This window comes from Camellia sinensis, chromosome 12 (assembly GCF_055761805.1).
Source record: "Camellia sinensis isolate YWXY chromosome 12, ASM5576180v1, whole genome shotgun sequence".
Classification (NCBI taxonomy): domain Eukaryota; kingdom Viridiplantae; phylum Streptophyta; class Magnoliopsida; order Ericales; family Theaceae; genus Camellia; species Camellia sinensis.
This window is the reverse complement of record NC_138972.1, coordinates 101398848-101470936: the sequence shown is the minus strand read 5'-3', so window position 1 is coordinate 101470936 and position 72089 is coordinate 101398848. Positions and strand designations below refer to the sequence as shown.

The 72089-nt window shown below is 34.3% G+C and overlaps 1 protein-coding gene, 2 long non-coding RNA genes and 3 pseudogenes across 6 annotated transcripts in view; 5 read left to right on the top strand and 1 right to left on the bottom strand.

The window, feature by feature from the left end:
- LOC145804684 (alpha/beta-Hydrolases superfamily protein) overlaps positions 1 to 11321 on the bottom strand; it is a 14573-nt gene extending 3252 nt beyond the window's left edge. For 2 of the 4 annotated variants that reach the window (XM_082899443.1, XM_082899444.1), the window contains exons 1-6: positions 11063 to 11316; positions 8894 to 9205; positions 3579 to 3868; positions 3245 to 3445; positions 3085 to 3155; positions 1112 to 1251 (exon numbers count right to left, since the gene is read on the bottom strand). In XM_082899443.1, coding sequence (XP_082755569.1) covers positions 1112 to 1251; positions 3085 to 3155; positions 3245 to 3445; positions 3579 to 3868; positions 8894 to 9205; positions 11063 to 11099 — 1051 coding nt within the window. In that variant the 5' untranslated portion in view covers positions 11100 to 11316. Of the gene's footprint in view, positions 1 to 1111; positions 1252 to 3084; positions 3156 to 3244; positions 3446 to 3578; positions 3930 to 4109; positions 4310 to 8893; positions 9206 to 11062 lie in introns of all 4 variants that reach the window. The other 2 variants (XM_082899441.1, XM_082899442.1) reach the window with 2 other exon arrangements.
- A 3227-nt stretch (positions 11322 to 14548) lies between these two features.
- Positions 14549 to 17206, top strand: LOC145804683 (uncharacterized). The gene is made up of 2 exons (XR_014346930.1): positions 14549 to 14694; positions 16737 to 17206. It is a non-coding gene; the product is annotated as an uncharacterized LOC145804683 (long non-coding RNA).
- Positions 17207 to 45936: 28730 nt separating this feature from the next.
- On the top strand, positions 45937 to 49352 carry LOC145804682 (uncharacterized). The gene is made up of 2 exons (XR_014346929.1): positions 45937 to 46042; positions 48920 to 49352. It is a non-coding gene; the product is annotated as an uncharacterized LOC145804682 (long non-coding RNA).
- On the top strand, positions 46263 to 46347 carry LOC145804929 (small nucleolar RNA Z102/R77; annotated as a pseudogene).
- On the top strand, positions 46680 to 46761 carry LOC145804930 (small nucleolar RNA Z102/R77; annotated as a pseudogene).
- On the top strand, positions 47389 to 47470 carry LOC145804936 (small nucleolar RNA Z102/R77; annotated as a pseudogene).
- Positions 49353 to 72089: the final 22737 nt, after the last annotated feature.

The window sequence follows — 72089 nt, the reverse complement described above, 5'->3', positions numbered from 1 at the left end:
TGGACCGGCCAGTTCAACGGGTAGAACTGGTGACCGGACCTAGTTCCGTTTCGGATGATCCACAAAAACCGGACTATGCCAAAAACCAGCCTTATTTGCAAAAACCGGAAAAATTGGTGAACCAGTCCCGGACCAACCCGGTGTTTTTTTTTTTTTTTCTTCTTTTCTTCCTTCTGTCTTTCTTATATATTTATATATATATATATATATATCAAAATTTTGACGAAAAACTCTTACTTCAAGAGCCTCCTCTCATGAGTCTCATTGGAAGTTTGAAGAAATTATAAAAGTCTATTCCTATTCATAGGAAAAAAATTGTTCAAAGAGAACCTAAAAATTCAATGTGGGATTCAATCAAATTGTTTGAATCTTATTTGATTGGAGGGAGAGTTGAAAATTTCATTTCCCTCCAAAATTAAATCTAACATTCAATCAATTTGTTTGGAAGAAATGTTAAATTTTTTTAATTTCTTTAAAACTAGTGACTTTTTTTTTATTATCAATTATGACTTTATTAAATATTATTAGTAAATATTATGCAACATTTTTTTTTTATTATTTCAGTAATTATATATATTTATTTATTTATTTATAATTTATGATTATATTTATATTTATAATTATATAATATTAATTATGACGTTACGGTTTGACCGCTTCGATCCGACAGTTGAATCAATAACCCGTCCACCTAGTTCCTTTTCCAGTTCGCTCACCGGTCTGGTTTTCAACACATTGATAGCAAGAACAAGCATAATGTGAACGTGGCATATTTTAGAGAGAGAGGGAGAGAGAGAGAGGCAAGAAGGGGGGTGGAAGAATGATATTAAAAATGGTCACAAAAAATAGTCATTTGAAATCTTGGCTCTACTAAAAATGGTCACAAAAGAACGATATTAAAAAGCCAACAGCTATAAGGTTCAACTTTGAGATCATATGAAATCTTGGCTCTACGCAATACCTGGCCTACTGAAGCACAATAAATGGCCACAAAAAAAATACTACGTTTACAGTACTTGTCGTTAGTTGCCAATGGTAGCCAATTTAAAATATTAAGTAACCGATTTAAATATAATAACATCTGGGAACCTGGAAGTAAGCAAGACCTTACCAGAGACTTTTGTCTGCCCCCCAAACTTTGCATAATCAGCAAGCTTCCGAGCTACATCTTGTACTGAAGAAACAACATTCTTTGCATTTGATACCAAACCTATGACATTTCTCCAGTCTTCCTTCTCTAAGGCACTCATCCTGTGAAAAAACAGAGGAAGATATTTGACAAACCATCGGAACATTTTACTTTTGAAAAGTTGATCCCCATTGGATACATAATTTAGCTACAGCATGCCAACAATGCATGATGGAAAGAAAAAAAAAGGGAAAGAATAGTTCTTGACAAGTGTGGTGCTATAAAAACAAAATGAGTTCGGTTACCTGATCTAAATTATTGATTCACTACTCACCCCAGTAAGTTTGCATGACTAGTTATTGAAGCACACTAGCAAAAAGGAACTGGACCACTACAATGCACTACAAAGAAATAGGACAAGCTTAACCCACAGACCCACCCAGCCCAACCCATGCAAAGACGAAAAAAAACCGGGAAAGGAAAAAGGCCAAAAAAGGATAGGAGCCTAAGATTACCCATGAAATGATCCAATGACAAAATCTTCTTTTATTTCTCTTTTGCTGGGTGAAAAAAAAATGTGGTAAGGGTTTGATTGGATACCCCCACAAAGCGACCCAATATTCGCTAGATACATAGAGGCAAGGCTACCCCACCACGAAATAGAGGCATAGTGACTTGAACCAAAGCACTACGAGAAGTAGAACTAACAATACAACTACTAGCTGCCATGATGAATGACAAAATCACTTACGCTCCACTCTTGCAGCATGAATGCATGCCCAACCACAAGCATACTTGTCAAATCATAAACCAAGAGTTCCTGGTACTACACAACTAGAAGCATGGAGCTACTCCAATACAAAAAATCATGCCAAAAGTAGAAACTCAACTATTTTTCCTACAAAAAAGTTCTTACAGGGGAGTATTGTTTAATTTTATTTATTTATTTCTTGATGAGCAATATACATAACATGAGTTTGGGGCAGCCAAAACCATTATAAAAGAGGTGCTCCAACGATGATCAGGAACCGAGGAAGATGGATATTATCGCAGTAGCTCCAAAAATTTTCGTATCATAGGCAAAAGCTTTTGCCAGAATGATCATGCCTTGTATCTTGAGTGTCAATATTGTTCAGCAGCTGACCTTCTCAATCTCAACTGCAACGGAATAATTATTTATACTTTAACCTATTATATGTAGAAGAGCAACAATTTCAGTTTGCAACAGATTACGACTGACTGCATTAATTTAACCTTAGATGGCATTTAATTTTTCATTTCAGGTACAGTTTTCAGTCTGTAACTATCACTAGCATTATAATATACCTGTTCATCACCAACTAACTACATGCACTTCATTAAATGGTTCTCATTTTTAGACGCAGGTCTTCTTTAACACATCACAAAGAGAATATCCTTCTGCAAATTATTTTATTTGACTAAACAACTTTTCTGCTGAATGGTTCAGACATTGGAAACAATGAACAATAAAACAAGATTTTCGTCTCTGTAGATCCAAAAGACAATCGGTTTCAAGCAATTAGAAATGGAGAATTTTTCTCTCAAGAGCATGAAGGACAAAATATAGCCAATGAATCGATAGAGATGATATGCAATTCAATTTTACTAGGTTAGGAAGAATCTCTTCCCTCTTAGTCTATCTTTCATAAAACGATGAATACTAAGAAGCTTGGGGAGTTGGAAAGAATAAAAAGGAGTAGGTGCACATTTTATCAATGCTGTAAAGAACAAAAACAGAGGCATAGCACGCAGATCTTTTGGTTTAGAATGTTATCATCCTTGAAAAAAGTTTGATCACTCAATGAATGCACACACAACATGCGTGAATGCAACCCAAAGGCACAGATTTTTTGGTTTTACAATGGTATTTAAAAAGAACATAGTTACATAGGAGTAATTTATTAGCTGGGGAAAAAAAAGGCTTCTTTACCTACCAATCAGTTTGCAGAATTTCATTCCTTAATCTTGTTAGAGAAGCTACACTTAACCTTGGAATGATATCATCCTGTAGATAAAAATAAATATTAAATATATATATATAAGTCTTCCTTCCAGACAACTTCTATGACTAAAATACTCAAATCAGCCACGAACCTGCATTATGACAGTGGTGACATAATCAGAGCAGCATTCAGCAAGTTCTCTAGATACGCAAGGTGGGGAGGCATATCCAATGGCAGTAACAATATCAGGGCTAAACCCTAGCTCCTTAGATGACTTCCTACGAAGCATGATTGCCAGCAGAGAAGCCGTAGCACCTCCAAGAGAATGACCCACTAGCCTTAACCTAAATCCCTGTAGATGAATTAGTCTCACTACAAACAACGATAAAAAGCTTCAGAAGGGTAGTGAGAAGAACAGAGAAGCTTGAGACAGAAATCAGGTATCCAAAAATGAAAAAAAAGAAAGTAAGATCAATCTTAACCACCTCATGTTTCTCCAAACACTTCTTTATGGTTCCCATCTCATGACTAAGAAACCAACGAGCAGCCTCAGCAGTACCAAAGTGGGTTGAGTAGCCTTCAAATGTGACTTCTTCAGTGCTTGAAGTAGCAATATCAGTAATAAGGTCATAGACAGTTTGAGTTCCCCGAATTCCAAGAATTACAAGTCTCTTGCGTGCATCAATTCCTATATAATATCCAGGCCTCATAATGCTAGAATCTTTAATAAATTTCACAACGTTGCTTTCTCGAAGCATGCTGTTTCTTGCAAGACCTGCAGTGTTATCCCTATAAGCCCCTTTTGCTAATTCTAAGTGGTAGATAAGATCATGGACCTAGAAAAACAAAAACAAAAATAAAAAAAACATAATCTGATAAGAAGTCCAGGGATAACATGAAAAATTAATGGCTTGAGATTTACAAAACACGTACTCTATGTACACTCAGAGAGAACAGAAATATATCCTATTCAGTTTCCTCAATGAAGTCTTGAAATTTAAGGTTCCAGTGCTTACTATAGAATCAGAAGAGATCTGAATACCCTTAACATCCTCAAACGGGGTTTCGGATGCTTGCTTAAGGTATATAAGAAATAATCCTATAGTAAGATCACTCAGGCTCCAATCCTGGAGTCCAATTTTACTCCGCTGAAGGCTTGCAACAATCTCCATAAGTGACCTACTGCTAGTTGGGGATTTGTTTCCAAATCCATTTCCTGCAAATTTGTAAATGAAATCAGCCTTCAAGACATCCAATTTACTTAAAAACTATACAAGACCTACATCCCAAATAATTATCCTATCAAACAAATAGTTTATCTTTTCCTCCATTAAATTTAAGAGAGAACCATTAAATTTAAGAGAGAAAGGGAAAGGGAAAGGGAAGGGGGGTTTTTACCATGAAAGGAGGCTTGAATATAAAATATGAACTAGACAATTCAGTATTTAGGACAAACTACTAAGTATCTATCTACTGTCAATCTAATTATTGGGAAAATCTGGAGTGGGTGTCTTTGTTGTCTTTGCTCGAGGGGGTTTCTTTGTCTCCAAATGAGGATAATAAGCAGATTTGGTTCATTCATTCTTCAGGCATGTTTTCATGCAAATCTTTCTTTGACAAAATCATTGATGGCTCTAACATCCACTCTTTTACACTCCGTAAAAGAATTTGGAAAGCTTTTGTTAGAATTTCCCATCTTTACCTTCACCTACTCCACTACACACTCCACTTCACCTACCTCCACTTCACCACACACTCCACTTCACCTAACCCACTATCACCTCCACTACACCTACTACCACATTTTCTTCTATATATAGATTGTATAGGAATTGTAATTTATCAATCTTGTAATACAGAATCATCAATCAATCAATAAATACATAAATTTTTACATGGTATCAGAGCAAGGTTAAAGAAGCTAGTAATTCTGCTTCCCCGGCGGGCGGCAGCCTCGCCTTGGCCGCCCGCCGGACCTCTACACACTAACCGTCTCTCTTGAATACTGCCTTGATGCTTTTCTCCAATCCGTCCCGGCCTTCATCATTGATGCAAACTCTTCATGACTTCTACGTCCATCCTTGTCGGTGTCCACATCCTGCATGATGGCATTAATGACTTCTTCATTGTTGGTCTCGACTTCATCAGCCAAGAAATAGTAACAGCACCCCGATTCAGCCTGCGATCTGGCTTCCCTTTCTTCACGGTGGCCATCACCCTGTCTCCAACGCAGGCCGAAGGCAACCGATTCAGCCTCTCCTTGATAACATGGTGGGGAACCAACCTTCAAAGTGGTGACGGCTTCGGTTTCCACCACGACAGATCTGGACAGATCTACGTAGATCCCATCTCCTCCACACCACCGCAGTCTCCGCACCACCGTAGATCCCATCTCACATCTCAGATCTTGATGATGTTGCCGACGGAGCTACGGGTTCCAGGGGATGTGGTTCTTGACCTCTCAAGTATGGCTAATCAAACCATCAAGCTTGGGGTGGAACTGTCATAAAAGAGGGCTTGGAGACTTCAGTTGGTTGTCCAAAAAGGGCATGATGAGGGTGGAACCAGAACCTTGGGAACTGTATCCAACCCTCTCATAGGAGCCAACAGCATCATATGTGAAGACACAACCCTTTCCTTCAAAGGACATTGAAAGCATAATAGGGAAAGAAGCGTTTGTAGTAGAGGGTGTTTGAGAGCAATTGAGCCATTACAGGGCAGCTCATCTACTTGTTGTGTTGATGCTGGTAGATCAAGTACCTGGCTGCCAAAACCTTTTGCAAAGCTCTAACGTCAGCCTGGAAACCAGATGAAGCCATCACAGATTTGTCCGCTAGTTTGCAGATTTTGGAGTAATCGCGAGTAAGAATGTTGTAACCAGTCGACCTTCGTGTATCAGCCGCAATCACGCAGTAATCGCCACCTGCGATAGCAACGCAAGTTCCGCCATTGTTGAAAAGCAACCGACACATGGTTTACACACCCCAAAACTTTCTTTTGTTTTAATTATCCACCGCCCAAACTTCAAACTCACTCTCTCTCCTCACTTTGCATCCACCGCCCACAATTGTTTTTTTTTTTTTTTTATTAATAAATAAAAAAAAAAAAAAAAAAAAAAAAAAAAACTTCTTGGTGCCCTCATTGTTCCTACTTTCTTTTTCTTTCTTTTATTTTATTTTATTCTTTTCTCTCCACTCAAGAACAGTCACCACACCCCACTTTCGTCACCATTGCCCCATTTGTATATATATATATATATTTCTTTTTATTATACTATCTTACTCAAAACCCAAACCATTATCATTATTATTATTTGTTTTTGGGCATGTTCCCCCTCTTTAACAAAAAAAAAAAAAAAAAAAAAAAAAAAAAAAAAAAAAAAAACAACCACAACCCTTTTTCCATTTGCACAACAACCATATTTTATTCATCTCCGGGGCTCAACCCCGATCACACTTTTACACCACCAAAAAAAAAAAAAAAAAAAAAAAAAAGCAACAAATCAACCACATCCACAGGCAGGATTTTCTTCTCTACTCTGCCGCCGGTCTCTTCTTCTTGCCTCCGTCCTGGGCGGCCCTTGACGGTGTTGCCTCCGTGTTTCCCACTCCACTGGGCACGATCACTACTCCCTGCTCCTCCACTACAGCATATGGAGGCCCTCCAAATCGGAACATCACGATGGCCTTCCGCTTCAGCTCCTTGTTTTCTGTCTTTAGCACACTTATCTCTGCTCGCGCATCCTTATACATGCGTTGGAGCAGAGCCAACTGGGAGTTTAAATGCTGCACCTCATTTGTTCTACTCTGCAGCCGGTTCGACAAGTTTGTGACCGCCGTCATGCTTTCCACACATGCCTTCAGAGTATACTGATTGGCCTCCACATCCGACTGTACCGCCATTTTTTGCTCCACCGACCGCATCGGAAAGTTCAATGGAGCAAAACCAGAGGTGTTTGGTTGCGGTTCACTGGACACCGCACCAGTTATTTCTCCTGTGGGCTCGTTCAGTTCTGGAAAGAGCGTGAGCAGGTTCTGGGTAGCTGGACGGGAAGACGAGGCCATGTTTTTTGGGTTGCTAAGTGTTTCAGCGAAATAGCAATTTCAGACTGGTAATGTTCGGAAGGGTTGGTGACAGAATGGCAACAGAGTGTTCCAGAATCTCTTTCTCAGAAACGGAAGAGTTTTTTCAAAGGATTTTCGGCGGTTTCAGACTGGTTTGCACAGCCTCCGCCTCAACCTTGGTTAAATAGTCGAGGCAGCCACGCGCATCGCGCGCCTCTTACCACCAGCCGACAAACGGGCACGCAAGCCAAGGCGCCCACGTGCCTCGCCATCATGTCCGGCACACCTTTTGATGAATTGGGCACGCCTTTTGATGGCACGCCTTTTGACAAAATTGGGCACACCTTTTGAGGGTGCCACTTTTACAAGGGTCCGACAAGACTCTATAAACTGTCCCGACATTTGATAACGGTTAGCTCCTTTATGGGTCCGACAAGACTCTGTAAACTGTCCCGACATAGATTCCGGTTAGTTTCTACAAGGGTCCGACAAGACTCTGTAAACTGTCCCGACATTGATTCCGGTTAGTTTCTACAAGGGTCCAGCAAGACTCCGTAAACTGTCTGCTACAACGGTCCGACATGACCCCATAAACTGTCTTCTACATCGGTCTGACACCGCCATCCAGTGTCCTCTACACCGGTCTGACACGACCATACAGTGTCTCCTATCCTTTTTTATTTTTATGTATTTTCTTGTTTTGTTACTCTCTCCAAACTCAAGTTGGTTAGTTTCTCTCCTCCTTGAGTTTGCGGGGGGCTGTTAGAATTTCCCATCTTTACCTTCACCTACTCCACTACACACTCCACTTCACCTACCTCCACTTCACCACACACTCCACTTCACCTAACCCACTATCACCTCCACTACACCTACTACCACATTTTCTTCTATATATAGATTGTATAGGAATTGTAATTTATCAATCTTGTAATACAGAATCATCAATCAATCAATAAATACATAAATTTTTACAGCTTTTGTGCTTCAAAAGGTGAAGATCTTTATGTGATCCTTCTTGGAAGCATTTTGACTAATGAAATCCATCAAGCAAGGAGGCCTTATCGTTCTCTTTGTCCTCAATTATGCATTTTGTGTAAGAGGAATGGGGAAGCTCTTAATCATCTTTTCCTACATTGCCCAATTGCTTTGAACCTTTGGCACCATTTATTCTCATTAACCAACGTACATTGGGTGGCCCTAGAGGAGTGTGCTCAAATGCTTTCAATTCAATTTCGAGGATTTGGAGATAAGAAAAGAGCAAAAGTGCTGTGGAGATGTGTTGTTTTTGCAATTTTTTGCGGTATATGGTTGGAAAGAAATGCAAGTTCATTTTAGGACAAGATTGAGGATGAAGATTTGCTGCGGATAAAGTGTGTCATACAGCGTTGTTTTGGGCTCCTATCCCCCCTCCATTCAAAGGGGTTCCACTTTTTTTAATTTCTAGTGATTGGAAAGCGGTTTGCAATATATAGATGTATTTGTTATTGGTATTTTCTTTGGTGTAATGGTTTCACCTAAGAGGACTTCTTGTCCTCTTGTTGTTTCCCTTTTATTTTCATTAATAAAATTCTTTTTGTTGCTGATCAAAATAAATAAATAAAAAATATTTGGATATGCCTCTCACATTATTATTCTGTATGACAAGCCATGTATATCCATTCATAAAATTTTTTAGAGCAACACAATGCATAAACAACATATAATTAATAAAATAGAGATTGAAATAAACACACCTGTTGGCATAGCCCGCCTATACAATTGCAATGCTGGTTCAAGAGCTTTGGTGAACCAAGCAAGTTCTAACTTCCATTTGCTATCACTCAAATCGTCATCATTGTTGGGACTGTATTTCCAAATCTGAGAATCATCATTGACATTCTTGTCCACTTTAGGTGTTACAGATACTTGAGATGCATTCTTTGCCTCCTTCGACACATTATTGTCAACTTTTTCTCCATTCGACCATTGCGATTGATACCTATTAAGAACATTATATACAAACCTTTGACAGGATACCTCTTTCTTAAACAATTTCATAGTGGAATCTGCACCCAAAAGGAAAAATATCAAAAGTCAAAACGAAGGTTTCTTTTTGCTAGGTACAAGTAAGTTTCAATCTAAGACTATTTTGAGCCATGTGCTAAAGTCAAAATTAAAGTCGACATTTACCATCTCTGGTGTATCAATTTAGGTTTCAAGTTAATGGGGCCCTTCTTTTACTTTTTCATATCTTGAGGTCATGTTTGAATCGCATATAAGATTAGATAGGATAAGTTATCCCTATGAAGGTATTATTGTCATTTTGCAACAAAAGTCTTGTCCTAAGATAGTTGTCCTGTCCCGCATAAACTTAGGACAAAATAATCATGCATATGCTGGATAAAAAGGCTCTCGTGATAAGTTATCTTGGACAACAAAATATAAACCGACTGTGGAATGATTTTCTCCTGAGTTAAAATAGTCCTATCCCACCCCCTAGTCCGCATGTCAAATGTGGTCTTAAGGAAATAACTATAGGACATATGATATAACCCATATCAGTATTATTCTACCTTACATGAGAAGTCAAATTACACTCCTTCAGTTACATGAAACTTTACGCAGGCAGGCTAAGTTGCTTGAAGGGTGGATTTGAGCGATGAAGAGAGAAATTTAGTTTTCTTTCCATTTGAAAGGGGATTGGATGTCTTATTGAAGTGGTTTGAGGAGAACCTTTCCGTGGAGGAGAGTGATAGCAGGGTTTGAAGAGGAATCTTAAAAATACAAAGAAAGGTCATTCATATTCATCTATACTATATATTCTATCTAAACTATTATATAAAGAGAACACTTCTTCTCTTGGTGAGACCTGTCACTTTTTTTAATTTCCCAACATGCCCCCATCCCAACACATGACAACTGCTTTAAACTGCTTCAAATCTCTTAGATCCAATTGCTTAAAATAACTGTCAGAGTCATCAGATTCAATTACAAATTGCACACGCGTAGTGTGTACCCACCTCTAGTTTATGGTAAAAGAGTGTTCATTCTGTAGGATTTGAAAATGAAAGGTATCTAGCAGTTGATAGTATGGAAAATTTAGAAAATAGCAACCTATCATGTCAAAAAATCATTTCCCCAATCCAAATACCATTCACAACTTTAACTATGGTCAAGCAATGATATGTTCCAAAAAGGGTGAGAAAAGTGATGAATTTTCATGTCTTGTTTTATATTGTAACATTCAATTTCATTTTTCCTTTCCTTTTTTTTGTTTTTTTCTTGGTTCTTGGTCAAGAAAGAATCATTTTGTTTGGTATCGTTTTCGAAATCTGTTTTCTAACAAATTTTTTAAAAAATAAATATTAGTTAGATTAAAAAAATGATCATTTTTCATATTGTATATATTTTTGGTATTTATGGTTCTTATTTTTTCAAAAAAAAACAAATCTTGAAACCAAACCAAACCAAATAAAGTGAATAGGATTCAAAATTATCGTGGTATTCTTACCTATAAAACTGGTCAGTGAAACAACTGAGAAAGAGAAATTAAACTAGAACAGTGATTTTCTCAGCTCCTAAGAAATTTTTAATTTTTCCTTTTTCCTTTTTCCTTTTTCGATCGTTTCTCAACACGAAAGTAAATACTCTAAAAACCTAGAATTAGTATAAGAAATATATTTATATGAATGGGGGATCTGGGAAGGAAAAAGAAAATTTTGGGTGAAATATGCTTATATTTCTCCTACTTTCACACACCATTTTCCTTTTCATTTTCAAATCCCCTCGCAAATCCCAACCAAACACAAGGTAAACCAATTAGTAAAAGTAACGTCAAATCAAACCCTAGAAATCAACAATAAAGATGTAGAGAAATTTGAATTGAAAAACAAATAATAAAGCTAGAAGAAGAAGCAGCTTACTCATGATGGGGAAGAAAAACTTCAATGATTGCTTCATCTTAATTTAGGGTAAAAACGGGGGAGAGAAGAGATGTAAAGAGAGGGACGATTATGATGAGAAAGTGTTGAAGGGCGGTCTTCGAGTTTGTGAGAGAGACCGACATCGGCTGACGGGTGGAGGAGCATTGCTCAAGTCCGGAGGAAACTGCCCATGCGGCGTGACGAGAACGAGAAGCGTAACAACGATGCTATATATGGCTATAGAAAAATTAATTAAAATAGTTATTTTTAAAAACAACTTTATGTTGGGATTGAGTTTTTTTTTTTTTAAATTGAGTTAAGAAAAATAAATATTGGAACTTTTTTTTATTAATAGGGAGAAGAGTTTAAGAGCATCTCCAATGCACTAGGCATATAATACTTGTTAGTTAAAATGCCTAGTGTGATTTACTTTTTTCAATTCCAACGCACTAGGCATATGATTAGGCATTTTGGCTCAACTCATATTCACTAGGTACATGTAGCTAGCCTTCAACGCTAGGCAAAATGTATTCAATCATTAGGATCATTTCCCTCCATCTTTGTTGTTGACGTGGCATTCTATAAAATTAATAGTATTTGGATTAATAGCTAAAATAAAGAGCATGGTTGGAGTAAAAACATAAAACAGTTGATAGGCAAAATAAAATATATACTTTATAGTAATATTTAGATAGGTAAAATGCCTACTACCGTTGGAGATGCTCTAATAATTTATAAGATTATATGTGTTGTTTGGTAAAATTGAAAATAAAAAATAAAAAATAATTTTATAAATACTAAATTTTTTAAGTTAAAATATTATTTGATAAAAGTTTAAGTGTTAAATTAAAATAAATTATTTAATATAATAATCTAAAATTAAAATTAAAATTTGTTATTATTTTTTTTTTAAGTAATATATTTAGGTGGCGACGTTGAAGTGACAGTGTGACGGTGTCGACAATACAGATAGAAGATTAGTTGAGATATATGGGATGATTGCAAGAGTGAGAGAGAACATTTAAATTTTGAATGAATTTGGTAGGTTCGATAGATTAACCAGAGATCAAATTCATCAAGGACAATTGATTTTGATCTCAAGTCATCTAGGATGATATAGGAATAATCTGATTCAATCAACAAAAAAGACTAATCATTAAGGTATGTTTGTTTGGACGAACTGGATAAGGAAGATTGTAATCTATCGGACTATTAGTCATGGGATATATTGTCTCCCGGACTATTCGGTTAGACTGGATTTGTATCCTATATTTGTTTAGTTATGGGATTAGATGTCTGGACTGGACTATTTTTAGTAAATTCAATATTTGTTTAGGATATTATGGAAAATGATAAATGCTCAAATGACTATTTTACCCTTTTTAATTATTTACTAAGTAATAGCAATATTAAACATAACTTTAATATTTTAATTATTTTTAGTTAGATTAAATAAAAATTTATTTTATTTTTTGTACAATTAAATAAATTTATTTTTAATAAATTAAATAAAAATAAAAAATATATGTTATTTTTTAATTAAAATTTTAAATAAATTTATTTTAAATAATAATAATAATTAAATAATGAAATAAAATAAAACATCTATTAAAATTTAAATAATGAAATTAAATAAAATATAAACAAAATTTTAAAGTAAAACATCAATAAAATATCTATAAAAAAATATTTTAAAAAATTAAATAAATAAAACAAAAATAAAAATTAAATAAAATTATTTTATTTTTAAATTGAGACATTTAAATTTTTTTGAATTTTACTAAATATAATACATAATTAAATATTAGAGGGTAAAAATGTAATTTCATTGGCTAATCTCATGGGATGAGTTATCCCATGATTTCTATCCCATCCCTGGATAGAATAGTCCGACAAATATGGGACTAATAGTCCAAAAAATTATTAGTCCGGAGCAAAACTTTTAAAACAAACAATAGACTATTAGTCCGATGAAACTAACAGTGTAATCTCATGACCTAATCCTTCAAAATAAACATACCCTAATGGGGTAATCAGTTGACAACTTATATGGGCTCGTGAAATATGTTGTGACAAGTGGAAGAACTGTGAAGCATCAAACAAGTAGTGCAAGTCGTAAGTGAACTGTGCGGGTAACAATTGCACCTATGCACTTGACGTGGAGATACAATGTGGTGAGAGCATACAGGTGTATGGATGACGTGTAGGTTTTCAGCTTTTTTTTTTTTTTTTTTTTTTTTTTGGTACATCGGAAAATAAGGTGTAGGTTTTTAGTGCCATCAAATGGATGACAATAAATTGCAGATTGTTTGAAGAATGAAGTTTTAGACATAAAAATTGAGACAGATGTTAAACAGTAAAGTGTAACGCCAGGGAAAACGCAATTTTTTTTTTATTTTTTTATTTTTTTTTCCACGGAGATTTGGGTTGTGGCATAGAAAACACGTCGAGGAGGTTCACGTGGATCTCATGGACTCGAGCAAGAGGACAAATAAAGGCGCTGTTTGGGAACCGCCTAAAGAGGCTATTATAGTCTCCAAAAATTTTTAGCCAAAAAATCACTTTTGGCTAGTTTTTTCAAAAAAAAATATATATATATAGCACTGCACAGCGGCAGTGTAGGCACAGTCTACACTGTCACTTTGTCACTTGTTCCATCCATGAGCATTTTACAATTTTACCCCTTGATAGCAATTTAAAAAAATATTTTTTTAGGGATAAATTTGTCATTTTAATTTCAAACATCATTTCAACACATTTTTTAATACAACAACTCAAATAAAATTCATCTCATCTTCCCAAACACAAAAACTAAAATAGCCTACTAAAATAGCCAAAAAACCTACTAAAATAGCCACTTCCCAAACGAGGCCAAAGTGAGTGTTCGGAAAGTAAGTTTTTTTTTTTTTTTTTTTGTAGGTTTTTTTAGTTATAGGATATTATTGGAGAAATTTTTTTTTTTGTGTTTGGGAAGATAGTTGTGTTTTTTTGTGGTTAAATGTAATGTTTGTGAGAAAAAAAGTGAAATGATTATAGAATTTGATGTGATATTTTGTTTGAACTTATTTTTTTTTATTTTGTTAAACATTTGTCTTGTAGTGAAAAAAAAATTTAAAAAAAAAAAAAAAAACAAAAACCAAGTTACCAAACACCCCCCACAAATAACAACTTGCAGCATTATTGCATAATGACCAAATAACATGGACACTCGATTTAGGGATACAACGGGGGTGTTTGGTAAAAAAAAATTTTAACTTAAATCAACTTTTGACTTAAATTAAATTAAATTGATATGTTTGATACAACTTATGAGGTACAGCTTGTGGCTTAATTTAAGCCATTTGCGGCTTAAATGGAAAAGTTGCTCCAAGAGTGCATAAATTTTGAGCTTAAGTGCGCAGCTGTTTTTGGAGGGATAAAATGACTTAAATGCCCCTCCAAAACTTAAGGAATAACGAAAATATCACTATATAAACATACTTCTTCGTCTCATACCTCATGTTTTTCTTCTCCTCTCCTCTCAAACGACGCTCTCCTCTTCTCCTCTCCTCTCGCTGCCGAATGACAAAACTGCTCCATACATTGAAGATCGCCGGCGATCGTCCCTGTTTTACGTTGATCTCCACCAAAAAGTAAGATTTGAAACCCTAAACCCTATGTTTTGTTATATATAGATATACACCTCAATTTAGGATTTTTTTGGTTTTTCGTTGCTCTGTGTTCAAATTCGTTAAGATTTGTGTTTGTTTTTGGTTTCTGGTTGCTCTCTCTCTCTCTCTCATCGATTTTGGTTGCTGGTTCATGTAGGCTTATGATTTATGGGTTGATGAAGAGAAGTGGGTAGGGGGCCTTAACAGATTTAAAATGATTTTTTTTTTTAATACTGTTTTTAGGTTCATGTTTTGATTTGCTAGTTTTGATTGTATACATTAATCAAAGAAAAATGAAAAAAATGAAAAAAAAAAACTTACCAATCACCCAACTCCAGAACATGGTGAGTTCACATCTAGTGTAACAAAACACATATCACATGTTCCAATTTTGTAGCATTGTTTTGTATCCCCACTTGGGTTTTTCAACATTTCATTGAAAGCTAATTGGGTAATAATTAACATTAAACATTCAATTTAGAATTTATTTATAGTGGTTGTGATGTTGCTGCTGGACTGAAAGCTATCAAGGAGAAAAAAAAAATTGGTTCAGACTCAATTTATTTTGCACCAAATGAGAATCATGAGCCATTTGTAAGCTACATCAAGTATTAATTTGGTCTATAAATTTTATTTTTAGATAGTTTTTTGAACTTTTTCTAGAGCTAATAGTACTGCTACAAATGTAAGAATCGATCTACAAATGAATACAAGATACACATGAATTGATAAAATTTTATCCAATTGAAAAAAATCTTATATGTCTAAATAGAGTTTATATCAGATCATGTGACGGATTCAAGTTTACTGAACAACTCTCCAAGTCAAGACATAAATTTGTTAGTTTAGTTTTCCATCAGTTTCAGAGTTTTCTTGATTTGAATTTAAGGGCTGGGAACATTTTATTGATCTAGTCTTGAGAATTAAGATAGTGTTCGTTTGCAATTTTTAAAACACTAATTCCTTTTTAAAAAGTTTACTATGATTGTGTTCAGATTTTGGAATTGAAAAGGAATTTGTGAGGAAAAAAATGAAAAAATAAGGAATTAATTATACTTTGCACTCTTGCATTTTCTTTGAAAATGACACCAAATAATCAAACTTAAGATGGAATTTTCAAAGCACAAGGCAATGTTGGCATTTTAAGATATTCAAATCTGTTCTAACTTCAAATCTGTTCTAAAATATATGTTAATTCCCAATTTACAACCTAAACCAATGAAGTACTCTTTCTGTAATTCCAATCTTTCTTTAGTAAATGAAGTTAGATATGCATTCAACTTCCTTTTCTATTTTAGATAAATGTGCAAAAATTTATTACTAATTTGAATCTTCAAGTGTTTTTCATATTGAAAGTGGTCCATCCAGAAAAGTGATACCAAAGAACAATGTGCACAAAGGAGACCAAATATAATGCCAAGCCAAATATGTATTTTCAACCTAAAAGTTCCAGCAGGATTCAAAATTAAGAATAAGAGTGAAACCTCAAACATATCTTACCTGGGAATGATGATAGTTTTACCTGCGAAGCATCAAATGTATGTGGAACTTGGGTTTAAAACAGTATTTGATCCTCTAATTTATCCCTACACAACAAATCTTTCAAACTTTATCTAGCTTGAAAATTAAATTATGTTTGTTAATTGTTTTCATTTTATTACTTTTCTAATTGTAAATATTCTGATTTAAGTTTAATTGAGCTAATTTTGATTTAAGTTTGAAACTTGGTGAAAATTTAACAATGAAAGAATAACCAGCCTTGTTAGAGTAATGACAGATCTCAGCCCGAAAAAGTATCAAAAGAAATTTCACAATCACATGAATGGTTTATGTGAATTTTTGCAAATGCTGCTCAAACTCCTAACTGTGAATAATGTTTAGGATAAGGGTAGAAGGTCACCTGTGCTCTAACTCTTAACTGTGAATAATGTTTAGAAGGTCCATGGGATTATTGGATTTTGGTAAGGACCCATTTTTTGATGTGTGTGTGTTGTGTTGTGTTCATGAAGTGTTTGAATTTACAGGTGATTATGAATATATAGATGTTTTGATGGAGGACATCAATGGTGGTGGTGATGAAACAGTGAGGTTGATAGTGGACATGGATTTCAGGTCTCAGTTTGAGCTAGCAAGGCCTACTTCAACATACTCAGAGCTCACAGCTTCTCTGCCTTCCATATTTGTTGGGAGTGAAGAGAAGCTAATGGAGATAATATGTTTGGTTTGCTTAGCAAATAGCATCAACAATTTTCTCAGGACTACTCAGAGATGGAATTTAGATTTGGTTGTATTGTTCAGCTACTGTCAAATTTAGGGGATGTTTGTTATAGCCTTTTGTTTTTTGAAAAGAAAAGAAAAAATAAAATCATGAAAACTTGTTTGATAGAAGTATTGTTTTAGTGTTCCTATATGAATTGTTGAGGCTATGCCTCAAAGTTTTGTTCTTTTATTGTTACCTTTAAAAAGGAAAAAGTTTTGATGATTTTTCTGGCAATTATCCATTTTATTTTATTTACTAATTTTGCTCTCATAACTGGCCTATCCAATTTGATCAAATAGCATTCAGGTTATAAAGTATACATAAGAAGAGGAAACGTTATGCATGAACCATATATATCTTATAATTAAAAAAAAAATAATAATTTTAATTTTTTCAGTCATAATTGAAAAAAAAAATATCATAATTAAATACAATATGAGGTATATCTAAAGAAATTATGAATAAGGGCTAGGCTTCTCTTGTGAACTCAATATTAAAAAAAAATGACATTTTTATTGCAATGGCATTTTTTTGTTCCCTTGTGAACTCAATATTAAAATATAAAAAAAATAAAAATAAAAAATTTGATGTAACGGAAAAATGTACCAAATTAGATATTAATTATATCAACTTCCATTAATGAAATAATTTTTTCAAAATTTAAGCGGAGAAAATGACAAAATTATAATTTTTATGTTCATAAGGGCAAAAATGACAATTACACAGCAAAAAGCTATTTTACAGTTTATTTACCAAACACTACTATGCTGCTTAAATTCATAATCCCACAGCTGCACCAAACAAGTTACCAGGTTATGTTTACAGCTGTAAGTTATAATCTGTTAAGTTATAATCTATAATCACTTTCTCACAATTCTACCAAACGGGGCCAACATCCTATAAGTGAAGTTAGAGTGTGTCACGTAAATACCCATGTTGGGTTATAATAGTAGCGTTCGAAATTTACTCGAAAATTTAAGTCTCGTTTGAGAAGTTAGCTATTTTAATAGATTATTTTAGTTTTTGACTATTTTAATAAGTTAAAATATTTGTATTTGAAAAGAAGGTTAAATTTTTCGTAGTTGAATGTGTTATATTTGTGAGATAAAGTGTTATATTTGTGAGATAAAAAGTGAAATGATTATGGGTTTGATATAACATTTTGTCTTATTAACTATTTTAACCTATTTTGTCTTTTTGTAAATTTTAGCAACAAAAAAAAAATAATAATAATAATTTTTTGCTTTTCAAACACCCCCGAATATGTATAGCATTCAGTTATATAATTGTATAGAATTAGAATTCTTATGAATAAACTATTATAAATAATAATCACCCCTGAATATGTATAACATTTAGTTATATAATTGTATAGAATTAGAATTCTTATGAATAAACTATTATAAATAATCATGGGAACTATAGAGAAGATGAAAACACAAAAATGTAAGAGGTGAGAAAATATCATGGGCATTTAGGTGAGTAAGAGCTCACGAGTTCATATAGTAGTGTATTTTTTGAGTGTTCTGAAAATCTCGTATTTTTAATCTTATTCATAGTGGAATCTCTATCACATAAATGTAAATATTTTGGGCCTAACTACTTAAATTTGTGTTTTATTATTTTTATTTTTGATGTACATATGGTGTGCTGCTTTTTATAAATTGAAATTATTAAAATTAAGATAGTAAATGAAAATTTTATTACAATTAATTGTTTTAAATAAATTTTTTTTTCTAAAGTTTATGAATCAATAACTTATTTACAAATTTAGTTAAAGATAAGCAAAAAAATATTTTTGAGCTTGTTTTATTCCTATTGTCCCTCTTTGCCAACTTAAGGTAGACTTGAACAACCTTTTAAACTCGCATTCACAATATGAATGGGGCAAGCACAACTTCTTTAATTACTAACTTGAACAAGCATGACTTTGACAAGTTAAAAAAGTTGTCTAAGTCTAGCCCAACATTAGGAATGGGGCAAATATAACTGTAACAACCCAATCTTGGCAAGGCAAAACCCCGCCAAGAGAGTGGACATTAAATGTTATAGCACCTGTACACAATAATCACCTGTATAATTCTTATATCACATCACCACATCACCAACAGTGTATAAGATCTTTCAATTGGCCAACATATATGAGATGATCTATTCAAAGACAAAAATATCATCATGCTACAAGATAGTTCCCAAGCATCACTTCCCCAAAATAAAACATACTATTCACGAATCCACCAATACATCCAACTTCACGAAGTAAATATTTACAAGCAACCTCCTTCTTAAAAAAAAATAAAGGATAAAACTACATTCTAGAATGACTCTAAGCAAAACCTCAACTACAAATGCCCACATTTGATCCTTCAAAAATTCTAATCTTCCAAGTTGAGGAGAGCCACACAAAAGTCTAGAAATCTGAAAAAAAATAATAATAATAAATAAATAAATAAATTATTTAAAAAGAATGAGCTAAATCCCAATGAGTATACCAATACCATGGAGTTATAAAACTTGCTTCTTCCAATTGGGTTCAAAATAAAGATAATAAGCATAAGAGCTTAATTGGACTGAAATTTATACGAAATAAAAAAAATAAAAATAAAAATTGCATAAACCGTTATCAAGATTTTTCCAAGGAATCTCATAAGGTAGAAAAAAAAATACATTTGAATAATGAAAGTAAACAAAAATACAACTTTTTAATACTTTAAGATTTCATGTCCATCATACGAACCACATAGCCTTAGGGTCACGTTATCTCACGACTTAGGTGGTGACGATACCGTTACCCAAAACATAACCATAGAAACATAGCTTATGTCATTGTAGCATTTCAATTCTCATTTCAATGTTTCGGTCCCCAGGACCCCTTATGTACAACGACCCTTATGGTCCTTAAAACATTTCGGTCCCCAGGACACCAAAGCAATTTGGCCCTTGTGGCCCCAAAGGCTATATTCAGTTATATGATCAATATAATAAATACCCTCGCATAACGTTTCATTGTCATTCAATCATCATCATTATAAAATTTGAAGGACACAACTTCAATAAATTCTCATAAAAAAAATTTATGCTTCATTTTACAAATGAAATCATATATTTATTTAAACTCAACCCTTGGCCTCAATAGATTTATAGATTTTCTTTTTATGCATATATCATGATGAAATGTATCATTCACTTCCTTTAATTCAAAAATATTTTCAAACTTTGTAATAAAGATAGAGGTAAGGTAATTTCCACGGTAAGTATACTCACTTCCAAAATAGCAAAAACGTAGATTTGAAACTCTATGAATTAATTCCCAAGAGGTGTAGAGGCGCCTTCGTCCAATCCTAACAATTAGTAAATGGGATCTAAAATTAGGGAAAAACTTTCAATGAAAATTACAACATCTACAAAATTGATCCTAAATGACATGCTATGGAATGACAAGCTAAAAAACTCCTTCAACTTCAAGTCACCCAAACAACTTAACCAATCTCCACAACACCCATCCTTTGTACATTTTTGAGTTATTAACTTTTTAAATATCTAACCAATTTTTATGCACAATACCACCATCAATTAACTACAAAAGTCAAAAATTAACATTTTCATAAACTCAACAACTTAGGTAAAACCACTTCAATCATTTATAAAATTCCTCCATGGAACATAGAGATACCCAATCCACCATTTATTAAATCAATTTCAACATATAAATTTTCTAACACCAAAATCTCCAATTTTTACATCACATTCAAACCCTAGATTAACCCAAATCTCAATCTCCAAAACAACCATCAAATTGATCATTTTTCTACATGTAAAACATTCATAGAAACTAATTGAGAGTATAAAACTCAACAATCAAACCACAAATCAAAATAGGTTTAAAATAATAAAAAATTTATCATCTCTAACTCAAAATATGTAAAATCTTGAACTAAACTTTTTAGGGAAAGATTCTTACTCATTAAGAGCCTCTAATCCATCAAGAAAATAAACCCCAAGCTTTGATTCTTCAAAAGATTAAGAAAAATCTAGAGTTGGTACTTCTATTGTGCTATTTTCGGATGGAGTGAAGGAGTGGCCGACCGGACCCTTTTTCCGGCGAGATAAGATGGCCGGCGGTGGTGGAGATGGTGGGTTAAGGTGGTGGTGTAAGGGTGGAGCAAAGGTGTGGTGTTTGGCCACCAAGAAGGTAAAGGAAAATGAGGGAGAATGTAGAGAGAAGTTAGAGAGAAAAGAATGAAAACAATGAACTAAAAAAATCTGCATTTTGTTTTTAGTTGGAAAGGAGTGTTTGGTCACACCTACTATCAAGTTTGGAGTTGGGTTTTGATATCGTAAGTGAAGTTTAACTTACGAGTGTGTTTGGCTCAAGGTGAATGTTGGGAATATTATAATTCTACCCCCCTAAAAGAAATTTCATCCACGAAATTTATTTATTTAGTCTAGTTCATACCTTGAAAAAGATGTGGATATCAAATTTTCGTATCATCCTCCCGCTCCCAAGTAGTTTCCTCCAAAGCATGATTTTTCCACAATACATTTACTAGTGGTATAGTCTTGGAACATAGTACTTGATCCTTCATGTCCACAATCTCTATGGCTTCCTCTTCATAAGACAAATCATCCTTGAGTTGGATTGGTTGGAAATCTAACACGTGTGATGGGTCAGGCATGTACTTCTTCAACGTGGATACATGAAACACATTGTGTATGTGAGATAGACTAGGTGGTAAAGCCAAATGATAACCAGTCTTGCCAATGCACTCTAGTATCTTAAATGGCCCAATATACCTTGGACTTAGTTTGCATTTCTTACCAAATCGCATCACTCCCTTCCATGGCGAGATTTGTAAAAATACATGATCTCCAACTTGAAATTCCAAATCCCTCCTCCGATTACTTGCATAGCTCTTTTGTCTACTTTGAGTCGTTTTCAACCTTTCTCGAATAATACGCACTTTATCAGTAGTAATTTGAACAATCTCTGGCCCTAACAATTTTCTCTCTCCAATCTCATCCCAACACACTGGACTTCTACATCTTCACCCATATAAAGCTTCATAGGGAGCCATTCCAATACTTGATTGATAACTATTATTATATGCAAATTCTATTAAGGTCAAGTGTTCATCCCAATTACCTCAAAAATCTAGGACACAAGCTCTCAACATGTCTTCTAAAGTTTGGATTGTCCTCTTGGATTGCCCGTCAGTTTAGGGGTGAAAAGCTGTACTGAATCTCAATTTAGTACCCAAGGCATTTTGAAGACTAAGCCAAAAATGGGATGTGAACCGTGAGTCTCAGCTTGAAGCAATAGTTACCGGCACACCATGCAATCTCACAATTTCATCCACATAAATTTTTGCTAATCGATCAAGCGAAAATTTTTTCTTAGTAGCCAAAAAGTGTGCAGCTTTGGTCAACCTATCTACAACAACCCTTGAATTCACCCGAATTGCACTATATTGAGAAGTAAAAGGATTAGGGAGATACTATGCTTATAACTCATTATAAATAATTAGATTTTGGAGGGGAATTATTTAGGAAAATTTTGATATACACTGTCACGATCCAATCCCGCCCCCATGGGTTTAGCGTCGTAACCGGCTAATAATCCTCGGATTACCAAAGGCCTCTGTGTCACGCCCCACTTTTTATTACTCGGATTACTATTACCAAGCCTTTATTATACATTTCCATTTCAGAGTTAGCATACAGAAGCTCATAATATTCTCAAGGAATATATATGTACAGAATTCTCTCAGTCGGATAAAATGAATGCAACATGAATATACAATTAAAGAAGTTGCCCGTAGGCTTACGTCATTTAAAAATCAAGAAGAAGGGTGTAACCCTTTTTCATCAATGGCATTCCGCCTACACATAAAGAGGCCCCGTGACCAACAAATAAAGAAGATCTGAAATCTTGTAGCACATCCTGATTATCACCTGAAAAAGATTCAACAACGTAGGATGAACATATAGTCCAGTAGGGATCTCAACATGATTCTCAACAATAACAACTTATAGATAGCTATGATTATGAATGCTAATCTCATACCATATAAATAATGTGATATTTTATAACCAAAGTATATATATATATATATATATGTACTATTCTCAAAATCATTCAGTTATTTAACAACATCAATTTCCACTTTTACTACCCTTTTCCCCAATGAACAACTCTTACCCATTTCCATGTTTCCATTTGTGACAAATACCCATAATACTCACTTTATATTTTTGGAACACGTTCACCAAAACTAATGCCTTCATATATTTATCAATTCAAAATAAAAACCCAAGTGTGACTCCACACATTCATTGTTTCTCAACCTTACGTTCAAGTAAAAGAGATATTATCAATAATTCATTTCTGGTAGGCAACTCCCCCAACCACTCTCAACATGTCCAAACATACTCAAACACATCTACACTACGTATGAGACAATTCCTTCTCGTCGAATCATGATCATCACAACACATAATACACATAACCAAGTAAGACAACAATAACAACAGTTCTCCGCTCTACTTGCCTCAAGCACAGTAAGCCAATGGTTTCACCTCTCAACAACAACATGCCAATTTACCAGACACCAGCTGGAAGGGAATGGTACCTCTGCTCCATTTTACCAGGCGCTAGCTGGAAGGGTATGGTACCTCTGATTCTCAGCGCAGCCAATTCTCCAAGCGCTAGCTGGAAGGCAATGGTACCTCTGATTCTCAGCGCATTACACCCCTTTCGATCATCACAACATAACAAGGTACAACCAACAAATGCAATGCATACACGTAACCACAACAGAGTGCAACCAACTCAAGCGTAAAACATACATGCAACCGTTCAACACAATAATGTCATCCACCACCGATGACCAAGAACAAAACCCTTAAGTGTTTGTATTTTCAACGCATGAGTTTTAACAATTTTCAATTCTCAAGAGGTTCAAAATCCAACAATCACAACAAGGAAGTAAAGCATTAGCGATCTAAACTCAAATAAATCTCCGGGACTCATATTGTTTTTATTTCTCATTCCTTTCATTTCAAAACCAATTACCTTTTTCCTTCTACAATAACATTCTTCACCTTATGTCTTAACCCCAATTTTTTTACTTTATTTCACAAAAAACATGTCCAATTCACTTTCCATAATTTTGAATAGGAAATCTCTATCATGGCGGCAAGTTATAATTCACATCATTTCTATTTAATGGGAATGTAATTCTTTAAATAAATCCAATTTCACGGTTGTGTTCCCTTTCTTTTTGTACTATTTACAATTTATTAATTTATTGTAATAAAACATAGTCAAATCCAACACCAAGATAATACCCAAATCGTAAAGTCCAATTTAAAATCTTAAATCAAATTCCAACACACTAACCTCATTTCATAAGTTTATAACATAATCATCTCACAATTTCCATCCATTTTTATCCATTAGACATGACTATAAAATTTAGGGCTTTGATTTTCTACTCATGAATATAATAAATCACACCCCAAATTTAACCCAACATCCCCCACCTCATGAAATTTCAATCTCTACACCCATATCTTATACCCTCTAACATGATTTTCGAAAATGAATCCATACCACATGATTTTTATGCAATAAAAACATACCACATATCTATCCATAGTAGGGGCATTAAAAAGAATCAAAGAAATCCCTACCTCATGAAGCCAAGAGATGACGACCCAAAAGTCAATGGCAATGAAACCACGAACCAATCGGACCAAGAGGAAGCCCTCGTCGAGATCTACACTTTTTCTCAAAGGACCATGGTGAAACAATCACTCTAGGTGAGTAGATCTAGAGATCTTAGTACCAAAAACTTGATTTTAGAGAGAGAGAGAGGTGAACTTACGGTTTGAGAGAGAGGAAATGAGAGAAAAGTGAAATGAAATTATGTTTGGGACCTATTTATAATTGTAGAGAAGTAGCCCCAAGGTCAATAAAATAATAGGCCCAAACACCCCCCCCCCAAAGGTAGGGCCCAAACCAGCCCAAAAATTTGAAAAAAACACGCAGGTGTCGACACCACCAAGGCTGGTGTCGACCCTATATTCCAGCGACACTTCAAGAAACATTACAACATGTAAGGGTCGACCCTTAGGAAGGCTAGTGTCGACCCCAAGGCAAAATTTCTAAGTTTCCAAGGAACTTTATACCAGAACAAACACGAACAACCAAACCCAACAAGATTAAATCAGATTATACTCCTCCAAAACCAACATTCAATAACACCAAGGATTTCCAAAACAAAATAAAGGATTCAAATACACTTCCCAAAAGTTTTAAAAAGGGTAAAAATGCTACACTTTGACCCAATAGCAATTTATAAAGAGCTAGTGAAAGAAAATATGCAAAATACATTGTCCATTGAGCTGTGCAGATATACATGAGACAGTTAAGATAAAACTTTTACATACATGCACGCGACGTCATAATATAGTAGTCTTACGTCACCCGCTGATACATATAAAACAAAAGTGGGACTTAGCCCAATGTACAGATAGTTAGAGGTTATTGTAATAACTCTCACCACTGCTTACCGATAAACACTGATTACCGTTAAACTGAACTGATCATGACTGATAATTGAACTGATTAAAAGTACTGAACTGACTGACCGAAATTGAAACTGAATTAAATGAATACATCTGTTTGAATTGCATTTTATCTGTTGACTGTTTGTTTGATCTGTTCGTGTCTTATGTTTAAACTGCAAATTGAAGGCCTTATCGGCGGCCGAATCCAGAATTGATTGATGTTTTATGATCCTCATAATTAATGTGAATTTATGGTATAATTATCTAAAAACTGATTAGGTACGATTAAATTAGATTAATTATTGATCAATTGCATAAGTTTGACTTAATTACCAAACTAGCCTTAGTGGCCACTCAATATATAACATCTTGGAGCCTCATTGCACTCACACGTACACATTGCATCAGCTCATCCCTTAGGCTCAACCGACCAAGTAGAGAGAGAGAGAGAATTGAATTGATCTTGGATTCATCTTGAAGAATTGCTTGGTAATTGAAGTGTAGATTGCTAAATTGAACCTCTAGACTTGCATTCAAGGAATTTAGGTATGAATCTCATCTTCTCATTCTTGTGTTTGAACTAATTCTTGCATGGTTCATGCCTAATTGTAGAGCTAAGTCATGGTTTAGTTCATACATGTTGATATAGAGCTTAATTCATGCTTGCATGTGTTCTTGGTTGAAGTTGGAGTTGAGTTCATGGCAAAAGGGTGCATGCATGTTCACAATTATGTTTAAGTCCATGACTTCATCATGTTTTGAAAAGAATTGGCTCCTTAGAGCATCAAATTGGAGCTTCAAAATGATTTGAATTCATGCATGTTTGCATGTTCTTCTTGTCCATGAAAATGGTTTGAAATTGAGTTTGAATTAAACACCCTTGGGCTTTGATTTCTCAAATCGAGCTTTGAACCATGTTATTCTATGTGTTTATAAATGTTTTCCAGAAAATGGGCCCAAGAGGATTGGTTTTAATGCATTTGAATGTGAGTTTGAGCTTGGAGGTGCAATCTGGAATTCCCAGATTCTGCACTTCCGCTCGAGCGGAGGAAGTGCCGCTCGAGCGTGGAATCCGAGCATCCAGCATCTCTCTACACTGTTTTATAGTCCGCTCGAGCGGAGGATTGGGCGCTCGAGCGGAGTCATGTCTCGAGCTCGAGCGGGCGTCGAGCGGAGATTTCACCCATCTAGTACTTTTACAGTACGCTCGAGCGGGAAATGTTACGCTCGAGCGTGTACCTTTGTTGCATGACCGCTCGAGCGGGTAAACCTGCGCTCGAGCGGAACTCTGTTTTTCTGAAAATTCTAAAAATGCTTTTACGTGTACATCCTTGCATCCTCATCCCATTCTAGGCATTCTTAGGCCTAGTTTAAGACATCTTAATGAGGATATAGATGTAGAACACACCGAGGCATTAGGGACCAAGTTGTTGTCTTTCCCAGCTGTGTAGCTTAGTGTGTTCAATCTGTTAACTGTGTAGGGTTGGCGACTGGGGAGACACGCTCTAGCATACTATAGCCCGAACTCTGTGAGTAACAATTGTGTAAAGATATGTTCAACTGATTATCTTTTGACTACTGAACTGAACTGTTTACTGAACTGGTATTACTGAATGAATGTATGTCCTTTATTTCTGAACTGTACTGTGGCATCCTTAGTACCCACTATTACTGACTGTTACTGTTACAGAGATCTCTGTCGGTTCCCTCGTGGAGCCACTACTGTTTACTGACTGATGGCCATCACTACTGTTCAGTCTTTTAAGACCTACTATTTACTGTACTGATATGCTAATGGATGTACCACATATGACTGTTTACTGTACTGAACAACTGAAATACTGATTGAATTGAACTGTTTTCATTACTGTAAGGACATTCATTCTTAACCCCTTTACGCATTATGTTATTCACTGGGCTTTAGCTCACTGCTCATATATATATGTAGGTGTACAGGCACCAGACTGCGACTAGGAGCGTCAAGTTACTCCAGTTTTATCAAGCCAACTACCGTGCCTCACTGCGAGGTTCCGAGCCTATTGTGTTAAGGCATAGGGGTGTTTTACAATTCCCCCTTCTGTACCGTCTTACTGTTCTGTATAGACTGACTGTTCACTGTACTGCTACCTAGGGTGGAGTCCCTAGTCTGAATGATTGTAAATATTGTGCATACTGTCCTGTACTGTTTATGTATAAATGTATGAAAAGTCTTTTTGCATACAGACTGTCACAGCTCATTGGGCATTGTTTATTTACTGTTTTGGCTTCCGCCAGGCCCTGTACTCTGTTTTACTGTGTTACTGTTCTGCAGGCCTTCGGTAATCTCAGATTACTAGCCGGTTACGGTGCTTAAACCCATAGGGCCGGGTTTGGGTCGTGACAGTTATATAAGAGTCACAAAAAGAAAACAAAACAAGAGTTTAAACATAGTTCACAAGACATAACCCTTTGACTTAACTTAATCCGGAACCTCCTCAAGAGGCACAAAGAGTGGCCGATAAAACGGAATTCCAAGCGATCATCATTGAGCCTGGACACACGCCTAGTCACCTACATACATAAATAATACAGTGAGCGGAAGCCTTATAAATAATAATAGAGTAAAGGGATTTAATGAATGTTGTCCATACAGTTACAAAAAATAGAATTCAGTAGTTAATAGAAATTGATTCATAATCATGTTCAGAAATCAGAGTTCATAACAGAAACAAATTCAGAATCATACTCATAATTAGAATTTGCAGTTAATCATACGTGGTACATCCATTAGCACTAGCAGAAACAGTTGACCCATAAAGGGACGACCATAAAGGCAGACAGTTAACTCATATGCATGTAGACGGTACAGTTAGCTCATGAGACATACAGTTGGCCCATAAATGAGACGTATACAGAAGGATCTATAAAAGTTGGCTTATGAGACATATAGTTGGCTCATAATTGGGACATAACAAAACAGATAATAGATGTCATCTGAAACTAAGGATGCCACGAATACATTTTAGAAATTTGGACAATCATTCATTCATACAAAGCATAGCATTTCAAAAACTAGTCATTTCATATCATCAGAAAATAATTAAAGTTAAACATAACTTTACAAAGTTATTACTCACAGTTGGCTCCAAAGGCAGACAGACAGAGCAGATAAATCAAAGGCTTATGGTGCGTGACCTACATAAACAGATAACGGATGCACACTAAAATACATACTCGGAAAACACTTAATTTAACTTGCCTTGCTTTTAGTGTGTTTCTAAGTCTTATCCTTATTATTATGTCTTAATTAGGGCTTAAAAGTGCCTAGGATACAAAGAGGATGCCAAGATGTGATTCAAAACACTTAATCAAATTTGTTGAAAACAGAGTACTCGCTCAAGTGTAGTTTCCTTCGCTCGAGCATAGGTTCAAAAATGTGAGTGGTCGCTCGAGCGCAACTTCTTTCGCTCGAGCAGTTTGTAAACTTTGCAAAAGTACTGGTTACTTGATTTTTTCGTTCGACGGTCGCTCGAGCGTGAGACTAAGGTCCTCGCTCGAACACAACTCTTGTTGCTCGAGCAGTCTGCAAAACATGTAAACTTCTGGGAGCATGCATTTTATGCTCAAGTCAATTTTTGGTCGCTCGAGCAGAAGTGCAAAAATATGCATGGTCGCTCGAGCGCAGGTTATGTCGTTCGAGTGGAGAGGCAGAATTTGGAATTTCCAGATTGCTCTTCCCAGTTCAAAGCCCAAATTTAAAGCTACAAAACACATCTTTTTGGACCAAAAGTTTAAGAAAACATGTGTAAACTTGTAAAACATTGAAAATTAAAAATCATTTCATGAAATCTAGGCTCAAAAGCTTGCCGATTGTGCACACTTAAACTTGAAAATGTTGGAAACATAGCATGCATGTGATTTCTTGACTTCAAAGCTTTTAAAACATGATCAAACAAGGTAAAATGGTATGAAACTTGATGACTTTCCAAAACCAAACTATGATCAATGCATGCATGTGAGAATTCTTCAAAATCCAACTCTAAATACAAGAGAATTTGCATGCATGTATGGTAATCTTCTTAATTCCCCTTCCCTAGCTCAATTCTTGTTCTAATTTCTCTTAAATTCATGTATTATGTCTCAATTACACACGTAAAGGCTTAAATCCTTACCTCACTCTTGACTTAGGCTCTAGCTTGCTATATCTTTAAGCTTCCAAGCCTATTCCCTTAATTTTCTAGCACATCTCCTTAGTTGAACTCATTTCCTCCTTTCTCTCCCTCTCTCTCACGTTTGTAGGCTCAAAATGATGAAGGAGCAATGACTCAAAGTGGTGTAATAGCCTTATATAGGCTCGATTAGGGAGTTTAATTAATTAGGTTTACTCTTATTCAAATGAGCATTATTTAATTCTAATTAATTCATTCCAAATCAAATTTTAATTCAATCGACCATAATATTCTAAAAATTCCAAATAACTCATAAATCAAGTCAATTTTGTGATCGGATGCCGATAAGGCTTTCAAGTGGCAGAACAAAACAGAAACACAAACATATATTTCTACGATAGGTAGATAGAAACACAAATAATGCAACACACATGCAATTAATTCAAAATTTCATCTCAATTACTTATTAGGCATATTTAATCATGGATTATTCGTTAATCGTGGGTCAGGGTTGTTACATACACCCCCTTTAAAAAAGGGTGTACTATATGTATCATTAATTATGTCATTTTATTCTTTAGTTATAATTAATTTTATTCTTTAATTATGACATTATTTTAGTTATGTCTCATGTTGTGTTTAGTCATGACATTTTTTTTAGTTATAACTCAAAAAATTGAAATTATATCATTTTTATAATTATAAAGTATATAGAGTGCACACCCTAATATTTTCTTGAGTTAATTACCTAAAAGTATTTACAAATATTATGATAGCTTAGATTTTGTCTAAGATTTTTTGTCACGCCCTCAAAATAAAACATATAAACCCACATTCTTGACATGCATAGACATAAGGAAATAAAGCATAATTTCCATTCATCAGAGTATTTATTTCAAAAGTATTACATGTTGACAACAAAAGTAAATGAACTATGGGCTTACAACTTTCCAAGTCAACACTTGGGTTCAACAAAAGAAGAGTTCTAACTCTTTATACAAAATAAGCCCTTGGCTTGATATACATGTAATACAAAAGAAGATAACGACAAAAAGATCTTTCGGCCTCTAAGCCTTCCAAGCTACGTCCTTGGAGGTGGCATATCACCTGAACGTGAAAATGATGTCTCATATAGGGTGAGCCAAAGCCCGGTAGAGATATACTAAACCAAATATGAGCAGTAACTAAAATAATATCATCTGATAGGTGGTTAACACTTATAAACCGATTTACAATACTTTTCAATTCAACATCAAGTACATCCATTTTCATTTCAATTTCCTTCACTTATACAGTTTCAATTCATATTCATGGCTCAGAACCTGGCCAAACAATTCAATGAGACAATAACCCATATTAAAACCCTTCCATACTTCACAATTCACATGAGACTGCAACTCATATTAAAACACTTCCATACTTCAATTAATATACATATTTGTTGTATTAATGGAGTCCATCCCCTATCTCCTCCCAAATAGGTTTGAGAGTCCATCCCCTTTCTCCCCTCAAACTATGGAGTACATCCCCCATCTCCTCCCAAACAATATACATATACAATGTATTTAAGCATTTATCATTTACAATAATCAATCAATACACATATTCGATGTATTATTCCAACCGGCATACTCAATGATATATTCAATGTGATTAGTTTCAATTTTCCCTAATCAACATATAGTGTCTACAACAATCAAGACTATCATCCACCGATAGCCCAAAACAGTTATCACTAAATATATAATAAATTTATCAACAGATAAAATATCGACATTTTCATAGGTGAGTGATTTAAATTATCCAACTACACCATTTACTTCCACAACTCCCCAATTTCATGAATTTCAACTCAATTATTTAATTATTCAAATTAATTGGTCACATTAAATTAGGGCTTTTCCTCACTTTTTCCCAACGTTAGCCCTAAGGCTCATTTTCATCAATTCAACCATAATAATTCCATTTTTCATAATCTCACATACACATGGATTGTAACATTTGAAAACCCCCTTTTTATAACCCCAAATCAAACCCTAATTTTTCCAAAATTACCAAACAACACCAACTAATCAAAATGACTAAAATTTATGTCAAAACTCATATAATAGAGTAAGTTATCCCTACCTCGAAATGAAGAGACCAAATGGAGAAGATGAAGAAAACCCAAAGTGCTCCAAATCCTCCACTTTTCAAATTAAAGTGAAGCCCTCGCGACCCTCTATCTTTCTTGCAAAGAGATTAGGGTAGAAACACTCTAGAAGTAGATGAAACCTTAGAGAGAAGGTGTGTGTAGAGAGAAAGGGAGCCGGATCTAGGGTTTGAACCAAAAGAGATGGAGAAAAAGTGAAGAAGGAGAAACTGCTGTGAACTGAAATATACGAGGCTCGCTCGAGCAAAGGAGTGGTCGCTCGAGTGACCAGACACAAAAAAACATCGCTCAACCGTAAAAGGCCTCGCTCGAGCCAACAAATCAAAGCTTCAGGCCTGCAACTCAGAAGCACGCTCGAGCGAAGAAACCCAAAACATAGTCTTCGCTCGATCGAGCGAAGGAAAGCTCGCTCGAGCCAAGAATTGCAACTCTCAGGTCCAGAACCTGACGCAGACGCAAGTTTGAGTGCAAGACTTCTCGCTCGAGCCACCAGACACATCACCCAACTCTCGCTCGAGCGAAGGAACCCTGGCTCGAGCGAAGGAACTAAAACAAAGAGCTCGCTCGAGCGACAAAATCCTCGCTTGAGCGAAGACACTAAAATCTGGGCAGCAACCATTTGTTCCCAAACACAACCAATCTGTAACAAACCTGCCCAACACATCCTAAAACTCAAATACAAGGAATTAAATGACGGAAAAGAAGCATATACAACAACAGACATCCATGGAACCTAGTCCGGAATACAATAAACAGTGGAGGGAAAACCGGGATCGCTATATTTTTTGAACCAAAAGTCATATATTAGTAAAACTGATAACATTATCATTTTTTTTTTCAATTTTAAAATTGAGAATACTATCAGTTTTGTATAGTAATGTTGCAGATAATTGTTTCACTAACTGAGGAAAAAAAAGGAGCATGAGATTAAACGTTTTTGTTCTTCTACTTATTGGTTTAATTCAACTATCCAACAAAATCGACAATAATATCAGTTTTTTTTTTCAGTTTTAAAACTAAGAATATTATCAGTTTTTCATTCTTAAAGTTTTTTTTTTTTCAATTTTGCACGTCAATGTTCCATCATCATGCTCCTTTATAGATACATAATTTTTAATTTTGCATCAAAAAAAAAAATCAATTTTTTCAAAAAAAAAATTTGTACATAATTTTTTGTAATTTTTCAATTTAAAAGTTGATATTTTAAAGTTTTGAAAATCAAAATAAATGTCAAATTATCATATTTCTTTATAAATAATTATAAATGATGAACAATCATTATTTGAAGAGTAATTCTGACTATTAAAAATTTAATGAGACTTGAAAGTTTAAAAAATCTTAGAACTTATTGGAGTATAAGTTTATAAATTAGGACTTATGTGTAAATGCCCCTATTTTCTTTTTATTTAATGCACTTAAAACCATATAAGTTTGTGATTTATTACTTCAGTTGTAATCTATATTATTTTATAGGATAAATTAGAAATATACCCCCTGAAATTTGCTTAAAATACAAAGTGTCGCCCGTAGTTTGGAAAATTACAAATACTTCCCTATCAAATTTTTTTATTTAACCGAATTAATTGAAAAAATGAAATTTTTAACTGTTCACCTATACAATAATAAAATTATCTGAATTATTAATTGAAATAAAATTTTAACATTATTAAAAACTGTTTAACTTGATGATTTATTAATAAAATGACATATTTGTTATGAAATTAGAAATTTTAGGGGTTATAATGTAATTTCTAAAACCACAAGGGTAATTTGTAATTTAAGTAAATCTTAGAGAATGTGTTTGTAATTTACCCTATTTTATATGTTGTCATCAAAATATATTTTTCTTTTTCAAAATGTCAATATAATAGTTACATAGACAATTATATTCTAAATTCAGAATTTTTATTTTATTTCTTCTAAACCTCTCAACTTTTCTTTTTTTTAAAAAAAATATTTTAATTTTCAATTTTTAAATCAAACAAAAATTAGGCCTAGTTTGTTTTGAAGGATAGAAGTGGGAATGAGATTGAGATGGACGTGAGACGCATTATATGTTGTGTTTGTTTTGGGAGATAGAGAGGAGATTCATAATCTCATGGAGTTAGGATGGGCCTTGGTGTTGGGATTGAGATGGAGAAGATAGATGTGGTATTAGGAAACTAGTCCTCCGGCTTAGATTGATTTTTTTTTTTTTTTTTATATACATTTTGGGCATTTTTTTAAACATTAATGTTTAATTTTTATTTTTGTATTTTTTGTTAAGTAAAAATCATAATTTTATTTATTTTCAGAGTTTATATAGTAATAATTTAACAATCCTCATACTAACAACTATTATCAAAATAAATATAATTTTACTGAGTAGTCTTTTTGGGAACATAGCTAAAAGCTGCGTTCATCACCTCCAAAAATGCAAATCTTGTGACCTAAAAATGCAGAACACCATTTGGCAACTTTAGCAGAACGCAAGCTGTGAAATGACGGTACTACCCTCCGTGGTTAGAAGTTAAATCCTAGGGCAAAAACATCTCATTTGTGCCTCTGCTCTCTTCATCACTTCTCCTCTTTCCCGTTACTGTCGAACTGTTCAACAATCGGAGATGAAAGCATCCACCATCGAAGCTGCCTCCAGCGTCGTCGTCCACGTTCTCGTTATCGGTAGATCTGCAGCATCAGGTAAGCACGGAACCCATGTGTCGTTGTTATCTGGTTCGAAATTATTTCATAAATGTATTCGTCAATCTCTTGCACATCTGCTTTCTTCAACACTTGTATGCTATAATTGTTTAGGATTTTGGCTTCCACTTGAACCCTCACTACCTCTATCATGTTGTATTTTAGAGTTATATGTCGTCCGTGTTCTGTAACCACAGAACAACAACGCCCTCACTACCTCTCAGTTTCTACTACTCTCTTCCCCCATAGCTGCAGTTGGGTTGGTATTTGTTACGCACGAAAAGAAAAAAAAAACTGTGAAAAAAGAAAAAAAACAAAAAAAAACAAGGAACTTATATGAGAGTAGCAGAGATGGGGTTATGAGAAACCAAATGAGTAAACTAAAAATTTCATCTTCATCTTTAGTAAACTAAAAAACAAACCAAATGAATTAAGTAATGAGCACCCATTTATCTGTCAAAATTTCATCAACGGCACAGAAACTACTAATTCAATGAAACAAGACTTATAAATTCAATAACTTTCCTTAATGATTTGGGTGCCCATTATCCCACCAATATAGCCAATTGGAAAAAATAAAAGCAATCAATGAGGAGACAAAGAGGAACACACATATACATACATGGTTATTGCAGTCTGGAGAGAGAAGAGAAGAGAAGAGAAGATGGAGTGGTTCATCCCCAAATTACAACAACATTATTTTTATTACAATGCCTTTAACCCAGATAGATTTTGTTATATATGAAAATAATTTTATCTCATGTTCTTGTGAGCTTAATGTGTTTTTCTTCTAGCTCAATTAAGCCTTGAACATCCAAATACTTTAACAATTTTGTGTAATTCATTTATGATGTGTAGAATTACACAGATAAATACTTTGACATACATGTGCAGTTAGAGTGGAGTACTCTATATGTCGGTTTTGTAGGAGAGAGAGAGAGAGAGAGAGAGAGAGAGAGAGAGATGGTTGTAACTTTCTTTTTCTTCTTTTTTTGTTAGTAAAGGTTTCTTTTGCTTAGTTGCTTCACATGTTTGCCCCTACAATCATTGCTAGATTTGTTAGGCAACAAATGCTCAAAAAAATGCACATTTGACCAACAGGGCAAAAGGGAAGAAAAACCAAAGTCTTAGCATGTGTTTGTTTAACCCAGGTTCCAATAAACTATCTTCATGATCTGTTGAATTACATGAATGTTGATCTCATGCAATAGTGTAGTACTTGCAATGTCACTGTAATTATGTGATAATAAGGATCATTTGTTATGGGCTTTTTTAAAAAAAAAAATTAAAAAAATCAGGGTAAGACACATCAACATAATACATTGTTTAATAGTTTGAGTTTAAAATTAAAGTGAAATAGTATTAACAATATTGCGTTTATTTTAAACTCCACAACCTAAAATGATATCTTTTGGTTTTACCTTTGAACCTAATTCATTGACTTACTATAGCAAGACCATTGTCCAGAGATTCATGGTAACTAATTTTAATCCCTAATTATCGGACATTATCTCGTAGGTCATCAAGTGTGGATTTTCAAGTGTTTACTTTGTCCACACTTTAAAACAAAATAGTGATGTAATCTCTATTATTGAGTGCGTGTATTTGTGTTTATAATTCTATGTTAGACGAGAAGCTTATTCAATCTCATACTCAACGTGCTAGTTGACTTTAATTCTATATGACCTGAATTCTTTGAATAAAAATTTACACAAGGAGAGAGCTGTTTCTACAAAAATATTTACATTCACATAGTAAGATAGAACAAGTAGTGAATTACCCATTCTATTCACAAGACAACGGTTGTTAACTAATACCTAACAAATACAACGAATGCAACTAACGAACTTTAATGCCACAAATAAATGAAAATACTCAAACCATTGACAAAACACTGTCGACCCAATTGTAGATTCTGTTTTGCAGCTGAAAATAGATTGACTGGTCGGCAATAACAAAAAAAAAGATTATAGAGATGGCGTCGTCCATGTCAACTGCCACTTCGTCATGGCCACCGAGAATATGTGCATGTGGCTTAGGACATTGCATTGTCAATATTTTTAGATCTGCCAAAAACCAAGGGCGTGTGTACTACATTTGCCTTAGTAGTACGGTGCGTTTGTGTTGCCCCTCTCTTATGCAGTTAGTCATGTGCTTTTTCATTTGTCGTTATGGCGCATGTCATGTAGTCTAACTATGTATTTCACTTTTGTACGATAGCGATGTGTTGCGTGGTTTGTTTGGTGTGACGAGTTTCGCAGCGAAAGATTTCCTACGGACCACCCACCTAATGTTGTCGATACGAGGTTACACATGAACATTATTTGCATAAATCAGAACCTACGTATGCTTAGGACTGTCGTTGGTGTTTTGTGCGTCGGTGTTTTTGTGTTGTTGTTTCGTATGTGATCCATTGTCATGGATGTTGTGACATGTACGTTTGATTTTGTATTATATATGTTGTTGTTGTCAATACTGTGTTCGTTATGTATTACATAATATTTTTGCAAAGTGTTATAAAAACTGTTTTATTCTGTTGGGGTTCTGTACTAGTATATGTACAACTGATTTAATTGTCTATAGAGTTGGGTTTCAGATGTGGACATGAAAAACATATACTCCAATTTTGTTAAACTGATACATCATTAACTGTACAAGTAGGATTGCATTTCTTATAACTCCATCTATACCAATCGCACTTGCCATGGCAACGAACTGTGTGTCACCTTGTACCCCTTCCAAGAACCAATGTAAGGCAGTTACATTAACCCAACAGCAACCAGTCCACAAATGCCAGTTTGACAGTGACAATACAAAGCTGTTTCTACAACTCGTCATAGCTAAAATGGGCACGGGTAATCGACAACCGTACGGATTGTCGATGAGTGGGTATAAGAACGTTGCGAACAAGTTCTTGGACAAAACCGGCCTTCTGCTTTCAGCCAAAGAAATGAAAAACAAGTATGACAACTTAAAGAAAGATTGGGTTGCGTGGAAAAATCTGAAGAATGCCAGCCAAGGCTTGATAGGACTTGGATACGACCAAGAGACGGGTTTGTTCACAGCTCCTGACCATTGGTGGGCAAAAATGTAAGCGGTATGTTGTGCGATAATTTTTTTTCCTTAATCTTGTACTATTTTATGATTTGTAATGCATTATTTTGCTTACGTCACTACTTTCTAAAATCAAAGCAATTGCTGAATACATTGAAGTTATTGTCCAAGATAATTGTGCCACGTTTACAATTATTAGTTTTAATGTTTTCATTACTAGTTGGCATATTGTTAAAATTCTTTCTTGTGCACCGTACGACTTTGTATGCGTTTACACTTATTTGCATGCTTTCCATTATTGGCTCTGAATAATTGTTGAAACTGATTATTTTTGGAGTAAAACATTATACAATATGAATGTGTCTATTCTTTTGTCTCAAATGAACAACTAATGTGCTAAGTTCAAGACAAAGCCTCTAGAGCACTTGGAGTTCATGGAATGAGTGTACTCTGGCGCAATTGCGATGGGTAAACATGCATGGACTCCAATTGAACTGCACGATGATGATGTTGCAGCAGCCATTGCAACCAAGGACAGCGGCATGGGACCTCTCAGTGCTGGCGCACTACCATATCCACGCCATGATACTGTTAGGGAGAACGTGGTTGTAACGACCCTCACTTTGTCTTAGTCATGCTCACGTGCATTTGCATAATCTTTGTCTTGCTTAAACTTGCATTTTTCGGACCTTGATTTGTTTTGTCTAAGTGTTGCTTGCATGCTTTGTTCCTTGCTTAGTTTGTGTTAAGCCGAAGTCACCTTTGAACTTTTTACACCTAGGACCATCTTGGAACCACTTTGGTTGACCTCCACCTTCGCCCTGGCATATTGGCCGAGATGTCATCATGTAGGCCTAGGTGTGCATCACCCAGGCCGAGATGTTCTCATCTAGACATCCTAGATCCTAGATCCTTGATCCTTGCATATAGTGATCTTGTTCCTGGACTGGTATGACCTAGACCGAGGTGTGGCACATCTAGGCTGAGGTGTGGCACAACTAGGCCAAGTGTTATCCTTCCTAGCCGAGATCATTGAGATCTTACTTGCCAAAGCCTTTGTCCTAACTTGAGATCATTACCAGCCGGAGTGCCCATGTCATCTTGCTTGTTGTATACACTTTGTCATGCTCTTGTCTTGTTAGTCAGTCACCTTTTAAGGAGAGTCAACCAGCTGTTGCCATGTGTCCCAGCAGAGGGTTAAGTCAGCCGGCAGTAGAGAAAATATATCATTTGTTGTATCCTTGTCCTAGTAGAGAGAGAAGCTTTAGGAAGAGAGGAAGAAGAGTTTTTAGAGTGAGAATAGATTTCCAAGCTTGATCTTCACACCTTGAGCCGTTAGATCTGTGTTTTGAGGTTAGAATCTTGTTATGCTCTTGTTGTTCTCCATGTTCATCTAATCACATTGCATGATTTAGCATTATTCATGAGCCATACATTGATGTAAAGCTTGTTTTAGAAAGAGAAAATGATGTTCTTGTGTTCTTGAAATAAAACCATGTTTTGATCCGGAAGTTTGCATCAAGATCCATGTTTTCGTGTTTGTTTTCATGAAACCTCCCAGTATGGGTACCCAAGTCCATGTTTTCGAACTCATCCCATGAAATCTCAGATTTTGTAATAACAAGTTAAGATTTTAGCAATCATGTTCTTTACGTTCTTCATATTCATGTTCTTCATGTTCCTCGAAGAGAAACCCAGATTTTCCCGACTTCATTTCATCGAGACCACACCTCGGCCAAGAGGTGTGGGACCTCGGCCAAGACCTGGTTGGTGCCCAGCATGTTTTCCCGAGATGAGAAACAATGTTTTAACTCCCAACACATGTTTTGCTTTGTCTTGACTTAGTTTTGAAAGAAATGCGGAAATCACTTACACTCATGCAAAACTTGTTTTAGGAATACATTTCATACCCATCTTTGAGCATCACTTCTTGTCTTCTTGAAATACATTCAATGGGATTTATTATGTGCTTGTAGGGCTTGGATCCTTACTCGTAATCCCCACACCCGAAGAGCTATGTGAGTGGTATTTTTAATAAAGGTATGTTATAAAGTTTTGATAAAGCTTTGCTTTGCTTTGGAAAAGTATTTGATCAAGCATGAATGACTATCCCTAGTTTTGTATCAAGTATTATATTTGTTTTGATGACATTCTTGGAAAGTCCTTAGTGTTAGGGGACTATAATGCAACTAGTACCCTTGTTTTGAATGTCCTTAGTACTAGGAGACTATAATGCAACTAGTACCCTTGTTTTGAAAATCCTTAGTGCTAGGGGACTATAATGCAATTAGTACCCTTATTTTGAAAGTCTTTAGTGCTAGGGGACTATAATGCAACTAGTACCCTTGTTTTGAAAGTCCTTAGTGCTAGGGACTATAATGCAACTAATACCCTTGTTTTGAAAGTCCTTAGTGCTAGGGGACTATAATGCAACTAGCACCCTTATTTGAGATATCTCCCTTGTCTTGCCACCGACGGTTTACCGCGTGGGTTTGTCCGGAATGTCATCCCTTGTATTATATTGATGTTAGTAAGCATCCCTTGAAGCTTTGAAAGATTTGATAGATGAACTTGGTTCATTCCTTGATTTTGCATAAGTTATGATATGTATTGTTTGATAAAGATCTCGGATGTCATTCATTTAAACCTTTATTACTAATATCATTCACTGAGCATCCAAGCTTACCCTCTCTCTCTATATATATGTAGGTAACGAGCAAGAAGGCGGTGGCGCCTAGATGATTATTCGCAAGTTGTTGGATTCATATTTTGTAGCATCTTGAAGATTATGCTTCTTGGCTTGGCCATTATAGTTCGTTTTGTATATGTTGGCTTGAGAAGCCTTTTGATCAAGATGTAATATGTATTTGTTTTATTTGTACTCAAGTTGTAAAACCATGTTATGTATGACATTTCATTTTATCTATGCACAGCTCTTGTGGACTATTTAGATTTAAATTTATTGCTTTCGCACATGTGAGCCCCATATGTATACTCTGATTATGTGTGACTTTACCGAGTTGGCCTTTGGTAATCTCGGATTACTGGCCATCATGGCACCATTCTACTAGGGGCAGAATGGGGTCGTGATAGTGGTGGATAGTTTCTTGTTTGATGATGCTCCCTTGCAGTCTACTGTTGACGGATCAGCCAATGCAAAACGTTGCAAGTGGCCAACGCCTGGTACTATCACCAGTAGCACGGACAACCTTGTGGAGGCTCTTAGCAAACAAAGTCGGAAATTGAAAATTACGCAATATGTTGTCACAGGGAAGGGTGAGAACACTGTTGGGGACTGTCTTGCAAGGCTAATGAGCACGCCTGGATTGGAGCCTGGTGGTAAGTTGTTCTCATTCGCTTACGGCATAATGGATTCACCCGATAATCGCGACCTCATCATGTCCCTTCCCCAGGATTACATTGTTAAACTGGTTAACAGAGAAGCGTGCCTGCACGCCGGCCAATGTTGGCAGGGAATGTGAACGGGACGTACGTTTGTTTCGGGAGTGATGGTGTAGGTGATATGGATTAAACTTCTGCGCTTGCACTTACTTTTGTAATGCTACCATGGTACTGTAGTTTAAATGTTTGGGGCCCTTAATGTTCTATGTAAGGCCCCGGTGTCCCACATCGGGAATGGAGGGGGAGTTCCTGCGCTATAAAAGTAAAAACCTGGACCCTTATATAGCATCGAGGCATTTTCCCAGGTGGTGAAATCCCTAATAGAACTCCATAGTTAAGCGTGCTTAAGCTGGAGTAGTTCTGGGATGGGTGACCCACTGGGAAGAACAAATCCGTGCGGCCGTGGCCCAAAGCGGACAATATCGATGACGTGTGAAGGGTCGGGGTGTTACAAATGGTATAAGAGCCGACTCTCCGGAGTACTAAGTGTGGGCCCCTGGCATCTCTCGGTGTATGTGGGCGGGCTTGCGAGTTGGCAGGCTACTGCACGGGGACGTGCAGCCCTAAGGGGGGGTAATTGTAAGGCCCCGGTGTCCCACATCGGGAATGGAGGGGGAGTTCCTGCGCTATAAAAGTAAAAACTTGGACCCTTATATAACAGCGAGGCCTTTTCCCGGGTGGTGAAATCCCTAACAGAACTCCATAGTTAAGCGTGCTTAAGCTGGAGTAGTTCTGGGATGGGTGACCCACTGGGAAGAACAAATCCGTGCGACCGTGGCCCAAAGCGGACAATATCGATGACGTGTGAAGGATCGGGGCGTAACATTCTGGATTTTTTTTTTCTTTTTCCAAATTTGTATTTAGAAGAACCATATGTTTGCCAGTAGTTTAGTCATTAATTGCACTTGTGATGGGTGCATTTAGTTAAGTTTGGAAACATGTCGACTATTTATATGTTATTCTTGTTTGTTATTGTTGTCAAATTTACTTTTTTTAGTTAAGAAGAAGTTTTGTTTTGTTTTGTTTTTTTGTTTTGTTTTTCGTTTTTTTGTTGTTGTGTTAATTGTTACAGGGTTGAACTCATTTGTCTTTATGTTGGTAGATTGGAGGAGTAGGTTTTCACCCATAGTCTATGATGTGGGTAATGTCTGCAAAGTGTACAAGCCAGTACATGGCACTGTTGTGTCACATGCTGGGCTTCTCGAATGAAGCAAGGCAATGGAAGCTAGTGTATGCATCATATACTACATTTCAGATTTGTATGTCGTAGTGTGTACGGAATTGCAACATTTATGTGGTAATTTTTTGTGAAAATTTCAATATCTATTTATGTGGTTCATTTTTTTCATTTATTTATCTTGCTGTATTAATTAATTTATTTAGTTATTTACATTTTCTGTAGGTATTTATTTGTTTATTTACTTAATTTTGGATGTATTTAGTTATTTATTTATTTTTATTTTCTATACTTATTTACTTATTTTGCGTTATATGTGTTGATTTATTTATATTTATGTATTAATTTATCTACTTATAGATTTCAGGTTCTATTTATTTTTTTAAAAATAAATACAGTTTCTGTATTTATTTATTTCTGGTTCTATTTATTTATTTACTTACAGTTTCTGTATTTATTTGTTTATTGATTTATTTAATTTTGGTTGTATTTACTTATTTATTTATTTTTTCTTACTTTATTTACTTATTTGACATTATATTTGTTGATTTAGTTATATTTCTGTAATAATTTATTTTATTTTATTTCTGGGTCTATTTATTTATTTATAGTTGCTGTATTTATGTATTTATTTATTTACTTAAATTTGGTTGTATTTATTTATTAACTTATTATTTTATTTTGGTTCGATATATTTATATTTCTATACTTATGTAATTGTTTAAATATTTCTTGTGCAGTATTTATGTATTTATTTGTCTGTTACATGTTGGTGATGCAAATGACATTGTTGCTTATTGTTGCTAATGCGATGGCTGCATGAGCATGGAATCTGTCAGCCACTTTTCAGCATGTACATGAATTACAGGGTATTGTCAAATTGTAGTTCTTCATGCATCACATGGAAACAGTTGCATGTGGTACGGGCACTTGTGAAACAATTGCTATATATGGAGATGATGATATGTTCGTCTGGAAACGAAAGCTTGGTGACACATAATCAATTTAGTTGTTGTTGTCTTCCGAATTTCCATTATGTGGAAAAATTACTGCATTTCATTTTTGGTTTAGTCCACAGTGACATAACCTCGCCAAAGGAGTGGTACGTGCTTGACATTAATATCTATTTACACTACCATTTAATATATTTATTGGAACCCAATTTCTGGCAAGCAAATGTTGGAAATTGTAAAAGATGGTTACTGTCGACAAACCTAGATAAATTGGATAATTTTTTTCCCCCCCGGTATTAATGGTTCCAATCCAGCTTATTTTATAAAGTGTATGCAATTCTTGTATGAGTTTTTTTCTATGGTTTACAGCGTCCATGGATCCGCAAGAGGGTACTAGCTCCGGAGTCGTACGCAATGGGCACATAAATACGTGGATAAGAGACGGTCGGAGAAATGGAATCGACGACATCAATGATATAAGTGGAAATTGCATGCGTTGCCAATGAGTATGCTTATGTTGACAGGACTTTATTTCATACATCATCATTGACTGGTCGCTTGTGGATAGAGAAGATGATTCGAGGTCGGAATGAAGCATTTTAGCAAAATTTTCGGATGTCAAAGGATGTGTTCTTATTGTTGTGCAAGACATTAATTGAGGATTTCGGTCTCCCACAACCACAGGGTCCCCATGGTGTGGACGTAGTTGAGAATATCGACCTGTTCATATTCGTATTATGGGGCTTCTTGGGTTGGGATATTGAAGACCATTTCCAACACTCGGGGGAAACAATATGGTGTCATGTAATGTGCGTTCTTAAAGCAATGAAGTTGTTCACAAGTGCACATTGTCAACCGGCGAGGTCACAACATAGCAGACATCCGTACTTAGAGTCCCAACGAAAATATTTTCCATTCTGAGTGAGTTTAATCATTTACCAAACATTTCATGAATAGTAACCACATCTTTGTTAACAAGGGATTACAATTTTGGGCGTAATGTGTTCGTCCTTGTCGTTTATGCAATTGTTGTATGTACATGCCCAGGATTGTATTGGCGCGCTAGACGACACACATGTGGAGGCACATCTGCCGCCGTGGGAGGTAGCGCCATATTTTGGCCGTAAAGGACGGCACACGCAAAACATGCTCGCGGTGTGTGATTTCGACTTGTGCTTTACTTTTATCTCTTGCGGATAGGAGGGTAGTATGCATGACGGCAGAGTTTTTAACGAAGTAACACAGGACCAGGCCAAACAATTCCCCACCCCAGAGGAAGGTTAGTTGAATTAAGGATGTTCACATCTTTGTTAGTTGTGTGCATTTCATTGATAAAATGATGTTACTAATGCAAAATTATCTTATGACAACCATAAAAGTATTACCTTGTTGATGTGGGGTACAAGACCACTAGGAAGAGTTTCGCGCTACTGGACGGGCAAGAAATGCAAACGAAGTTTTTAACACGGTGCACTCCTTTTTACGTAATGCAATTGAACGTACGTTCAAAGTATGGAAAGCACACTGGGGATTTCTACATAACATGCCTCGATATGATTTTGGGAAAGTGCAAGTGCCACTGGTCGGGGTTTCAATGGCACTGCATAGTTTTATACACCCAACACAAATGACGATGAAGTCTTCAACAAAGTTGCCAATGCAGAGACCTTTACTTTCAACGACATGCCAAACGTTGCAAGTGTTGGTGATGATGATGATGGTGAGCTAGAGGGCGATGATGACGTACATATGAACGAAGTTTGGAAATCAATTCGGAATGAGTTGGTGCGACATTGGCGTAAACTTGGGTTGTAATCCTGTTCGGGCTTTACCAATTGACGGGAAATGATATGAATGTGTCAAACTGTTCAACTTGTTATAAGAACCGTCTAGTTGTCTTGGTAAAACAAAGGTTGGCAACTGCGTTTAGTAGACGTAAATGTGGAGGAAAAAAAAATGACAGGAAAAACGCAATTTATTTGTAAAAAATTGATAAATTTAATGCTACATTGAATAATATAATTATTTTTAATGTGATGTGTAGTGCAACATTGAATAATTTAATATTATTAATAATTTAATAATTTCAACTGCGTAACATTTAAAAAGTGTAATTTTACATTTCCAAAAAATAGTTCAAACCACAACATGGGTCAAAATGTAAATTTCATAAGTTGGGTAAGGATATTTTGGTCATTTTAATGTGATGTGACAACATAAACAAATATCAAACAAAAAAGTCAAAAGTCATTGTTTTACCAACTACTCAAATCAATTTCTTAAAAAGCAAAACTTTGTAAAAAGTCAAAAGTCAAATTTTTACCATCTTCTCAAAACATCCCTTAATCCTCTCACTGTCAATTTCCCCACTATCAATCTTATCCATTAAAACAAATGGCACCTTAGAGCATCTTCTAAATAAAACCCCTAAATTCCATCCTTACCTATTTTAAGGGATTAGTAGCTCCCTATACCCTTTCATTATAGCCCTTAAACATTTTCCTAAAATAAGAATTGTTACAGTGACTCTCTATCCCTTATAATTTATTTATTTATTTATTTTTACTTTGTTTTGTTTAGGGACGGCAATACACATTTATCATTTTTTTAAAAAAAATTTATAATTAAAAATTATATTTTAATAAAATAGAGAAAAAAAAATAAGAAGATGATTGATAGAATAGAGAAATAATAGAAAGTCTGTTCAAAAAAATAAATGAAAAAGTAAATCTTAAAAAAAGAAATACATTTTTTAATAACATTTTAAGATGAAATTTAAGTAATCCCTTAGGGTTAGGGTTTACGATCACTCCTAGTAATCGGTTATAAATACATCTTACTTCGACCTAGTTCACACAAGCCCTAAACTCTTCTTATTTCTGCAACTAGGTACGCCGTCACTCCACTCCTTCTTCACCCTCTCGACAACTTAGGGTATGTCCTCTTTCTTTCTTACATCTTAAATGATCAGTTTCTAAAGCTGAAACTCAGAACGACGATGTCTTTCATACAAAGATTTCAACTTTATAATTTCACTATATTATGAATAAATTTAGTGAAAGTTATTATTTTTTATGTTTCCTACCTTAATTGACAGAACTGTTTGTTTGTTTTATAATAGATTATGGATGAGGGAAATCTGATGTTGGCATGAGAATGAGATGATGATCATGATTTTATTTCCCTATTGGTTTGATCGCCTATATGATGGCATTTGTATTAGCTCTATCTGATCATTCTCTTTAAATCCAACCATCTTGTTTGTTTATCTTTATATTGTTCTATTTATTCTTAAATGCTCTGTCTTTTAGAATATTATGCAATATTTCTGGCTTTTGCATCATGGACGGATCATGGATTAGGGTGCGAAAGTATGTTTGGGGCCTTAAAAATTTTAAATTGTTTTAAAATTTTCAGTATAATATTTGATATTTTTCAAATTTTTGGAGATGTGGATCCATCCTTGTTTTGCATCATGACTAATTGTATGAAAAACACCAAACGATTACTTTGTGCATTTTAATATTTGTGAGACGTGCAAAGATTTTATTCTTAAGAAAGTTGCTCGAGAGAATGAGATGATGATTAGATTTGTTTCCCTATTGGTTTGATCACCAGGATGATGGTTTTGTATTAGCTCTGTCTGATCATTCTCTTCATTTTTAGAAACAAAAAAAAAACTTTCACTGAGTTTTTTTGGCTCAGAACTATTTTGATTATTTCTTGGAAGTTTGTACATTGTTGATATTTTTTTTTTTCCCGGGCCGACGCATGATGTTAGGGGATTAGTAAGATAGGTTTTCACAATCGGCTGTTCGACTTCATAAGCTTGAACCTCCAAACCTCCCTTTAGAAATCTAGAGGCACAACCATTGGAGTTATTCTAAAATTTAGATGTTTTTTTATTCAATAAGCATTTAAAAATTTTTCCTTTGTTTCATTAGGCACTAATTATTTCTGGGTTTTAGCGTGAATCCAGTTGGTCTGCTAACCTCTCTTTCTTTCTTTTTTATTTATTTTTTTAATTTTTCTTGCTGTTTTTATATTTGTTCCATGTTATTTTTTTTTCTTTTATATTTAGTCAACTTGAATTTTGGATTGTGTGGTCTTGTCCAAATCCAAGGAACCCGAAAGTCTATGTAGTTGCACAAACCATGCTGACTCTATCCAAAATTTCTGGAAATTATTGTGCTAAATGTCATAGCCATGTTGCTTTTAGACAATCTTGTAAGATGTTCTTACATGTTGATTATATATCTTGTGCATTTTTAGTAGTTGGAGAATTATTTGATGTTGATCTAATATTTGGTTTGATAGCCCTGGTGATGGCTAAATTTATATATTAGATCTATCTGATCATTCTTTTCATTCTTTTGTTAGATTTTATTGCTTTATTCTGGATTTTCTTCAATTGGGAGTTGGTGATGTTTGAGCCTACATGTTCTGTCAAAATGAATCCAATTACTATTTACAAAACCTAGATGTTTCTTCTGTTTTTTTTAGATGGTGATGTTTCATTATAGTTTCTCTTTGTTATGTAACACTAAAAAAATTGTTCAATTGAGAAAGGTTTGCACATATCGAAGGCTTTTCAGGTTCAGTGTAATCGAAGCTTGTTGAGCTCAAAATTTGTGCTAGATTTTTTTGTTGTCGAGCCTAAATGATCTTCTAGCAATTCTTAGCTAGAAGATTTTTCAAAGCTCGACAGAGATTTGTATATATTTTAGGGGTCATGTTTGGGCACTTGTTAAGGTGTTAAGGAGTGAGGTCTTGTGAATTGTTGAATCTTAAATAATAATTATTTTAATGTATATCAAATGTAGAGTATTAATTATAAAATATTATAGATTTTGTTAATGTGTGCCCTTAAGGCACATGTTAAGATGTTGAAAAATATTGCATATCACCATGAAAGTGAGTGTATTAAATAATGCATGATGATTTTCAAGCTTTCTTAACATGTGTCTTAAGGGTACACGTTAATAAGACTCAAATATTTTATATAAAATTCATACAAAAAATGACAAAAATGATGTAGCAACGTCGTTATTTATTGTAACTAAATTTATTTTCAATAACAATGTGTTTGGTTTGAGTTTTTTGAAAATTGAGTTTTTTATTTTTAGTGAATATTTTTAAAATTTTAAACATTTTTTTTTGCTTTTTTAGATGCATCTTACTTATATGTGTTTAAAAAGTAAAATATTTGTGAAAAAATATTTTTAAAAATCAATAAATACACAAAATATAAAAAATGTATTGAATTTTGGTATTTTTGGTATTTATTGAATTTTTTTTAAAAAAAATTTTACAAAAATTATATATTTTAAGTGTATTTATGTTAAGTGTATCTAAAAAGTAAAAAAATTGCTTAAAATATTAATAAAATTCAGTAAAAATAAAAAAATATGAAAAATAAGAAAGTAGAATGTTTTTGAAAAATGTTTTTAAAAAACTCAAACCTAGCATGCCCAGCCTTGGCTAGCATGCGGCCTCGGCCGGCATGCTATGCCACCAAATGGCAATTACTCGAGGGACATGCTTTTCGCAAGGCACCTTTCACTAGGGAAGCGCAGGCAAGACAACCTAATCATCTATGCTCGAGGAGTCATAATGGGATTTTTTTTTTTTAAATAATGATTTTTTGTAAGAATTTTCAGCGTATAAGTTAAAGGAAATAATTAAAGACCATTTAAAAAAAAATCTTATTATGACTCCTCGAGCATAGGTGATGTTGCGAAAAGTATGTCCCTCGAAAGTTGCCTGCTGTGTTTGTTATTTGCATTTGCGCTAACCGGTGCGTTCGTTTAGGGGTATCGACAATGATCCTTCCGCAGGTTTACCTACGGAAATCTTGTTATGACTTCTCCTTCCTTTAAATGATTACATGTTTGGCAACGCCGTGGCAAGGCATGCTGGGCAACGTTGTAGCATGGTGTGTTGGCCAAGGCGGTGCCATGGCATGCTGGCCAGGACATGTCGGGCATCACCGTGGCGTGGCGTGGCGTGGCGTGGCGTGCTAGCCAAGCAAGGTGATTTATATTTTGTTTTGAAATAAAAAGTTCTCAATGGGTCAATAATGTATCAATGGGTCAACAATGTATGAATATTGCTCTGCTCTCTATATAATGAAATCGTCAAATAATAAATGTGTATAATTTAATGTTTTAGTTAGAAATAGAAGTTACTAAAATCAAGAGCAATAAATACAAGTATAAATATATTTATGTCTCGTTTGCGAATATATTTTTTAGTAATTTTTTGACTTTTTGATTAAAATGTGATGTAAAAAATATTAGTATGTTTGTGATATTTTTTGGCATTTTACGAAAAGATGTGCAAAAAAGCAAAGAGAAAAAAGAATCTTTGATTTTTTGGTATGAGTTAGATTTTTGATTTTTTGACTAAAAAAGTCACTTGCCAAACGAGGCCTTAGACTTATGTTAATGTTCCTTAGACATTAGTTAAGGCGTATAGTATTAACTTGTCTTGATTTTGGTAACTTTTTAATTTTATCGGGTTACTAAATTAAGGGGTTGTTTGAGATATTTTAAATAAGTATATTTTTTGTCTTTTTAGATTAAAAAGTTGAGTAAAAAAAGATGGATGTTTGGGTTAATTGTTGGACTTTTTATAAAAAAAAATGTTTATTAAAAAATTGTATAAATTAGTGTGTAGGAAAAGTTGTGACAATGTGGACTGTACGGTAGCAGCAAGGTTTGTAGAGTGGTATAATAGGAAAGGGTTGTCTCTTTTTCGAGCAATCATTTGGACGGTACTCTTTGGCCAGTGGGGGTTCACCACAGGTCCTGTTTTGCTAATTGGAACCGTTTAATATGTACAATTTGTTGAGTATTATATGCTTGTAAAAAATCATGTTAATCGGATATCTATAACTATCTGATCGGATTAATTTTTTTGTCAACCGTTAAACTATAACATCATTCATTTTTAATACAAAATTGATTTGATTATGTAGTTAGCGATATCCGATCAACGTGATTTTTTATAGACGAGTGTTTGGTGGGGGTTTTTTTGAGCCAACTTACGGCTTCTGGCTTTTAAAAAATTATTTTGGACTATTTGGTGAAATTTATTTCAAACAGCTTCTGATTCTAATACTTTATTTTAAGTCAAAAAAGTTGATTTTGAGAAGCTGCTTAGCCTTTGTTTCTGATTATCAGTTTTTGTTATGGACATGTTAATTCACCGTTATATTTTTAGATTTTTTTTTTATTTTTTAAAAAATAGAAAAAGACCCAAATGAATTATAGAATATTATTATTATTTTTTATGAGAAATGTAGACAAATAGTGAATAATAAAAAATAAAAGTTAATTGAAAAAGTTATTTCACAGCTTATTTGACAAATATTATTCAGCAACTTAAATATATAATTCAACAGTTATACTAAACAAATTAACATCTTCTGATTAAAGTCATAATTTATAATTTGTTAAATTATAATTTATAATCTGTTTTAACAGTTACACCAAATAGGATCATAGTACTAGACAAGTTTTACAATGGTTCGGATTATCAAAATGGGATTCGTGGTGGGTTGGCTCTTCACGGGCTCAACATTACCATCCAACTTAGTGAATATATGTAGGTAATTTTTTTTTTCTTTCACGGTATTTTCTCATTAATTCAGTACCTTTTACGATATAAAGTTGGTTTGTATTAAAATATTATATATATTAATTTAAACCAATTTTACTAAAAAAGTTAGAAAATTAAAAAAAAACACAAAGTTACAAAAAAAGTCATTCAGTGTGTTTGATTTGAGTTTTCTGGATTAAGTTTTTTAAAAATTGAGTTTTTTAGTTTTCGTATTCTTTTGTTTTTAGTAAATATTTTTTAAATTTTAGACATTTTTTTTTATTTTTTTAGATGCAGCTTAGTTAGATGTATCTAAAAAGTAAAAAGTTTGTGAAAAAATATTTTAAAAAATTAATAAATATATAAAAATACAAAAAATATATTGAATTCTTGTATTTTTTTTATTTATATTTTTGGTATTTAGTGAATTTTTAAAAGATTTTTTTTTACAATTTTTTTACTTTTTAGGTGTGTTTATGTTAGGTGTGTCTAAAAAGTAAAAAAATTGCTTAAAATGTTAAAAAAATTTAGTAAAAACAAAAAAAAAACGAAAAATAAGAATGTAGAATTTTCTGAAAAATGTTTTCTAGAAAACGAAAACAAGCAAGTTGATTACTATTTACAAAGTTAAAAAAATTAGGTCAAAAAGTTATTAAAAAAAAAAAGCCATCACTATTCATAAATTAAAAATATAAAAAAATTAATATACATAATATTTTAATACAAATCAATTTTGCATTGTGAAATGTACCGAATTGATGGAAAAGTATCGTGAAAGGAATAAAACAAAAATTACATATATATATTCATTAATTTGGACGGTAATGTTGGGCTCGTGGGGACTCACCACGGGTCTCGTTTTGATAATTCGAATCTTATAATTTGTAGAATTCGTCCAGTACTATATGTCTGTAAAAAACTACGTTGATCAGATATTGTTAATAATATGATCAAATTAGTTTTGTACAAAAAAATAGATGGTGTTATGGTTAACGGTTGACAAAAAACTAATTCGATCAGATAACTATAGATATCTGATTGAATAGTTTCAATTAACAAAACGGGACCCGTGGTGGGTTCTCATCGGCCAAAGAGCACCGTGCCCGAAAAGAAGGTGCAACCATTTTCTATTACACTACTCTGCAAATCTTGCTGTCACTGTACAACCTGTATTGTCAAAATTTTTTCTACAAACTAATTTATATATATTTTTAATACATTTTCTACACATTAATTTATATAATTTTTTAATACATATTTTTTAGTAAAAAGTTAAAAAATTATTCTAAATATCTATATTTTTTTTTTAATTTTTTAATTCAAAAAGATAAAAAGTACACTTATTGAAGATATTCCAAATAACTCCTTATTTTTATGAAAAATTTTAGAAGCATAAAAGCTGTCAAAATTTATTTTACATACAGACCAAAATACTTTTTTTCATTTTCCTCTATTTTGTCCTTCAATTTTATTTTTTACCTTGATGCTTTACCCTATTTTTATTTTTATTTTTGGGTAATAAGAACATAATAGGATAAATTGAAGTAATGTGACAAGATTTTTTTATTTTTTTTTATATCTTCTCTGACTAGGAGAAATAGATTTTTTTTAATAATATTATATTATTAATGGATTATTCATCGATGCATCAAGGAACTGTTTTGTCTTGAATGAACTTCCAAATGAAGAAAGTATTTAGTCTGATTTCAATTTTTTAAAATTTGAATTTTTTTATTTTTTGTATTTTTTTTTATTTTTAGTGAATATTTTTAAAATTTTAAATAATTTTTTATATTTTTTCACTTAGATGTATTAAAAAATTAAAATATTTGTAAAAAATTATTAAATACATAAGAATATGAAAAATGTATTGAATTTTTATATTTTTGATATTTAGTGAATTTTTCATACATTTTTTTCACAAATATTATATTTTTTAAAGTATATTGATGTTAAATTTATCTAAAAATTAAAAAAATATATATTTAGAATATTAAAAAAATTCAGTAAAAATATGAAAAATAAAAAATTATAATTTTTTAAAACGTGAATATTGAAAAATCAAACTAAACAAGCTAATTGTATTATTTTCATTTTTGGATGTTCCGAAATGTTAGTGTTATTTGAAAAGTCAAAATAAAAAAATTTGTAATTTTCCAAAACTATCCCTCATTTGGGGCCATAAATAAATTTAAAAATGAGAGTTAAAGGTTATTATTAGAAGTAAAACAATGAAATTTCAATTATAGTTTAATTGCATATCCTCTTAAGAAGTTAAAACTCTCACAAGGGATTAACAAAATGGGACATAGGGAGTATTATTTTATTTGATTTATAATTTGATTTTTCTTTGTGATGAAATATTTATTTTTATCTAAAAAGGAAGTATTATTTTATTTTATTATAATTTTTTAATTTGTTTTTATAATGAAATATGGCCGTCTGAGTCAAGGAATTTTTTTAATTTTTTTTTAAATTTTTTTTAGCATAAATGCCTTGCATTCTTAAACTTGTATTTGCACAAGTGTCCTAGACACGTTTTATTTTAATATGTTTGTTTTGGAAAGAAAGAAAAACCTAAACGTGAGGGTCCTTTGGCCATATATATATATATAGTGTATGCTCGTGTCTAAAGGCATAATGTAAATAATTTTAGAATTAAAATGCAGTTGTAATAAAGGCACAACCTTTTTTTTGATAAAGATATTAAAAAAATATAAAGAAAATTATTCTTCTTAAAAACTTGTAACAATTTTACTTGTATCACATGTTGTACATAACTCAAATAAAATAACATCTCTCCTTAACTTTAATGCAAATTAAGAAACAAACATATAAGTTTTATAGCGTTTAAAAAAACATAAATTTTATAAAGTTTACCAATATTGCAAATCAAAATATAAGAGCAAGTAAAAAAAAATTATATAAACACTAAACAAAATACAAAAATCAAAGTTATTGTATACTCGTTAAAATTCTATAATAAAAAGAAAACAATTACTAAATATCACATAAAGCACACCAGCAAATGCTTTTTGGAGTGTTTTGAGAAGTTGGTAAAAAATTAATTTTTTGACTTTTTTAGAAAAACTTGATAAAAAGCCAAAAAGTTGGCTTTTTGCGAAGTTGCCAAATTGCTCCAAATTAAATTGAAAATTAAATATCAAACAATGCATACCAACCTGTACTATGCAATTCCAAACAAATTAAATACAAAAAAAAATTAAAAAATTAAATACCAAACAATGCACACCAATTAGTGTTTTGTAATAAAAAAAAATAATAAAATTAAAATGCACACCAACTAGTACTACTGTTGCCAATCAAATTATAACCATATAAGTAAACAAATATTATACTGTCATACACCTAAGCTGATAATATATGTATCCTTTACAAAAGAGTGGGAAAAAACTTTTGCACACCAACTAGTACTACTGTTGCCAATCAAATTATAACCATATAACCTAGGGGTGGGCAACGGTTTATCCGAACCGCTCAAACCGCCCAATCCGCCCAACCCGCATATAAATGGGCGGTTTCGCAAATATAATGCGGGCGGATGCGGTTTGAAATATGACAAATTTGCGGGTTGCGGGCGGGTCGCGGTTTAAACCCGCAACCCGCAAAAACCGCCCGCACTTTAATTATTATTATTATTATTATTTTTACTTTTTATATACTAACTTTGTAACTTTTACAGGAGCACCATTATATTATCTATGACACTATAGGATCCTTATTTTTAAGTATTTCTCAACTTTCTTAATGCCGTAGAATTATCAAGTCCTAAACTTGGTTTCTTATATGATTTTCATTAATGATTCATCCACTTTTTCCTAATAAAATTTTCCTTCTAATGGTCGATTGAACTTATAGTTTGATTATTGATTACTGAACTGGCAATACTAATTGAGTACAACCTTTAATGCATTGATATACATTTTTTTCATGGCAAAAATGCTAGTGTAGGGTCTCTTTGTTTTGGGTACTTTCATTTAATGCATTGATATTCAACTTTTATTTGTAAATTCATCAAAAAATAGTTATCACAAATATATAAAATGAATTTGATGCCTAAATTCGCTAGGAAAAAAAAAACTCGAAAATTAATTTTTAAAGAAAAAAAGTGTAAACCGCAAACCGCCCGCAACCGCCCGCACATTTGCAAACCCTATCCGCACAAACCGCAAACCGCACTGCGGGCGGTTGTGGGTTGACTTTTTCCCAAACCGCATAGATGTGGGCGGGTCAAAACCGAACCGCAAACCGTACAAAATCGATCCGCGAACACCCCTGATATAAGCAAACAAATATTATACTGTCATACACCTAAGCTGATAATATATGTATCCTTTACAAAAGAGTGGGAAAAAACTTTACAAAAGATGTGTTTGTTTCATAAAAAAGTGGGTGTATGCTGTACAAAGGATGCGTCAATAACATGTTTTCAAGCATGTGTTTACCTAAACTTCCTCCTCATTACTTTTCAAAAAGTCTTTGTATCAACTTGTATGTATACGAGAAAGATGCATAATAATCTAGTAGTTTATGGAAGCAAAAAAATATAGATTAGTATATTTATTGAAAAAATATATATCAAAATACTTTGAGATTGAAATTACCTTATTATATTAATTGGGTTCACCAGTACCTATATAATTTTATCTATATAGTTGGCGCATAATTTCAACAATATTTTCACCCGAGCTTAAAGGCACTCCTTCCAGCCACTCATACAGTTTGCGATACTCTAAACTTGAAAGGCATATAGAGTATACATCCAAACCTAAGTCGAGTAAATCCATTCTTTGAACCAACTTACCCAAATAAGTTGTCAACAAAAATCATCGCATTCATATAATGGTTGAATGTGGCTAAACCAAAGAGTTATTGCAAAGATGATTAATGTAAAAAATCATCAATTACATTAACTAAAACAATTTTAAAAATGAAATTGTTGCCCTAAAAATTGGCCAAAGATAAAAGGATTTGAAAGTTGTTCAATAGCCCTTCTAGTATCGATACCAGAAATTAAAAAAAAAAAACAAAACAAAAATTGAAAAATAATAATAAAGATAGATTAGATGGATTAAAGCAAAAAATCTAATTAAGAGAAAAAATACCTAATGTTCAGTATTTTCAAATCAACGTCACATAGTATGTAATAAACTTTATGCACAAAATCATTTATCAGACACCATGTTCCATCACACACAGTCCAACTCACTTTCTTCAAATGTTTCCTTGTCTAGTTTTGCTACCTTTACTATGGACTTGACAAAAATGAAAACACATGTTTTCCTTTACTAACTAAACTAGGCAAGAAAAACAATGGGAGAACAAAAGCAATACACCACGATTTTGTTGTCCTCATGTTCCAAGAAGTTAAAAAAGAGAAGACAAAAATAGAGAGGAAAAAAAGAACTTGCAACTTTAGTTCTCTTAAATAAAATGTAAATTTATACTCCTTCCGTTCAAAAATATTAGTCCCTTATGTCATTTTTCATTGTCCCAAAAAATTAGACTCTTTTCAAAAATCTAGTACAAAAATAATATAAATTTCTTATTTTGTCATTCTTTTAAATTCATTAACAACATAAAAAGTACAATTATAGCATTGATAGTCCCAAAAAAATGTACTATCAAAGGGTAATTTTGAAAAATTACTTTTTTTAAAATGTAATAATTGTACTATTAAAAAAAGTTAGATTTCTCAAAAGAGACCATTATTTTGGGACTAAGGTAATAAATCCAATTTAAGAGACAATTAGACATCAATTTTTATTTTGACAATAGGGGATTCCAAAATTTAGCACAAAGTTATTTCCAAAGTAACTCAAAATTTACCAACGTATATTGTTTTAAGAAAAACATTTATTTTGTTACTAAGATTAGTTTGTGTGTTCATCAAAAACAAAAAGAGATTTATCAATGTTCATCTTCCTTTTTTATTTTATTTTTCAATCTTTTCAATCCTTATTATGCACATTTTCTTTTTGGATTATATCTTCAACACATACTCCCATCAATCACCAAAATATGTAATGGCCAAGTCAACACTTTCTTATGGGGGGAAAATAAATCTAGTGTATAATGCATGAGTCACTCAAATAAGCCATTCTATTAGGTTTCTCATAGGTCATACTAATCCATTCTATTTCATTCCATTACTTTAACATTCACCAAAACCACTCACAAAAAAGCTACAAAGACTACTACAACACCCTTTACTAAGCTCCATAAGAAAGAAAGAAAGAAAGATTAAGAAAAATAATCTAGTGGAAAAAGCAAATGAAAGCAAAAAGTTTGAGCAATACTATTTTTTTTTATCATGTTTTACTGCTCATTAGTCCCATTTTGCTAATATCTTTTATGCAAATGGAAATGGAGCTTTGTTTAAAACATAACTACTTAACAAACCAAAAAATTTAACTTTTATCAAAATTATATGATTAATGAAATAGATGTAATAAAGAAAAATTGTGTGAGAGGATTTATACCTTTGATTATAGACCTAGAAATTGATGACCACCAGCAAAAAACATAGCACAATATGAAAGGAAATGACATATTTATCAAAACTTTAATGAAAAATATTATCAAAGAAATCAAAAAATTTAATACCTTTCATTATAGAAACTGATGAATTGCGTCAAAAATTGATGAACTACCGCAAGAGGAAATCAGATATTAGAAATTGATTTATAGAAATATAGCAATCGAAACAAATGAAAGAAAATAATTAATAAAAGTACCATTAATGTTTGTAGACAATGCAAGGGAAAATATACATGGAAGTCCATTATACAAGGAGTAACTAAAAGAAAATAATAGTATCTTAGGTGACTCTACCACGGCTCGAATCACTTTCATAGTTCATTATCATCAACAGGGATGTCCATACTCTACAGAGTATATTTATGTCAAAATAATAATAATAATAAAAAAAAAATCACACCTAAAACACTAACTAAAGAAAAAAATCATTTTGTTATTAAGTTGAATGGAGTGATTGACTGGAAAAAAAAAAAAAAAAGTCATTCAAATGTAAAGCATTACCCAAATCAAATTGATTCATCAAAATCCCAATTCAACTGAAACACATGTATAACAAAACAAATGAGAAAAAATGTAATTGTTTGAGCTTTAAGCACTGCTTGAGTTATCAAGTCTAAAAAGAAGAAGGAAAAAAAAAAAAAATACTAATCCACATTCCCAAATAATAATAAAAAATTAGGCTTCTTACATATTTGTACTTTAATGGAGACTCCAATTACAGTCATCGGTCGAGTCTCATATTCTACAGGATTTAAACACTGTCATCAACATCTATAAGTAAACCAAAAATGGTAGCAAAGTCTTGCCACTTGAGGAATAATCAAATGAAGCAACCGTATGGATTGAGAAACGTACAATCAGTTGAGAAACAATAAAATTAAAATGGCACTCCTCAACATACTAAGGTACACTCACCCATAACCTGTAGAACATTGTAAAAAAAAAGATTGCATGCTCACAAAGAGAAAACAAACTAAGGTACACTCACGCACAGTTGGGGAACATTGTAAAACTTGACATGCATTTGGTAGTGGGTCTAATTTGTGGTTAATTTTTTTATTTTTTCCCTTAGATTATTAAATCGCAAGGGAAATAAAGAAGAAATAAATAATTAAAAAAAAGTTAAACTAAACCAATTGGAGTAAAAAATAATGAAAACAAAAAGGAAACTAATTCATATAAATGAGATAGAAAACTAAACAAAAACAACCAATAAAAAAGGAAATAGCATAAGTTATGCGCCATTGTCAATTAAAAGAGAGAGAGTCACCGAAAAACAATTCCATTGAGAATCTAATGATCTTCAAAATAGCATAAGTCACTTGGCAAAAATGGGAGATCACACAGCGTTGACAAAATCAAATTGACAACTCATAATAGGAAAATAAAATGAAAAACCCAATTTGATAGTGTTTTTTGGTATTATTTGAAGTTTGCAATATTCTCAAGACACAGAAAAAGGGGAAAAAAAATAACACACAATTATTATTGTCAACTTGAATTGCTACGGAATTTGTTTCCCAATGGAAGCCGTGCACCCTATAACCAACAAATAATAATAATAATAATAAGAAGAAGAAAACATCAAATAAGTTTAACTATTAATAAGTACCAAAGGGTATAGTTCAAATTTATCACAATTTTAGCAATAAAACAAACTAATTAAAATACAAATCCAGCGTAATTAATTACAAATCTAATTAATTAAAGTTTCCAGCAACTTTTCCCAAGGTTTGAACATATCCGGCATAACTAACTAATTAAAATACCAAGACCAAGACACTGAAACAGAGCAAGCAAGATGAAGACGAATACCCACAACCTTAATATGCTCCATTGTCGCCGTTGAAGTCATTGCACCATATGAAGCAAAAAACATAATGGTGCTTAAAGATAGAGCAGAAAAAATATAAAGAGATAGATTATTGGTGCTCGAACAAATAATCCAAGTCGATTAAGAAAAATAACAATTAAGAACATCAGCACTTGTTCTTAAGTACAAAACCCAATAAAAAAAAATTAATTTTGATAAAAATACAATCTTAACTGTCACGACCCAAACCCACCCCTATAGGTTTAACGTTGTAACCGGTTAGTAATCCTTGGATTACCAAATGTCTCTTAAGCAAATAATATATAATTAGGGGCTGCAGAAGCAATATATAAACATACATAGTCCATTGAGCTGTGCTGTCATATATGAGACAAAATTTTCAAACAAACTTATATGTATATATATACATGTAACGTCATAAACACATTGGTCTCATGTCATGCATTTACACAGATAAGGTCGAAAGGAAATGTAGCCCAAGTACAGATAAACAGAACAAAAATAAAGCCTTGACATGGTCTTCTCAAAAGGAACCTCCTCGGGAGGCATGGTGGTTGGCTGACAAAACAGAATCTTAGGCCATCAACTCTGGGTCTGGTCACGTGCCTGGTCACCTACATATATAATATAAATAGTGAGTTGGAGCCCAGTGAATAATAACAGAGTAAATGGTTTAATGAATGTTGTCCATAACAGTTATAGAAAACAGAATTCAATAGTTATCAGAAATGAATTCATAATCATGTTCAGAAATCGTAGGTCATAACAGATACAGATTCAGAATCATATTCATAATCAGAAGTTACAGTTAAACATACATGGTACATTCATTAGCACTAGCAGAAACAATTGACCCATAAAGGGACGACCATAAAGGTGTAGAGTTAACCCATAAAGAGACGGCCATAAAGGCCTACAGTTGACTCATATGCACGGAGACGATACAGTTGGCTCATGAGATGTACAGTTGACCCATAAATGTATACATAAGGATCCATAATAGTTGGCTCATGAGACGTACGGTTGACCTGTAATTGGGACGTAACAGAACAGATGACATATTCATTTTTATAGAAAATAATATTTTAGAAACAGATCATCTTATATCATTTAGAAAATACTTATAATTGAACTTAACTTTACAAAGTTATTACTCACAATTAACAGAGGACTCCAAGGCAAACAGACAGAATGGGTAAATCAGAAGTGTTGCGGCGTGTGACCTACATAGTTACAAAACGAACACGTACTGAATTACACACCTGGAAACATTAACTTAATTATTTCTTATCTTGGTGTGTTTCTACTTCGTATCCTCATTATAGTGTCTTAATCTTGTTCTAGGAATGCCTAAGATGAAATGAGGATGCTAAAATGCACTTGAAAATACTTAACAAAAATTGCTGAAAACATGGGTCTCACTTGAGCGGACATGCAAAATGCGAGTGGTCGCTCGAGTGCACAGTCTTTCGCTCGAGCGGTCCGAAAACTTTGTGAAAATGTTGGTTGCTTGTTTTTTCCACTCGATACTCGCTCGAGCGTGAGACTCATGCCCTCGCTTGAGCGCAACTTTTGTCGCTCAAGCAGTCTGCAAAACACGCAAACTTCTGAGAGCATGCATTTTACGCTCAAGCGGACTTTTGGTCACTTGAGCGGAAGTGAAAAAATAAAGATGGTATCTCGAGCGTAGGATTTGTCACTCAAGCGTGGAAACAGAATTCTGGAATTTCTAGAATTGCTTCCAAGCTTCAAACTCAACCCCAAAGCTGTAAATTATGGTTTCTTGGGCCAAAAACTTAAGGAAACTCTTGTAAACTTGCGAGACATCATGAAGTAAGAATCATTACTCAAAATTAAGGCCCAATAACATGCAATTGTACAAAATCAAGCTTGAAATGTGAAAACATAACATGAACATGACATGCATGAAATGATTTGAGCTCCAAGTTTCCGAATCATGATCAAATGAGATGTTTAGGTCTAAAACATGTTGAATTCCCTGAACAAAACCAAGATACTAACATGCATGTGAGAATTCTCTTGAAAATAACTTCAATTATGATTAAATGAACATGCATGCGTGATTTGCTCTTGTCTTCTTGTTCATTAGTTTAATTCATGCATTGATTCACTTAATTCTTGTAGTTTCTTACTTAAGTAAGTCTAACATAAAGCTTAAGGGTTGATTCCTTTCCTAGGGTCCAAATTCCTTAAATTCTAGTGATCTCTTGCTCAATCTCACCAATTCCCTTTAATTCTTCTAGTAGTTGCTAGCCTGACTTCAATTCTCTTCAAAGTTGGCCCTAATCTCCCCTTTCTCTCTCTCACTGTTGGTATCAACAAAATGATGAAGAAAGGTGAGTTGAGATGCATATAGAAGCCTCATATAGGCTTGGTTAGTGGACTAATTAATTAGGCTTACCACTAATCAAATGAGCTTTAATTATTCTAATCATTTCATTCCGAATCAAATTTCAATTGAACCTATCATAAAATTCTAAAAATTTCAAATAACACGTATACCAAGTCAATTTCTAAATTGGATGCCGATAAGGCCTTCAATTCATAAACCGAGACGGAAACGGAAACAAATATTTCTATGTTAAACAGATATAAACACAAATAAGGCAACACACAAATGCAATTTAATTCAGAATTTCTCTTAATTACAGATTAAGCTTATTTAACCACGAATTAATGTAAATCAGAGGTCGGGGTTATTACAGTCTTCCCTCCTTAAAGAGTTTGGTCCTCCAAACTCGAATTACCTTCGTTTTAGAAAAACACCAGGTTTAAAGGGAACAAATCTGGGTATCTCTTCATCATATCCTCCTTTGTTTCCCAAGTTGCATAGGTCCCTCCATGGTTTTGCCAGTCAACTTTCACCAAGAGAATTTCCTTGTTCCTCACTCTTTTGATTCGGCGGTTAACAATCTGTAGTGGCCTCTCTTCGTACGTATGATCATCTTTCAGAAGCACATGAGTCGGTTCTATCACATAGGGCAGGTCTCGTAAGTAATCTCGAAGCATTGAAACATGAAAAACGTTGTGCATATGTTCCATCACCGGAGGTAAGGCTACTTGGTATGTTATTGAATTAATCTTCTCGAGAATTTCATATGGCCCAACATATCTTGGTGCCAACTTGCCTTTTACCCCAAATCGCGTCTAACTTTTCATTGGAGTTACTTTTATGAACACATGATCACCAACTTCATATTCCCTATCTCTTCTCCGGACATCCACATAACTCTTTTGATGACTCTATGCAGTTCTGAGGCATTGTTGAATCAGTTTCACTTTCTCAGTTGTTTTTTGCACAAGTTATGGTCCCAACAACGGTCTATCACCTACTTCAACCAACATATCGGAGATTGACATTTTCTGCCATACAAAGCTTCGTAAGGAGCTGTGATAACCCAACTCGTATTATGTTAATTATGCATGGGATTATATGTTTGACATGAATTTGCAAGTTTAAGTATGTGAATTTTGTGATTTTGGAACTTGATCTGTTGAATGTAGAAATATCTGTTACAAATACCTCTTTGAGCGAAAAATTGATATCGTTAGAGGTGCGATAAACCAAAACCGACTTCACATATGTGATTAGCATGATTTTTAGAGCCTTTGGTGAGATTTTGAAAAATTATGATTCGTACTGAATAAATTAAGATTTTTGAATTAAGTGCTTATGTTTAGCCTCTTGTTCTTCATTTTTGAGGGAAGAGAGCTCAAAGTGTGAGTTAGAGAGAAAGGAAGAGGAGAAAGCTAGGGATTCGAAGGGAATCAAGGGGCAAACCATAGATTTGAGTTAAGATATGGAAATTTATTTACAAACTTTGTTTCTAACTCATCTTTGTCTTGAAATTATGAAGAAATTAGGAATTTTGAGCGAGGGTTTGAGTTGTGTGGTGGTTTGAGCTAAAGGCATGAAATTGAACCCTAACCTCTCCGTATTTGCTTGATTTAAGTTCACTCTTGTGATTGACCCATGAAATAAACCCTAGATTATTCATGAAAACAAGATTTGTTGAAAGTTGCTCATGGATCATGTATTTTGAATTTGTTTATGTAATGTATGAACATGGGAAATAGATGAGTCCATGAATTTGTTGTTGATGCAAGGTTGATATGTTTAATGTGGAATTACACTTATATCATGCTTAGTTATCATGTTTTTGAGTTGTTTTTACATGAATATGGGCTTGGAAATGAGTTTAGAAAGTTTACATCTTTGAACCATTTTTCGTCTATCTGATTTTGCCCAGACCACACGAGTGGCCGCGAGCACCGCACGAGCGGAACATGAAGAAAAAAAGAAGCTTTGATTCTGCTCCTTGGGCGCTCGAGCGGCTGGTTTTTCCGCTCGAGCGGATTTGGGCTGTATGAGCGGTGAAGACTTCCGCTCGTGTGGAACCCCTGTTTCAGCCAAACTTCAAAAAGACATATCTCCTTCATCCGGACTTCGTTTTAAATGATTCTTGAACCTAAATTCAAGCCCCGAAAGTCTAGTTTCCAATGGTGGTGGTCTCACATCCAAATTCTAAATACACAATTAGATATGTTCAAATTAGTAAAGGTTGTTCACTTTCTTTCTAACCGTTTCATGCTATTTCCTCTCCTAACCCAGTTTCCTTTCGTTTCTTCCTATTTTCCTAGACACGGATTATGACCCATTGAGGACTAATGAGTTTAGAACCAACAAAAATAATTGGTTAAGGAGCAAAGTGAGGGATTGAATTATTTGGTTAAGAAAAGATTAGAAGAAGTAAATTTGATCAAGAGAGTAATTCCATGTTCCAATATGTTGTGCCATGCGCATTGTGTTTGCAGGTCATGATTCGAAGACCGATCAACCATTTTTGGAAACGACTGTGAGTAATAGTATAGTAATGATATGTTTTCATTATCTATTTTGATTTATGTACGGCATGATCTTCTAAATATCGTATTTTATCAAAGTGCACAAATGTGAAATGAGTTATGAACAAGAAATGCGAATTGTTTGTAATACGATATGGTGGGCCCAAGGCCATTCCGTTTATCTGTTCTGTTTATCCGTTCCATTTATGCTATGACATGATATGAATTGTTCAGTCTTTAAGACTTATTAATTTCTGGTATGGAACAAAGTGCTGTATGAAACTAAGTGCTATAGTGGGAGCCATCTCTAGAGTCCGTGCGAGTCATCTATTGGGTCCATACATACATAAATAATTGGGCCTGAGGCCGCTTGTTAAATGATTGGGCTCGAGGCCACTTGTAAAATAATTGGGCCCGAGGCCGCTTGTTAAATAATTGGGCCCTAGGCTGCTTGTTAAATGATTGGGCCCGAGGCCGCTTGTTAAATAAATGGGCCCGAGGCCCCTTGTTAAATGATTGGGCCAGAGGCCGTTTGATAGATGATTGGGCCCGAGGCCGCTTGTTAAATGATTGGGCCCGAGGTCGCTTGTTAAATAATTGGGCCCGAGGTCGCTTGATATATGATTGGGCCCGAGGCCGCTTGTTATATGCTTGGGCCTAAGGCCGCTTGGTTTATATGATTATGGATATTGAGAGAACCTTATGATCATCTACTTACACTGTTTTACTGTAATATTACTCATTGAGTTTTGCTCACCCAATTTTATGTATGCATATGTAGGTGATCAGCAGCATGGAGCACACCCTTAGAGTCAGCTTCAGGAGCCTTTTGTGACCCAATCGAGTCATGCCTCCAAAACAGAGTTTTGTCTTGGCTCACGCCACACTTTGACCCTATTATGTTTTTGATTTCATGGTCTTGGGTTCTAAACATTATGTATGATTTTTCCTCTAGTATTATTGTGTTACGTGGTTAACTCTATGATTTTGCTCATGATTGACACAGCTCAATGAACTTCTCTTTGTTATATGCTTTCGTTTATGGCCCCATTAGCATAAATATTATGTATGATCGTTTGAGGCCTTCGGTAATCTATGGATTACTGGCCGGCTATGACCCAAACTCTTAGGGGCTGGTTCGGGTCATGATAGGAGCCATACCGATACTTGAATGGTAGCTGTTGTTATACACAAACTCGGCCAACGGTAAGTAGGTTTCCCAACTGCCTTGAAAGTCTAGGGCACACATCTATAACAAGTCTTCCAACGTTTGAATGGTCCGTTAAGATTAGCCATCTATCTGTGGATGATAAGCACTGCTTAGCCTCAATTCAGTTCCTAGAGCTTGTTGTAGACTCTACCAGAATCTTGAAGTGAACTTAGGGTCTCTATCAGATACAATAGATACTGGTACGCCATCTTATCTCACAATCTCATTAGCATACAAGTTAGCCAACTTATCTGCATTATACAACGATTTAATAGGTAAGAAATGAGCGGATTTAGTTAAATGATCAACAATTACCTAGATAGAATCTATACCTCGAGGAGAGTGAGGTAATCCCACAATGAAGTCCATAGTAATATGTTCCAACTTCCATTCCGATATTGGAAGCGGTTATAGTAATCCAGCGAGTCGTTGATGTTCAGCTTTAACTTGTTGGCAATATAAACATCTAGCCACAAAGTCTGCAATACACTTCTTTATTCCAGGCCACCAGAAATTCTATTTCACATCATGATACATTTCTGTATTCCCCGGATGCATGGCAAATTTGGAGTTGTGGGCTTCAGTCATAAGGCGTTTCCTTAAGTCAAAACAGTCTGGCATACAAAGGCGACCCTGAAATTTAACACATTATTCTCAAGTACAAACCCGGGCCTTGGCTTTGAGTCGATTTCATCCACAATCTTTTTTAGGAATGAATCTTACAGTTGCTTGTCTCTTATCCCTTCAATAATTACGGGTTGGGCAGCTATAACAGCTAGAATTCCACCCTATTTACACAAAACCATTTCAATCTCATTCTTTTTCAAGTCACATAGCAATTCATTCTGACTGGTGAGCAAATATGATAAATTCCCAATGAATTTTTGGCTCAACGCATCCGCAACAGTATTTGCCTTCCCTAGATGATACAGAAGATTTGTGAAAGATTTCTCAAAACTTGCCATGCCGTTGACATAATTAACGTAGAAAAATGTACCATTTGATTGGAATGATCAGCGTGAATCAGCTTTTCAAGAGTTGAAAACCAGATTAGTGACTGCACCAATTTTGACTTTACCTAATGGTACTGATGGGTTTTAGATTTACAGTGATGCATCCTACAAAGGTTTGGGTTGTGTATTAATGCAAAATGGTAAGGTGATTGCCTATGCTTCTTGGCAACTCCGACCACATGAAAAGAATTACTTGACTCATGATCTTAAACTGGCAGCTGTGGTGTTTGCTTTAAAAATTTGGCACCATTATCTATACGGAGTAACTTGTGAATTATATACTGACCATAAAAGCTTAAAATACTCCTTTACCCAAAAAGAACTGAACATGAGATAGAGAATGTGGCTAGAATTGATCATAACTGTAATAACCAGCAAGCCCTAGAAAACTTCTAATTTCTGACACGTTGGTTGGTCTTGGCCAGTCAACAATGGCTTCAATTTTCTGTAGGTCTACTAATACACCATCCTTGTTGATCACATGTCCTAGAAATGCTACATTGTCAAGCCAGAATTCACATTTGGATAATTTGGCATATAGATTCTTCTCCCTCAAAATCTGTAAAGCAGTTCTCAAATGACTCTCATGCTCTTGCCTGTTTTTGGAGTAAATCAGAATGTCATCGATAAACACAACTATAAACTCATCTAGAAATTGTTTAAAAACCTTATTCATTAGGTCCATAAAGGCTGCGGGTGCATTTGTTACCCCAAATGGCATGACTAAAAATTCATAGTGCCCATATCGAATTCTGAATGCTGTTTTCTCTGCCTCTTCTGCCTTGACCCTTAACGGGTGATACCTGGACTGAAAATCTATTTTAGAGAATTCTTGGGCTCCCTGGAGTTGGTCAAATAGGTCATTTATTCGGGGTAAGGGGTATTTGTTTTTCATAGTTACTTTGTTTAACTTATGGTAATCTATGCATAACCTCAAAGACCCATCCTTCTTTTTCACAAACAGAACTAGAGCACCCCAAGGTGACATGCTCGGACAGATGAATTTCTTGTCCAAAAGTTCTTGGAGTTGGACTTTCAATTCTTTCGGTTCAGTAGTGGACATTCTGTATGGGGTTTTAGAAATTGGTTGTGTCTCAGGTATAACATCAATAGTAAACTCGATTTCTCTATCAATTAACTCCCCAGGTAAGTCATTAGGAAATACATCAGGAAATTCACAGACTATAGGAATTGTTTCTACACTAGCATTATCTGAAGACTCAGTCATCACACAACACAAATAGCCCCGACATCCTTTTCTTAACAGTTTTTTGGCTTTCATAAATGAAATCAAGTACGGTAGAGAAACTACCCCAGTTCCAATAAAAACAAACTCAAGTATACCAGGCGGTCTAAACACAACAGATTTATTAGCACAATCAATGGTGGCTCAGTATTTGGTCAACCAATCCATACCCAGAATACAATCAAAATGATCAATGCTCAAGGGCAACAAATCAGCATATAATGTCATATTACCAATCATAATATCACAAGCCGGATAGACATAAGCACATATTATAGAACCCCCAAATGGTGTAGACACAAATAATAAACAATTCATAGGTTCTAATGGTCTAGTTAACTTCTGTGAAAAAGCATGTGATACAAATGAATGTGTGGAACTAGAATCTATCAATACATAGGCATTCTGAGCACAGATAGAAATTATACCTGACACCACGAATTTGATATTCTGTATATCGCTAGCTACAAGTGCCAAAACTCTACCCTGTCTCAAGGGTTCTTTTCCCGTATTAGTTCTAGCATTTGTTCTTGATCCAGAAGCAGATCCTGCTGAACTTGCTATAGGACGGTTGGCGTTTCTGACCCGATTAAACAATCTCTTATCATGTGGCCCGTCTTGCCACACCAGAAACAAGCACCAGATACCAGATGGCAAACTCCTCTATGTCTCCTCCCACATTGAGTACAAACAGGCGTAGATCTACTGCTTTGACTTGAGTTACTAGATCACAGCAAACGAACGGCCCCTTTTGAAACTGTTTCCAGATCTTTTCCCTTTCCAATCAGTTGTTGGGACAAGAGCTTATTTCTTTGCTGCCAAAATGGCTTCCGCCATCAATGCCCTATCAAGCACATTCACATACGTAGGTAGGTTGAGGACTCCTACCTGATCTAATATATCTAAATCCAATCCACCCTCAAATTTTTGAGCCTTCTTGTAGTTCGTGTCTACCATATAAGGCGCAAATCGAGCTAGTTCAGTGAAATTGGCCTCATACTTGGCCACAGACATGTTGCCTTGCTTGAGTTCCTAAAATTCTGAAACCTTTCGGTCCCGGAAGCACTGTGAAAAGTACTTGTCATAGAAGATCGTATTAAATTGAGCCCATGTCATATTCTTGTTACTATTTCAGACCAATAACCACCATCTCCGGGCTTCGTGTTTTAGGGTGTAGGTGGCCAAAGAACTTTCTGAATCTCAGAATGGGGGAATACTTCAAACAATTTCTTCATTTCCAACAACCATCTTTCAGCCTTTAACGCTTCAATACCTCCTAGAAAAGTTGACGGTTTCATTTTCATGAACTTCTGAGTCAGGTTGATTATATCACTGTTATCTGGCTTATGTTGTGCTGGTGGAGGTGGGGGAGGCAAGGGTTGCTGCCTCAGTTGTTGTGTTAGTGTTTCAGTCAAAGTTGCAAGCATTTGTTCCTTGCGGCTCATACAAGCCTCTAAGGATTCGCTTGTATCATTACTTCTTGCATTTTCCATGATATATAAAGAGACAAGGTAAGAATAAACATAGGAATAATTTTGTCCGTTTCTTTCAATTTCATTTGTTTGGGTTCAAATTCAATTTCCATAGTTACAAAGATTAGCACATATTTACACATGTAGATGAAATGTCCGTAATTCTTTTCTAGGACATCTTACAGCTCACATGGACTTGTGTGTGCAGTATAACTCAGGCTCTGATACCACTCTGTCACGACCCAAACCCGCCCCTATAGGTTTAACGTCGTAACTGGCCAGTAATCCTTGGGTTACCAAAGGCCTCTTAACAGAATAACATATAATTATGGGTTGCAGAAGCAATATATAAACATACATAGTCCATTGAGCTGTGCTGACATATATGAGACAAAATTTTCAAACAAACTTATATGTATATATACATGTAATGTCATAAACACATTGGTCATGTCATGCATTTACATAGATAAGTTCGAAAGGAAACTTAGCCCAAGTACAGATAAACAGAACAAAAAAAAAGCCTTGACATGGTCTTCTCAAAAGGAACCTCCTCGGGAGGCATGGTGGTTGGCTGACAAAACAGAATCTTAGGCCATCAACTCTGGGCCTGGTCATGTGCTTGGTCACCTATATACATAATATAAATAGTGAGTTGGAGCCCAGTGAATAATAACAGAGTAAAGGGTTTAATGAATGTTGTCCATAACAGTTATAGAAAACAGAATTCAGTAGTTATCAGAAATGGATTCATAATCATGTTCAGAAATCATAGGTCATAACTGATACAGATTCAGAATCATATTCGTAATCAGAAGTTGCAGTTAAACATACGTGGTACATTCATTAGCACTAGCAGAAACAGTTGACCCATAAAGAGACGGCCATAAAGGCATACAGTTGACTCAAATGCATGGAGACGGTATAGTTGGCTCATGAGACGTATAGTTGACCCATAAATGGGACGTATACATAAGGATCCATAACAGTTGGCTCATGAGATGTACGGTTGACCCATAATTGGGACGTAACAGAACAGATAACATATGTCATCTGAAGCTAAGAATGCTACGAATACATTTCAGAAACATTGGACAACCATTCATTCTTACAAAAAATAATATTTTAGAAACAGATCATCTTATATCATTCAGAAAATACTTATAATTGAACATAACTTTACAAAGTTATTACTCACAATTAACAGAGGGCTCCAAGGCAAACAGACAGAATGGGAAAATCAGACGTCTTGCGGCGCGTGACCTATATAGTTACAGAACGAACACGTACTGAATTACACACTCGAAAACATTAACTTAATTCTTTCTTATCTTGGTGTGTTTCTACTTCTTACCCTCATTATGGTGTCTTAATCTTGGGCTAGAAATGCCTAGGATACCATGAGGATGCTAAAATGCACTTGAAAACACTTAACAAAAATTGCTGAAAACAGGGGTCTCGCTTGAGCACAGCTTTCTTCGCTCGAGTGGATATGCAAAATGCAAGTGGTTGCTCGAGCGCACATTCTTTCGCTCGAGCGGTCTAAAAACTTTGTGAAAGTGCTGGTTGCTTGTTTTTTTCGCTCGATGCTCGCTCGAGTGTGAGACTCATGCCCTCGCTTAAGCCCAACTTTTGTCGCTCAAGCGGTCTGCAAAACACGCAAACTTCTGGGAGCATGCATTTTACGCTCGAACGGACTTTTGGTCACTCAAGCGGAAGTGCAAAAATAAAGATGGTAGCTCAAGTGTAGGATTTGTCGCTCGACCGTGGAAGCAGAATTCTGGAATTTCCACAAATGCTTCCAAGCTTCAAACTCAACCCCAAAGCTGTAAATTATGGTTTCTTGGGCAAAAACTTAAGGAAACTCTTGTAAACTTGCGAGACATCATGAAGTAAGAATCATTACTCAAAATTAAGGCCCAATAACATGCAATTGTACAAAATCAAGCTTGAAATGTGAAAACATAACATGAACATGACATGCATGAAATGATTTGAGCTCCAAGTTTCCGAATCATGATCAAATGAGATGTTTAGGTCTAAAACATGTTGAATTCCCTGAACAAAACCAAGATACTAACATGCATGTGAGAATTCTCTTGAAAATAACTTCAATTATGATTAAATGAACATGCATGCGTGATTTGCTCTTGTCTTCTAGTTCATTAGCTTAATTCATGCATTGATTCACTTAATTCTTGTAGTTCCTTAAGTGAGTCTAACATAAAGCTTAAGGGTTGATTCCTTACTGAAGAAAGGTGCTAGCCTGACTTCAATTCTCACCAATTCCCTTCAATTCTTCTAGTAGTTGCTAGCCTGACTTCAATTCTCTTCAAAGTTGGCCCTAATCTCCCCTTTCTCTCTCTCACTGTTGGTATCAACAAAATGATGAAGAAAGGTGAGTTGAGATGCATATAGAAGCCTCATATAGGCTTGGTTAGTGGACTAATTAATTAGGCTTACCACTAATCAAATGAGCATTAATTATTCTAATTATTTTGTTCCGAATCGAATTTCAATTGGACTTACCATAAAATTCTAAAAATTCCAAATAACACGTATACCAAGTCAATTTCTGAGTTGGATGCCAATAAGGCCTTCAATTCGCAAACCGAGACAGAAATGAAAACATATATTTCTACGTTAAACAGATATAAACACAAACAAGGCAACACATACATGCAATTTAATTCGAAATTTCTCTTAATTACATATTAAGCTTATTTAAACACAAATTAACGTAAATAAGAGGTTAGGGTTATTACAATAACAGACCTTTCAGTCAAACCCAGAAATGACAGTAACTAAAATTTCATTTTCTTTACTTTTGCCGCCACTTTCTCAGCAACCAAACATGACAAAAATATTTTTGTAAAACTACATCTAATAAAAAGAATGGTTTCTGTACTGAGAACAAAAAAAAAAAAACCCAAATAAAAGAGGGAAAAAAAGTGTGTGTGTGTGAGAGAGAGAGAGAGAGAGAGGGAAAAGATTGATTATCATATCAAAATCCCAAACCCAAATAAAAACCCTAGATCTCACACCTTCCAAAAAAATAATAAAATAATAATAAAAAAAACTGAGTGGATGACTTTCTACCTTGGAGCTGTGTAAAGAGAGAGAGATGAGGCAGAGATTGAGGCAGATGGTAGAAATCACCCCTCTCACCGTGGTTAT